General features: G+C 32.5%; 5 protein-coding genes and 1 long non-coding RNA gene across 6 annotated transcripts; all 6 read left to right on the top strand.

The window, feature by feature from the left end:
- Positions 1-195: 195 nt before the first annotated feature.
- LOC128394295 (calcineurin-binding protein cabin-1-like) lies at positions 196-1,175 on the top strand. The gene is made up of 2 exons (XM_053354603.1): positions 196-316; positions 385-1,175. Exon 2 carries the CDS (start codon positions 582-584, stop codon positions 1,173-1,175), a length of 594 nt encoding a protein of 197 aa, XP_053210578.1. The 5' UTR covers positions 196-316; positions 385-581.
- A 4,089-nt stretch (positions 1,176-5,264) lies between these two features.
- Positions 5,265-5,661, top strand: LOC128394268 (uncharacterized). The gene is made up of 3 exons (XR_008326339.1): positions 5,265-5,283; positions 5,350-5,464; positions 5,538-5,661. It is a non-coding gene; the product is annotated as an uncharacterized LOC128394268 (long non-coding RNA).
- Positions 5,662-16,633: 10,972 nt separating this feature from the next.
- LOC128394285 (calcineurin-binding protein cabin-1-like) lies at positions 16,634-20,698 on the top strand. Its single transcript, XM_053354591.1, has 4 exons — positions 16,634-16,964; positions 17,031-17,145; positions 17,219-18,109; positions 20,615-20,698. Exons 1-4 carry the CDS (start codon positions 16,783-16,785, stop codon positions 20,696-20,698), a joined length of 1,272 nt encoding a protein of 423 aa, XP_053210566.1. The 5' UTR covers positions 16,634-16,782.
- A 33,718-nt stretch (positions 20,699-54,416) lies between these two features.
- LOC128394257 (calcineurin-binding protein cabin-1-like) lies at positions 54,417-55,474 on the top strand. The gene is made up of 2 exons (XM_053354565.1): positions 54,417-54,522; positions 54,604-55,474. Exons 1-2 carry the CDS (start codon positions 54,418-54,420, stop codon positions 55,081-55,083), a joined length of 585 nt encoding a protein of 194 aa, XP_053210540.1. The 5' UTR covers position 54,417; the 3' UTR covers positions 55,084-55,474.
- Positions 55,475-57,898: 2,424 nt separating this feature from the next.
- LOC128394247 (calcineurin-binding protein cabin-1-like) lies at positions 57,899-59,996 on the top strand. Its single transcript, XM_053354554.1, has 3 exons — positions 57,899-59,592; positions 59,683-59,798; positions 59,858-59,996. Exons 1-3 carry the CDS (start codon positions 58,592-58,594, stop codon positions 59,884-59,886), a joined length of 1,146 nt encoding a protein of 381 aa, XP_053210529.1. The 5' UTR covers positions 57,899-58,591; the 3' UTR covers positions 59,887-59,996.
- Positions 59,997-63,172: 3,176 nt separating this feature from the next.
- On the top strand, positions 63,173-65,012 carry LOC128394239 (uncharacterized). Its single transcript, XM_053354541.1, has 3 exons — positions 63,173-64,472; positions 64,543-64,645; positions 64,719-65,012. The coding sequence occupies exons 1-3, from the start codon at positions 63,256-63,258 to the stop codon at positions 64,881-64,883; spliced, it is 1,485 nt and encodes a 494-aa protein (XP_053210516.1). The 5' UTR covers positions 63,173-63,255; the 3' UTR covers positions 64,884-65,012.
- The last annotated feature ends 7,077 nt before the right edge of the window (positions 65,013-72,089 follow it).

Raw genomic sequence — 72,089 nt, 5'->3', positions numbered from 1 at the left:
TTTCCAATTTGTTCAATGAATATTTGGATAATGTAAAACCAATTGAGGCTTCATCAAATATTCCCAGACATCATGTTACTCAAGATATTTACTATTACTTAGCTGATTATTATTTCAAAACAAAAGTTCAAGTAAGTTTATCGATTATCATTAAGTCCAATATGTATTATTAATATATCAATTTTCTTTCGATTTGATTTGCAGAGAAGCTAAAAAATTTTACCAACTTGATTTAACCTTGAATCGTGATCGCTTCGACTCTTGGGCAGCCTATGCTCTTCTCATGGCAGATTCAATGATTCCATATTTTTCCAAGGTAAGTATTAGTACATATTCGCTATTAACATTCATCGATTTCTAATTACAAATTTATTATTCAAATAGGATTGTCGAGTTTTCTACTCATATACTAATGAGGTGCTGTTTTTAGGAGCAACTGCATGTCGATGTTTCAATGAAGCAATTCGATTGAAAATAACAAGTTCAAGGTATGGGCCGAATATGGAAAGTGTGCTTATGACATTGCGAGTTATATTTCTCGAGTAAAGAGATTTGGACCAGAGAACTTAAATCGAGAAGAAATGAAACAACATCGTAAACGATCTTACGAGCAGGCTCGAGTTTGCTTTGAATCGGCAAACAATATTGTTGATGCCGATAAAATTTGGCTTAACTATTATTACTTGGGAAAAATCGCTGAAAGAAGCAACATCTTACAAGCACTTCGATATTATGAATTATCTGACCTGCATTTGGCCTTAACTGGAGCAACTTATCCTTGTAGACTCGGTTATTATAGTTCATATTATACCCGCTATGAAATCGAAGCTCTAGAAGTCCATTATCGAATTCATTCCAGTGTTCTTAAATACATCCGACGCAATAGCGATAAATTGTCACCGAAAACATTATCACAAATTATGGCGTTTTTAACTCGTGCTGAAAGGAGCTTTTTCGTTGAGCAAATGGAACTGCCAAGTGATGAATTCACAGACGAAGAAATCATGGAAGATGTCAATGAAGTGGTGACTGATTTGATCGGTTTGGTCAGTGATGGAATTCTGGAGAGTGATGGACCACGATTATGCCAAAGAATAGTACAAATGTGCCAAGAAGCAATGAATAGGTGCTTGAAACGTTTTCTTGATCATGAAAGAAGAGAGTACTACTTTTGAATATTATTGAAAACCTTTAACTTGAATATTTGTTTTTAACTACAAGGAATGATTAATCAACCAATCGCCAAATTAGGCTGTGATCACGATCAAAGTGACGTTTTTATGTTCACAAATGTTTAAAGACATTTTGTCATCGTTGTAAACAAGAAAACCGACCATGTGCCTTATGTAAATCTGATCTCATCGAAGCTGATTACCTCAAAGCCATTGACAAGAAAAGATGTGGAGATGATTCCAATTGCATTTTTATAGCCAGAGATTTTACATTTTTATGTAACGAGAATGAGTAATCAACCAATCACAAGTTGGACTGTGATCACGATCAAAGTGAAGTTTTTATGTTCACAAATGTTTAAAGACATTTTGTCATCAATGTAAACAAGAAAACCGACCATGTGTCTTATGTAAAACCGATCTCATCGAAGCTGATTACCTCAAAGTCATAGACAGGAAAATATGTGGAGATGATTCCGTTTGTAACAATCAAGCCATTTTCCATTGTTTGTGTAGTAAAAAGATTTTGTGAGGCTCATTTACTCAAATTTCATCGAAAAATTTTAGCATCTAAAAGATGTTGTGCTGTTATCATCAATTCAGCCACTGATGAGCCTTCATGCTCCAAATGTGACAATTTTATCGCTGAATTTGTGGACAAGACAACTAATGAACTATTCTGTGAGACATGTAGTAAGAACAAGTCAGCTAGTATTGTGCCCATTGAACGTGACAATAACAACAATTATACCACCGTTAACATCGATATTGACAAAACTTTCATATTCATCGGATATTATTGAAAAGCAATATGATCTATTGAACGTGAAACTAAAAGTACACGAATGAGATTGAAAAGAAAAGGCAAAGTTCAATAACGAAATCAACCACTTGCAAAAGAATTGGAATCTTATGTGAACATTAACAAAGATCAATTAGACTCTTTGCGAAACGCAGCTGACAAAGTTAAACAATTTTGGATCTATTGAATCGCAGTGATAAACTTGGAATAACCAATTTAATCAAGTCTGATAAACTCAACTATAAACTTGCGGACTCGAAATTGAAGTTGTGGGTTGAAGAAATCGTTCAATCGTATAATATTCCTGAATTAACAAAATCGGTTTTAGCTGGATCGAAGAGACTGATTTTCATGAGTTGGTTCCTGGCCACGGAATTGGAAGTCTAATCATAGTCCATTCTTTCCAGATAATCTACTTAAATTGACTCACGACTTTATAAAAGATCATCTTCGCCATAAAATGAATGTAACTCCATCCTGCCCATGTAAGTCAAGCAATCTTATCAACTGTATCCAACAAAAGTTTGTTCACCTCACAAACCAGAGACAACTTACAAAAACGATTTGGATTATTTTCTCGACTGTTCGTCCATTGATGGTGGTTATGTTACTTTATTGATGAAACTGGTAAACGAGCTCTTAATCAAGCAGTAGATTTGACGTTTGCTCGAATATGTTTTGAAGAAGCTCATCGAATCGATCAAACAATTGGTTTGTTCTCGACACTTTAATGGGTCTTTATTTCTTATTCAATGATCACAATAATTGTCTACAACTCGCAATCAAAGGATTAATGAAGGATGGCAATTACTTTAAAGCTCGTATTAGTCTCAGAGATGTTGAAACTTTCGCCATCTTTAGAATCCAAATTGCCTGTCCGTCTTAATTATCTAAAAATTGGAATCCAGCAAGGCTTAGAAAGAAAAAGTAAACTTTTAGAAGTTCTGGAGAATTTAAAACAACTCCATGAGCGACAAAAGGAAAGTGAAGCAAAACAAGTTGTTCAGAGATCTTTAAGTTTCGATCTCAATGACATAAGCTATAACTCTTTAAAATCTGTCATTTCAGCCTTGCTAGACGTTAAAACAAAATGACAGAACATAAAGTCGATTCAAATGAGTTAATATCAATCACTATCTCTTCCAATCCTGTCCTAAATGGCAATGCGTCTCGATCTATTGATTGTTCTCACCAGGAAGCCCTAAATCAAAATAATAAGCGAAAGACACATGGGTCAAGTCCTGAGTTATCTGTCAAAAGAGATCAGTTCGTGATAAAAGACAACCGATGAAACAGTCGACAAAATGTACAAAAGATATTCACAATACTTTCTTCCTGAAAGTATTTTAACTCGTGAAATAGTCCAAGAAGAAGAGTTTCAGGAACAAACACAGAACGAAGCTCAAGTGGAACATTTTATTCTAACCAGTTATTGCTCGAAACAAATACCATTAGTCTCAAAGGAAAACAAATCCACCTGCTTATCTCTGATCTTCTACGAAATAGCAGACCAAGCAGATTTAATCAAATTACCTTCCAATTTCATGGATCTGTATGGAATCCATCGAAAATGTTATCCGCTGCTTTCAACTATTTCAATCAAGAACATAACACCAGAAGAGACAAACTTAATCTTAACTGCCAATGAAGTGAAGTTTAATCAACCTGAAGCAATATTTTGACTGAATCAGTTCCATATCTACGAGATTTATTGAATCCCAACGATTATGATAAATTTTCATTCGTCTTTGATTCTTCGAGGAATCAAAGAATCTAAAGTTGATTATCTTCTAATGGCAAATGAAGTTTTCGAAAATCTAACCTTAAATTGGTTCAAACAACAAATCAAACAGTTTACAGTTCATCTATTCTTAAATCAATGATAAACAAGATGAATGAAAATAAATTGGACATTATTGGATCAACATCGAAATGAAGAAACCTTTGAACTTTTAGCATCGGAATCTCAACTTTCTAAACAAGATGAAAAGTATTTTCTCAAGCTATTCAATCATCAAAACAATAGAAACGAGGGATCGAGATAATTGCTAAAAGTAAACAATTAACTGATCGATTGTTAAAACTGTTACGAGCTTGTTTAAAGAATGGAAATAAACTATCAATTGATCGAGAGTTGGCCATTAATTTGCTCAAATTAGGGACTAAAGACTACAATGCAATGGCCTGGACTTGTATTCTACAAACATTTATAAATGAAATGCGAGTTGGTAAAACTGACGAAGGAAAAATCACCGGTTTGATTGGTTCAGTTCACGATTATTTAGGTCATGGAGGTGCTTGTGGTGATAACAATGGAGAGTTTTTATCTCTATCATTAGATTATCTGATTAATCAATGTAACAAAAGAAAGAGACTAATCAACAGCTGTCTTGGTTGTTTCTACAATCAATTGAAATGTAGCTTCCTTATCTCTCATCATGAAGCGAGTTACTCTACGTTGGAAGGACATTCGTACTATTTACAATCACTTCATTCCTAAAACTTTACCAACTTTTGATAGTGAAACAAGTAAATCGATTGGCTCAAATATTGAGGAAATGTTACGCAATTTGCTTCCTTGGTCCCTGACAATTTAAATCCTGAAAGATTTTCCAATTCTATCAAAGAATATATCGATCATGGAAAATCAATTGAGCCTACAATTATTCCAAAAAATCATGTTACTCAAGATCTTTACTATTATTTAGCTGATTATTACTTGAAAAACAAAGAGGTTCGGTAAGTTAATTCATTTAATAGCTAGCAAATTTAAACGTTTCTTAATATTATTCATCTAATTCGCAGAGAAGCCATCAAATTTTATATTCTTGATCTAACTTTAAATTGCAATCGATTTGATTCATGGGCTGGTTGTACTCTCGCAATGAAAAATCTAATCTACCATTGCTATTCTTTGCCAGTGAGTATTTAATCTTATGTTTATTTTGCTAAAATTCTGATCTTTAACCAATCTCTAATTTCTTTTGAAACAGAGTTGTCAAGTTTTCTACTCAGCTATTGATGAAGTGTTGCTTTTGGGAGAGAAAGCAAGTCGATGTTACAATGAAGCACTTCGACTTAAAGAAGGTGAATCTAAATTAATGATTAAATATGGAAAGTGTGCTTATGACATTGCGAGTTATATTTCTCGAGTAAAGAGATTTGGACAGAGAACTTAAATCGAGAAGAAATGAAACAACATCGTAAACGATTTTACGAGCAGGCTCGAGTTTGCTTTGAATCGGCAAACAATATTGATGCCGATAAAATTTGGCTTAACTATTATTACTTGAAAAACAAAGAGGTTCGGTAAGTTAATTCATTTAATAGCTAGCAAATTTAAACGTTTCTTAATATTATTCATCTAATTCGCAGAGAAGCCATCAAATTTTATATTCTTGATCTAACTTTAAATTGCAATCGATTTGATTCATGGGCTGGTTGTACTCTCGCAATGAAAAATCTAATCTACCATTGCTATTCTTTGCCAGTGAGTATTTAATCTTATGTTTATTTTGCTAAAATTCTGATCTTTAACCAATCTCTAATTTCTTTTGAAACAGAGTTGTCAAGTTTTCTACTCAGCTATTGATGAAGTGTTGCTTTTGGGAGAGAAAGCAAGTCGATGTTACAATGAAGCACTTCGACTTAAAGAAGGTGAATCTAAATTAATGATTAAATATGGAAAGTGTGCTTATGACATTGCGAGTTATATTTCTCGAGTCATAAAATTTGGACCAGTTTTGGAAAATTCGAGAAAAGAAGCAATGAATCAACGGCGAAAGCAATTTTAGATCAAGCTCGAGTTTGCTTTGAATCGGCAAACAATATTGATGCCGATAAAATTTGGCTTAACTATTATTACTTGGGAAAAATCGCTGAAAGTAACATCTTACAAACACTTCGATATTATGAATTATCTGACCTGCATTTGGCCTTAACTGGAGCAACTTATCCTTGTAGACTCGGTTATTATAGTTCATATTATACCCGCTATGAAATCGAAGCTCTAGAAGTCCATTATCGAATTCATTCCAGTGTTCTTAAATACATCCGACGCAATAGCGATAAATTGTCCCCGAAAACATTATCACAAATTATGGCGTTTTTAACTCGTGCTGAAAGGAGCTTTTTCGTTGAGCAAATGGAACTGCCAAGTGATGAATTCACGGACGAAGAAATCATGGAAGATGTCAATGAAGTGGTGACTGATTTGGTTACTCTGGTCCATGATGGAATCCTCGAAAGTGACAGTGAGAAACTATTCACCAGAATAGTACAAATGTGTCTTGAAGAGATTCTTTACATTTTAGAAGATTATCATCGGCATTACAAATCACTCTATCGAATTGCTCATCATTATTTTCTGACTAAAGACTATCGATTCTCAAAAGGTACTTACAAAATCATTTCAATTTCCAACTTCTTCACAAGGCTTTTCATCAGATGAGGAAAGTTCAACTGCTTCAGAATGTACGTTTGAAGGTCTTTTGACTTGACTGTATCTTCGCGTCTATTCCTATTCAAACGACACCAGATGACATATTAGAGACCAGGAAGTTACGTCACTCATATGCTTCGATCAAGTCAGTTATTGATTAATGTAAACAAGAATTTGGGAGATGCTGAACAATTGTTTGAAATCACAACGCTTTTGGTTTCATCAGAATTGAGTAGCAAAGTTTCTTCGTGAAACCGATCGTATCTATCTTGGAAAACAAGCAATGGAAAATTGTTTCAACGTTTACGAAAGTCGAATTGCAAAAGCAAAGGAAATCGTAACAATTTAGATCAAATTAAAGAGGATGTAAGGAGAATTTGTAACAAATTGATGGAATATCCTATTTATAAACAACAGGCTCAACAATTTCTCGAAGAACATGTCGAATGTAACAATTGATTAATTTTATTAATCCATTTCCATGATGAAAGATTTTTTAACAATATTTCTCAAATTAGCCAGAATCTTTAACGAATTCTTGAATATTTCCTTGGTCATTCCATTTTATCCATTGGCCGACCTTTCACTCAATTCAACCTTTGAATCTCTTTATCCTTCTCTTATTCTTTCACAAATGTTTGAAGACTTTTGTGATGAGTGCAGGCAAGAAAATCGTTTAAGTTTCTTGTGGAACATTGAACTCGTCGAAAATATTATCGAAAATCTTGAAATTTATCGTGCTGATGTACAAAAGCGATTGAATCTATTGAACACAAAACTAAATGAGTATACGATTGAGATAGAAAACGAAATATGGCTAATTCAATAAAGAGATTGGTCGTATGAAATGAATTAAAATGTTACTTTAATATTTTATTGGTCAAAATAGATTCTTTGCGATCGGAAGTGGACAATGAAATTTCTTTTATGTTTATTTTTGTATTAAAATACAATTAACTGTAATTGATATTATCGAATGTGAGTCATTAAACTTATCAGAAATTAGCTTGTAAGAGAAAGAAAACGTTTACTCAAATCAGTTGGACAATTAAACTGTTATTGAGAGAAAATTTCTTGTTAATCAAAAGTGTATATCTTCGTGACATAGATCAGGCCAATCTTGGAAAATGTTTTTGAGAAGTTGATTTAACATTTAAACAGCGAAAAGAAACCATGACACTTTGGTGCCAATTAAAGCCGATATACAGAGAATGTGTACAAATAAAAAGTAAGAATAGATAAACATATCATCCAAATGAATTGGGATTAAGAAGGAAAATTCTGGTTAATTAACATTCGAGTCGCGCCTTTTGGTTTTGTTCCTTTTCTTTTGAATGTTTACAAATTCACGAAAATAATTTAGTCAAATTTAACCTGTTGCCTAAAATATTAAAATACAATATAAAGTTAATTGATATTTGAATGCGAGTCATCAAATTCATTAGCTTGTTAGCAGCAAGAAAGATCGTTTACTCAAATCAGTTGGACAATTAAACTGTTATTGAGAGAAAATTTCTTGTTAATCAAAAGTGTATATCTTCGTGACATAGATCAGGCCAATCTTGGAAAATGTTTTGAGAAGTTGATTTAACATTTAAACAGCGAAAAGAAACCATGACACTTTGGTGCCAATTAAAGCCGATATACAGAGAATGTACAAATAAAAAGTAAGAATAGATAAACATATCATCCAAATGAATTGGGATTAAGAAGGAAAATTCTGGTTAATTAACATTCGAGTCGCGCCTTTTGGTTTTGTTCCTTTTCTTTTGAATGTTTACAAATTCACGAAAATAATTTAGTCAAATTTAACCTGTTGCCTAAAATATTAAAATACAATATAAAGTTAATTGATATTTGAATATGCGAGTCATCAAATTCATTAGCAATTAGCTTGCTAGCAGAAAGAGAGATCGTTTACTCAAATTATTTGGATAATTTAATCTACAATCAACTGTAGTAGCAAGGAAAATTTCTTGTGAATTCACCCTAGAAATAAGCGAACTCTATAATTTAACCTAACTTGAATGGTCAATTTAATCAAGTCGGATAAACTCAACTATAAACTTGTGGACTGAAATTACGGCTGTGGGTTGAAGAGATCGTTCAATCGTATAATATTCCTGAATTAACAAAATCGGGTTTTAACTGGATCGAAGAGACTGATTTTCATGAGTTGGTTCCTGGCCACGGAATTGGAAGTCTAATCATAGTCCATTCTTTCCAGATAATCTACTTAAATTGACTCACGACTTTATCAAATATCATCTTCGCCATAAAATGAATGTAAATCTTTATCCTGCTACTGTAAATCAAACAATCTCATCTACAATATTCAAACAAAATTTGTTAAATTTATGAATCAAAAGCAAGTTTCTAAAACTAATCTGGATTATTTTCTCGACTGTTCTTCAATTGCTGGTGGTGATGTTACTCTATAAATTGAAACTGGTAAACGAGCTCTTAATCAAGCAGTAGATTTGACGTTTGCCCGAATATGTTTTGAAGAAGCTCATCGAATCGATGCAAACAATTGGTTTGTTCTCGACACTTTAATGGGTCTTTATTTCTTATTCAATGATCACAATAATTGTCTACAACTCGCAATCAAAGGATTAATGAAGGATGGCAATTACTTTAAAGCTCGTGTATTAGTCTCAGAGATGTTGAAACTTTCGCCATCTTTAGAATCCAAATTGCCTGTCCGTCTTAATTATCTAAAAATTGGAATCCAGCAAGGCTTAGAAAGAAAAAGTAAACTTTTAGAAGTTCTGGAGAATTTAAAACAACTCCATGAGCGACAAAAGGAAAGTGAAGCAAAACAAGTTGTTCAGAGATCTTTAAGTTTCGATCTCAATGACACCAGCTATAATTCTTTAAAATCTGTCATTTCAGCCTTGATAGACGTTAAAACAAAATGACAGAACATAAAGTCGATCGAAACTTGTTAATATCAATCACTATCTCTTCCAATCCTGTCCTAAATGGCAATGCGTCTCGATCTATTGATTGTTCTCACCAGGAAGCCCTAAATCAAAATAATAAGCGAAAGACACGCGGGTCAAGTCCTGAGTTATCTGTCAAAAGGAGATCAGTTCGTGATAAAAGACAACCGATGAAACAGTCGACAAAATGTACAAAAGATATTCACAATACTTTCTTCCTGAAAGTATTTTAACTCGTGAATTAGTTCAAAAGAGGAGTTACAGGAACAAACACAAAACGAAGCTCAAGTGGAACATTTTATTCTAACCAGTTATTGCTCGAAACAAATACCATTAGTCTCAAAGGAAAAATCCACCTGCTTCCAATTTCATGTTTACACCTCATTTTCCTTAAATCAATGATAAACAAAATGAATGAAAATAAATTGGACACATTATTGGATCAACATCGAAATGAAGAAACCTTTGAACTTTTAGCATCGGAATCTCAACTTTCTAAACAAGATGAAAAGTATTTTCTCAAGCTATTCAATCATCAAAACAATAGAAACGAGGGATCGAGATAATTGCTAAAAGTAAACAATTAACTGATCGATTGTTAAAACTGTTACGAGCTTGTTTAAAGAATGGAAATAAACTATCAATTGATCGAGAGTTGGCCATTAATTTGCTCAAATTAGGGACTAAAGACTACAATGCAATGGCCTGGACTTGTATTCTACAAACATTTATAAATGAAATGCGAGTTGGTAAAACTGACGAAGGAAAAATCACCGGTTTGATTGGTTCAGTTCACGATTATTTAGGTCATGGAGGTGCTTGTGGTGATAACAATGGAGAGTTTTTATCTCTATCATTAGATTATCTGATTAATCAATGTAACAAAAAGAAAGAGAGACTAATCAACAGCTGTCTTGGTTGTTTCTACAATCAATTGAAATGTAGCTTCCTTATCTCTCATCATGAAGCGAGTTACTCTACGTTGGAAGGACATTCGTACTATTTACAATCACTTCATTCCTAAAACTTTACCAACTTTTGATAGTGAAACAAGTAAATCGATTGGCTCAAATATTGAGGAAATGTTACAATTTGCTTCCCTTGGTCCCTGACAATTTAAATCCTGAAAGATTTTCCAATTCTATCAAAGAATATATCGATCATGGAAAATCAATTGAGCCTACAATTATTCCAAAAAATCATGTTACTCAAGATCTTTACTATTATTTAGCTGATTATTACTTGAAAAACAAAGAGGTTCGGTAAGTTAATTCATTTAATAGCTAGCAAATTTAAACGTTTCTTAATATTATTCATCTAATTCGCAGAGAAGCCATCAAATTTTATATTCTTGATCTAACTTTAAATTGCAATCGATTTGATTCATGGGCTGGTTGTACTCTCGCAATGAAAAATCTAATCTACCATTGCTATTCTTTGCCAGTGAGTATTTAATCTTATGTTTATTTTGCTAAAATTCTGATCTTTAACCAATCTCTAATTTCTTTTGAAACAGAGTTGTCAAGTTTTCTCAGCTATTGATGAAGTGTTGCTTTTGAGAGAAAGCAAGTCGATGTTACAATGAAGCACTTCGACTTAAAGAAGGTGAATCTAAATTAATGATTAAATATGGAAAGTGCTTATAACATCGCGAGTTATATTTCTCGAGTCATAAAATTTGGACCAGTTTTGGAAAATTCGAGAAAAGAAGCAATGAATCAACGGCGAAAGCAATTCTTAGATCAAGCTCGAGTTTGCTTCGAATCAGCTAACAAATTTGGTGATGCTGATGAAATTTGGATGAATTATTATTTCTTAGGAAAAATCGCTGAAAGAAGTAACATCTTACAAACACTTCGATATTATGAATTATCTAAGCTTCATATGCTCTCAAGTCCAGCAATACTAAGTAACAGTAGTAATGTCAATGATATGTGTTTTCGCGCCGAATTTCACTATCGTATTCACGCTTGTGTCCTCAAGTATATTTATAGGCACAAAACTCCGCCAGCAAAAATATTATCACAGATCATGTTGTTTCTAATTCGTGCTGAAAAAAGCTATTACGTTGCTAAGTTTAATCCAAGAGATGAAACAGATGATGAAATTATGGAAGATGCCAACGAAACGGTGACTGATTTGGTTACTCTGGTCCATGATGGAATCCTCGAAAGTGACAGTGAGAAACTATTCACCAGAATAGTACAAATGTGTCTTGAAGAGATTCTTTACATTTTAGAAGATTATCATCGGCATTACAAATCACTCTATCGAATTGCTCATCATTATTTTCTGACTAAAGACTATCGATTCTCACAAAGGTACTTACAAAATCATTTCAATTTCCAACTTCTTCACAAGGCTTTTCATCAGATGAGGAAAGTTCAACTGCTTCAGAATGTACGTTTGAAGGTCTTTTGACTTGACTGTATCTTCGCGTCTATTCCTATTCAAACGACACCAGATGACATATTAGAGAGACCAGGAAGTTACGTCACTCATATGCTTCGATCAAGTCAGTTATTGATTAATGTAAACAAGAATTTGGGAGATGCTGAACAATTGTTTGAAATCACAACGCTTTTGGTTTCATCAGAATTGAGTAGCAAAGGATTTCTTCGTGAAACCGATCGTATCTATCTTGGAAAACAAGCAATGGAAAATTGTTTCAACGTTTACGAAAGTCGAATTGCAAAAGCAAAAGGAAATCGTAACAATTTAGATCAAATTAAAGAGGATGTAAGGAGAATTTGTAACAAATTGATGGAATATCCTATTTATAAACAACAGGCTCAACAATTTCTCGAAGAACATGTCGAATGTGTAACAATTGATTAATTTTATTAATCCATTTCCATGATGAAAGATTTTTTTTAACAATATTTCTCAAATTAGCCAGAATCTTTAACGAATTCTTGAATATTTCCTTGGTCATTCCATTTTTATCCATTGGCCGACCTTTCACTCAATTCAACCTTTGAATCTCTTTATCCTTCTCTTATTCTTTCACAAATGTTTGAAGACTTTTGTGATGAGTGCAGGCAAGAAAATCGTTTAAGTTTCTTGTGGAACATTGAACTCGTCGAAAATATTATCGAAAATCTTGAAATTTATCGTGCTGATGTACAAAAGCGATTGAATCTATTGAACACAAAACTAAATGAGTATACGATTGAGATAGAAAACGAAATATGGCTAATTCAATAAAGAGATTGGTCGTATGAGAAATGAATTAAAATGTTACTTTAATATTTTATTGGTCAAAATAGATTCTTTGCGATCGGAAGTGGACAATGAAATTTCTTTTTATGTTTATTTTTTGTATTAAAATACAATTAACTGTAATTGATATTATCGAATGTGTGAGTCATTAAACTTATCAGAAATTAGCTTGTAAGAGAAAGAAAAACGTTTACTCAAATCAGTTGGACAATTAAACTGTTATTGAGAGAAAATTTCTTGTTAATCAAAAGTGTATATCTTCGTGACATAGATCAGGCCAATCTTGGAAAATGTTTTTGAGAAGTTGATTTAACATTTAAACAGCGAAAAGAAACCATGACACTTTGGTGCCAATTAAAGCCGATATACAGAGAATGTGTACAAATAAAAAGTAAGAATAGATAAACATATCATCCAAATGAATTGGGATTAAGAAGGAAAATTCTGGTTAATTAACATTCGAGTCGCGCGCCTTTTGGTTTTTGTTCCTTTTCTTTTTGAATGTTTACAAATTCACGAAAATAATTTAGTCAAATTTAACCTGTTGCCTAAAATATTAAAATACAATATAAAGTTAATTGATATTTGAATGCGAGTCATCAAATTCATTAGCAATTAGCTTGCTAGCAGCAAGAGAGATCGTTTACTCAAATCATTTGGATAATTTAATCCACAATTAAACTGTAGTAGCAAGGAAAATTTCTTGTGAACTCACCCTAGAGATGAGCGATTGTTTAGATATACGATGATGAATGCTGACGTAATAATTTTGAAAAAATCGATGTTGTTTTAGAGAAAAGAGACAAAGGAAACGATTTGGGGAGAGATTTGAAGTTTCATCACATAGAAAATGCTAATTAATGATGCTGAACGTTCTTGAAGTTACCTTTAGAACCTCTGATCATTTTCCTATTGCTCATAAAAGAAGTGAGTTTTGATTCTTAATTCTTATTGACTAACATTTATCTTGAATATTTGATTTTTATAGTCAGGAATATTTTTGATGAAAGTAATAAGTAGGAATGAGTAATCAACCAATCACAAGTTGGACTGTGATCACGATCAAAGTGAAGTTTTTTATGTTCACAAATGTTTAAAGACATTTTGTCATCGTTGTAAACAAGAAAACCGACCATGTGCCTTATGTAAATCTGATCTCATCGAAGCTGATTACCTCAAAGTCATAGACAGGAAAATATGTGGAGATGATTCCAATTGCATTTTTTATAGCCAGAGATTTTTACATTTTTTATGTAACGAGAATGAGTAATCAATTGATCAACAAGTAAGACTAAGGTCATGATCAAAGTGACGTTTTTTATGTTCATAAATGTTCATAAAGTTACTTTTAGACGCACTGTGCATTTCTTTCTTGATCATGAAAGAAGAGAGTACTACTTTTTGAATATTATTGAAAACCTTTAACTTGAATATTTGATTTTTTATCTACAAGGAATGTGTAATCAACAAATCAGTTAATTGATTAATTGATGAAAATTTAGCGGCGACAATGACTTTAACGTGGTTAATATGATCATCTTCCCATTAAATTATGATAAAAGTAAATATTGATTCTTCATCTATTTTATTATCCATTAAATACTTCTTGAGTCTATTTATCATACTATCACCGTACTGAACTGAACTCAGCTTGAATTTAATTTGATTTTCTATGGATAGGTCAAAGAGATATTGTACATCAGCATTTACTTAGCACCTTTAACATTTGTATTATCTCTTTATTTACAGCGAATAAGCGAATAAATAAAGCAGCTGACAAAGTTAAACAATTTTTGGATCTATTGAATCGCAGTGATAAACTTGGAATAATTAATCTAATCAAATCGGATAAACTCAACTATAAACTTGCGGACTCGAAATTACGGCTGTGGGTTGAAGAGATCGTCCAATCGTCTAATATTCCTGAATTAACAAAATCGGTTTTAGCTGGATCGAAGAGACTGATTTTCATGAGTTGGTTCCTGGCCCACGGAATTGGAAGTCTAATCATAGTCCATTCTTTCCAGATAATATACTTAAATTGACTCACGACTTTATCAAATATCATCTTCGCCATAAAAATGAATGTAACTCTCCATCCTGCCCCTGTAAGTCAAGCAATCTTATCAACTGTATCCAACAAAAGTTTGTCAACCTCACGAATCAAAACAACTTACAAGAAATGATTTGGATTATTTTCTCGACTGTTCTTCCATTGCTGGTGGTGATGTTACTCTATAAATTGAAACTGGTAAACGAGTACTTAATCAGTCAGTAGATTTGCAGTTTGCTCGAATATGTTTCGAAGCAGCTCATCGAATCGATCCAAACAATTGGTTTGTTCTCGACACTTTAATGGGTCTTTATTTCTTATTCAATGATCACAATAATTGTCTACAACTCGCAATCAAAGGATTAATGAAGGATGGCAATTACTTTAAAGCTCGTGTATTAGTCTCAGAGATGTTGAAACTTTCGCCATCTTTAGAATCCAAATTGCCTGTCCGTCTTAATTATCTAAAAAATTGGAATCCAGCAAGGCTTAGAAAGAAAAAGTAAACTTTTAGAAGTTCTGGAGAATTTAAAACAACTCCATGAGCGACAAAAGGAAAGTGAAGCAAAACAAGAAGTTGTTCAGAGATCTTTAAGTTTCGATCTCAATGACACCAGCTATAATTCTTTAAAATCTGTCATTTCAGCCTTGCTAGACGTTAAAAACAAAATGACAGAACATAAAGTCGATCCGAATTCGTTAATATCAATCACTATCTCTTCCAATCCTGTCCCAAATGGCAATGCTCCTCGGTCTATCCGAAGTTCTCACAAGGAAACCCTAAATCAAAATAATAAGCGAAAGACACGCGGGTCAAGTCCTGAGTTATCTATGAAACGAAGATCAGTTCGTGATAAAAAGACAACCGATGCAACAGTCGACAATATGTACAAAAAGATTTTCTTCATGTTCCCCAAAAGTATTTTAACTCGTGAAATAGTCCAAGAAGAGGAGTTACAGGAACAAACACAGAACGAAGCTCAAGTGGAACATTTTATTCTAACCCGTTATCGCTCGAAACAAATACCATTCGTCTCAAAGGAAAACAAATCCACCTGCTTATCTCTGATCTTCTCTACGAAATAGCAGACCAAGCAGATTTAATCAAATTACCTTCCAATTTCATGGATCTGTATGGAATCCATCGAAAATGTTATCCGCTGCTTTCAACTATTTCAATCAAGAACATAACACCAGAAGAGACAAACTTAATCTTAACTGCCAATGAAGTGAAGTTTAATCAACCTGAAGCAATATTTTTGACTGAATCAGTTCCATATCTACGAGATTTATTGAATCCCAACGATTATGATAAATTTTCATTCGTCTTTGATTCTTCGAGGAATCAAAGAATCTAAAGTTGATTATCTTCTAATGGCAAATGAAGTTTTCGAAAAATCTAACCTTAAATTGGTTCAAACAACAAATCAAACAGTTTACAGTTCATCTATTCTTAAATCAATGATAAACAAGATGAATGAAAATAAATTGGACACATTATTGGATCAACATCGACACGAAGAAATTGTTGAACTATTAGCATCTAAATCTGAGCTCTCTAGACAAGAAGAAGTGTACCTTTGTCAGGCTATTCAGTCTGCAAAACAATGGAAACGAGGGATCGAGATAATTGCTAAAAGTAAACAATTAACTGATCGATTGTTAAAACTGTTACGAGCTTGTTTAAAGAATGGAAATAAACTATCAATTGATCGAGAGTTGGCCATTAATTTGCTCAAATTAGGGACTAAAGACTACAATGCAATGGCCTGGACTTGTATTCTACAAACATTTATAAATGAAATGCGAGTTGGTAAAACTGACGAAGGAAAAATCACCGGTTTGATTGGTTCAGTTCACGATTATTTAGGTCATGGAGGTGCTTGTGGTGATAACAATGGAGAGTTTTTATCTCTATCATTAGATTATCTGATTAATCAATGTAACAAAAGAAAGAGAGACTAATCAACAGCTGTCTTGGTTGTTTCTACAATCAATTGAAATGTAGCTTCCTTATCTCTCATCATGAAGCGAGAGTTACTCTACGTTGGAAGGACATTCGTACTATTTACAATCACTTCATTCCTAAAACTTTACCAACTTTTGATAGTGAAACAAGTAAATCGATTGGCTCAAATATTGAGGAAATGTTACGCAATTTGCTTCCCTTGGTCCCTGACAATTTAAATCCTGAAAGATTTTCCAATTCTATCAAAGAATATATCGATCATGGAAAATCAATTGAGCCTACAATTATTCCAAAAAATCATGTTACTCAAGATCTTTACTATTATTTAGCTGATTATTACTTGAAAAACAAAGAGGTTCGGTAAGTTAATTCATTTAATAGCTAGCAAATTTAAACGTTTCTTAATATTATTCATCTAATTCGCAGAGAAGCCATCAAATTTTATATTCTTGATCTAACTTTAAATTGCAATCGATTTGATTCATGGGCTGGTTGTACTCTCGCAATGAAAAATCTAATCTACCATTGCTATTCTTTGCCAGTGAGTATTTAATCTTATGTTTATTTTGCTAAAATTCTGATCTTTAACCAATCTCTAATTTCTTTTGAAACAGAGTTGTCAAGTTTTCTACTCAGCTATTGATGAAGTGTTGCTTTTGGGAGAGAAAGCAAGTCGATGTTACAATGAAGCACTTCGACTTAAAGAAGGTGAATCTAAATTAATGATTAAATATGGAAAGTGTGCTTATAACATCGCGAGTTATATTTCTCGAGTCATAAAATTTGGACCAGTTTTGGAAAATTCGAGAAAAGAAGCAATGAATCAACGGCGAAAGCAATTCTTAGATCAAGCTCGAGTTTGCTTCGAATCAGCTAACAAATTTGGTGATGCTGATGAAATTTGGATGAATTATTATTTCTTAGGAAAAATCGCTGAAAGAAGTAACATCTTACAAACACTTCGATATTATGAATTATCTAAGCTTCATATGCTCTCAAGTCCAGCAATACTAAGTAACAGTAGTAATGTCAATGATATGTGTTTTCGCGCCGAATTTCACTATCGTATTCACGCTTGTGTCCTCAAGTATATTTATAGGCACAAAACTCCGCCAGCAAAAATATTATCACAGATCATGTTGTTTCTAATTCGTGCTGAAAAAAGCTATTACGTTGCTAAGTTTAATCCAAGAGATGAAACAGATGATGAAATTATGGAAGATGCCAACGAAACGGTGACTGATTTGGTTACTCTGGTCCATGATGGAATCCTCGAAAGTGACAGTGAGAAACTATTCACCAGAATAGTACAAATGTGTCTTGAAGAGATTCTTTACATTTTAGAAGATTATCATCGGCATTACAAATCACTCTATCGAATTGCTCATCATTATTTTCTGACTAAAGACTATCGATTCTCACAAAGGTACTTACAAAATCATTTCAATTTCCAACTTCTTCACAAGGCTTTTCATCAGATGAGGAAAGTTCAACTGCTTCAGAATGTACGTTTGAAGGTCTTTTGACTTGACTGTATCTTCGCGTCTATTCCTATTCAAACGACACCAGATGACATATTAGAGAGACCAGGAAGTTACGTCACTCATATGCTTCGATCAAGTCAGTTATTGATTAATGTAAACAAGAATTTGGGAGATGCTGAACAATTGTTTGAAATCACAACGCTTTTGGTTTCATCAGAATTGAGTAGCAAAGTTTCTTCGTGAAACCGATCGTATCTATCTTGGAAAACAAGCAATGGAAAATTGTTTCAACGTTTACGAAAGTCGAATTGCAAAAGCAAAAGGAAATCGTAACAATTTAGATCAAATTAAAGAGGATGTAAGGAGAATTTGTAACAAATTGATGGAATATCCTATTTATAAACAACAGGCTCAACAATTTCTCGAAGAACATGTCGAATGTGTAACAATTGATTAATTTTATTAATCCATTTCCATGATGATTTTTTTAACAATATTTCTCAAATTAGCCAGAATCTTTAACGAATTCTTGAATATTTCCTTGGTCATTCCATTTTTATCCATTGGCCGACCTTTCACTCAATTCAACCTTTGAATCTCTTTATCCCCTTCTCTTATTCTTTCACAAATGTTTGAAGACTTTTTGTGATGAGTGCAGGCAAGAAAATCGTTTAAGTTTCTTGTGGAACATTGAACTCGTCGAAAATATTATCGAAAATCTTGAAATTTATCGTGCTGATGTACAAAAGCGATTGAATCTATTGAACACAAAACTAAATGAGTATACGATTGAGATAGAAAACGAAATATGGCCTAATTCAATAAAGAGATTGGTCGTATGAGAAATGAATTAAAATGTTACTTTAATATTTTATTGGTCAAAATAGATTCTTTGCGATCGGAAGTGGACAATGAAATTTCTTTTATGTTTATTTTTGTATTAAAATACAATTAACTGTAATTGATATTATCGAATGTGAGTCATTAAACTTATCAGAAATTAGCTTGTAAGAGAAAGAAAAACGTTTACTCAAATCAGTTGGACAATTAAACTGTTATTGAGAGAAAATTTCTTGTTAATCAAAAGTGTATATCTTCGTGACATAGATCAGGCCAATCTTGGAAAATGTTTTTGAGAAGTTGATTTAACATTTAAACAGCGAAAAGAAACCATGACACTTTGGTGCCAATTAAAGCCGATATACAGAGAATGTGTACAAATAAAAAGTAAGAATAGATAAACATATCATCCAAATGAATTGGGATTAAGAAGGAAAATTCTGGTTAATTAACATTCGAGTCGCGCACCTTTTGGTTTTTGTTCCTTTTCTTTTTGAATGTTTACAAATTCACGAAAATAATTTAGTCAAATTTAACCTGTTGCCTAAAATATTAAAATACAATATAAAGTTAATTGATATTTGAATGTGCGAGTCATCAAATTCATTAGCAATTAGCTTGCTAGCAGAAAGAGAGATCGTTTACTCAAATCAGTTGGACAATTTAATCCACAATTAAACTGTAATAGCAAAGAAAATTTCTTGTGAACTCACCCTAGAGATGAGCGATTATTTAGATATACGATGATCGATGCTGACGTAATAATTTTGAAAAAAATCGATGTTTTTGTTGTTTTAGAGAAAAAGAAAGAGACAAAGGAAACGATTTGGGGGGAGAGATTTGAAGTTTCATCACATAGAAAATGCTAATTAATGATGCTGAACGTTCTTGAAGTTACCTTTAGAACCTCTGATCATTTTCCTATTGCTCATAAAAGAAGTGAGTTTTGATTCTTAATTCTTATTGACTAACATTTATCTTGAATATTTGATTTTTTATAGTCAGGGAATATTTTTGATGAAAGTAATAAGTAGGAATGAGTAATCAACCAATCACCAAGTTGGACTGTGATCACGATCAAAGTGAAGTTTTTTATGTTCACAAATGTTTAAAGACATTTTGTCATCGTTGTAAACAAGAAAACCGACCATGTGCCTTATGTAAATCTGATCTCATCGAAGCTGATTACCTCAAAGTCATAGACAGGAAAATATGTGAGATGATTCCAATTGCATTTTTATAGCCAGAGATTTTACATTTTTATGTAACGAGAATGAGTAATCAATTGATCAACAAGTAAGACTAAGGTCATGATCAAAGTGACGTTTTTATGTTCATAAATGTTCATAAAGTTACTTTTAGACGCACTGTGCATTTCTTTCTTGATCATGAAAGAAGAGAGTACTACTTTTGAATATTATTGAAAACCTTTAACTTGAATATTTGATTTTTATCTACAAGGAATGTAATCAACAAATCAGTTAATTGATTAATTGATGAAAATTTAGCGGCGACAATGACTTTAACGTGGTTAATATGATCATCTTCCCATTAAATTATGATAAAAGTAAATATTGATTCTTCATCTATTTTATTATCCATTAAATACTTCTTGAGTCTATTTATCATACTATCACCGTACTGAACTGAACTCAGCTTGAATTTAATTTGATTTTCTATGGATAGGTCAAAGAGATATTGTACATCAGCATTTACTTAGCACCTTTAACATTTGTATTATCTCTTTATTTACAGCGAATAAGCGAATAAATAAAGCAGCTGACAAAGTTAAACAATTTTTGGATCTATTGAATCGCAGTGATAAACTTGGAATAATTAATCTAATCAAATCGGATAAACTCAACTATAAACTTGCGGACTCGAAATTACGGCTGTGGGTTGAAGAGATCGTCCAATCGTCTAATATTCCTGAATTAACAAAATCGGTTTTAGCTGGATCGAAGAGACTGATTTTCATGAGTTGGTTCCTGGCCCACGGAATTGGAAGTCTAATCATAGTCCATTCTTTCCAGATAATATACTTAAATTGACTCACGACTTTATCAAATATCATCTTCGCCATAAAATGAATGTAACTCTCCATCCTGCCCCTGTAAGTCAAGCAATCTTATCAACTGTATCCAACAAAAGTTTGTCAACCTCACGAATCAAAACAACTTACAAGAAATGATTTGGATTATTTTCTCGACTGTTCTTCCATTGCTGGTGGTGATGTTACTCTATAAATTGAAACTGGTAAACGAGTACTTAATCAGTCAGTAGATTTGCAGTTTGCTCGAATATGTTTCAAGCAGCTCATCGAATCGATCCAAACAATTGGTTTGTTCTCGACACTTTAATGGGTCTTTATTTCTTATTCAATGATCACAATAATTGTCTACAACTCGCAATCAAAGGATTAATGAAGGATGGCAATTACTTTAAAGCTCGTGTATTAGTCTCAGAGATGTTGAAACTTTCGCCATCTTTAGAATCCAAATTGCCTGTCCGTCTTAATTATCTAAAAATTGGAATCCAGCAAGGCTTAGAAAGAAAAAGTAAACTTTTAGAAGTTCTGGAGAATTTAAAACAACTCCATGAGCGACAAAAGGAAAGTGAAGCAAAACAAGAAGTTGTTCAGAGATCTTTAAGTTTCGATCTCAATGACACCAGCTATAATTCTTTAAAATCTGTCATTTCAGCCTTGCTAGACGTTAAAAACAAAATGACAGAACATAAAGTCGATCGAAACTTGTTAATATCAATCACTATCTCTTTCAATCCTGTCCCAAATGGCAATGCTTCTCGATCTATCCGCAGTTCTCACCAGGAAGCCCTAAATCAAAATAATAAGCGAAAGACACGCGGGTCAAGTCCTGAGTTATCTATGAAACGAAGATCAGTTCGTGATAAAAAGACAACCGATGAAACAGTCGACAAAATGTACAAAAAGATATTCACAATACTTTCTTCCCTGAAAGTATTTTAACTCGTGAATTAGTTCAAAAAGAGGAGTTACAGGAACAAACACAAAACGAAGCTCAAGTGGAACATTTTATTCTAACCAGTTATTGCTCGAAACAAATACCATTAGTCTCAAAAGGAAAAAATCCACCTGCTTCCAATTTCATGTTTACACCTCATTTTCCCTTAAATCAATGATAAACAAAATGAATGAAAATAAATTGGACACATTATTGGATCAACATCGAAATGAAGAAACCTTTGAACTTTTAGCATCGGAATCTCAACTTTCTAAACAAGATGAAAAGTATTTTTCTCAAGCTATTCAATCATCAAAACAATAGAAACGAGGGATCGAAATACTTTCACAACGCAATCAATAAACTCATCAGATGCTAAATCTAATACTAATGTGTTTGAAGAATGAAGATAAACTATCAATTGATAGAAAATTTTCTAAGCTTTTAGCATACAAAATGAAGATTACAATGCAATGGCCTGGCCTTGTATTCTAAAAACATTTATGAACGACCTGAGACTTGGTAACACTGACGAAAATAAGGCTGCGAGCTTGATTGATTCACGTTTATCTAGAGAATAACAAAGGTTGGTGAAGTTTTCAGCTTTATCACTCGATTTCTCGACCAATCAAGTTTATAACACCATAGTGAAATTAATCCTTAGTAGGCTTGGATGTTTCCATAACAAGTTTAAATGTAGCTTAATGACCACTCATAAAGGAATAGTGGTTAATCTACAGTTGGAGACTATTTATTTGATATATTATCACTTTACTCCTAAAAATTTACCAGATTTCGACAAATCCTGAATTTATAATCCTGAAAGATTTTTAATCTGCTCAATAAATATTTAGATAATGTAAAACTAATTGAGGCTTAGAAATATTACCAGACATCATGTTACTCAAAGATTTACTATTACTTCGCCGATTATCACTTAACATACACAGAGGAAAATTGAATTGCAAAAGAGATAGAGAAAGAAATAAAATTACATGGGAAAAGGGTAAAGGAGAAATGTAATTAAAAACTAATCAAAATTAGAAAAAAGATGAAAAGTAATTCAAAAAACATTCATCGTGATAGTCTATGATTTTCAACGAAATAAATTACAGAATTTACTGGTCTTTTGAAAAACGAACAGGTTCAGTTGATTGCTATTACTTATTAGTTATCATTAGTTAATTAATGAATTAATTTTATATAAACTTTTCATAAGCTAAATTTTCAAGTGTTTTTTTATTGGAAAAAAAACAGATAACATAAAACATAAAACAAATTAAGGTAAGAAAAAGATAAAAAGTAACTAAAGAAAAACATTCATCGTGAAGGTCAATTGATTTTCAACAGAAAAATTTACATCAAATGATCAATTGATAAGTAGTGGTGCCAATTTAAACCTCTCAACAGTTACTTTAAACAATTTCCAAACAATATTTCGATAGTAATTTTCAAAGCTCATGTAATCGTGATAATTAGCTTTCAATATTTATGCTTATGACTCTTTTGATCATTTCTCTCTTGATTACGGAAGAAGAGAGTATAGCATTCTTGACTATTATTTACTAACCTTTTACTTGAATGTTCGAGTTTTGTTTGATCTAGGGATTGAGTAAATAACTGGATATGATAATCAATTGGATTGTGGTCACGATCAAAGTCACACCATACAGCCCATTTAGAGCGCTCAATATATCATTCCTGTTCATATTGTGTAAATATGAACTCAAAAACTGATTATCTCAAAACTATCGACAAGAAAGATGTGAAGATGATTCCGTTTATGACAAGCAAACCATTTTCATTGTTTTGTTATGAAAAGATTTTTGTGAGGCTCATTTACTTAGTTTTATCGAACGCTTTTACCATCGAAAAGATGTTGCGTTGTGATTCTCAGTTCGGAGACTGATGATCAACCATGCTCCAAATGTAGCAAGTGTATCGCTCAATTTTTCGATAATGACACTAATGAATTATTTTGTGCAAAATGCGCGAATAATAACAACTCTTCTAATATCGTACCAATTGAACTAGACAACAACAACAGCGATACAAACAACATCAGTAGCAATAAATGTCCACCCCCGGACCCACCATAATTTTTTTACATGCCACTTCCACTCCACTGTCATTTCTACTCCACTGTCATTTCTACTCCACTGTCATTTTCACCCCATGTCCAGAAATGTCCCTGCCACTTCCACTCCACCCCCATTCAAAAACGGCGCGCATACAAATTGGCTCAGAAATAACATTGTCATTTCTAATCCACCTCAACCCAGTAAAACTCATGCGCAGTAAATGTCTTAGAAATAACACTGTCATTTCTAATCCACCTCAAACCTGTTTTAATTCAATACATTTAAAATACATTACCATCTCCAAGACAAACAGGTTTTAATCAATTTAACTACTGTCACCTCTAGGACAAACCGGTTTTATCTTTGTTAGGAAGTCTAAACACCTCTAAACATCATTCAATGGTATAAATAAAGAAAACAAAATTAAAAAAACGTCACATCATTATTAGTATAGCGTGTTTTATATTGTTTGAATTAAAAATCTCGTGTTCAATTTAATCATATAAAATGGCCTTTTCCGTTATGACCTGGACCTCAACTAAATTATTCGTTCATGAGTACATTCATGTATCGGTAAGCTATGGATTTAAAGATGGAGAAAAGCTTCGTCGTTTGGATATTCGAACTTATAATGCTGCAGGATTACCAACTAAACTAGGTGTTTCCCTTTCTTCTGAGGAGATTACATTTTTATTGGAGTTCATAAAGCTGTTTCTTAAGAATGAAAGTCCATTGGAACGAAGTAGTCATTATGTAACTATCTCACTTGATTCTCGAGACGGTATAAGTATCCAACAATTTGATAGAAAGGTTATAATTACAACTGCCGTTATGAAAATTATACGTGACTTGGAAAAACTCATCTTGATGCTAGTTGGACTGATGATCTACCATTAAATCAATTGATGGACGCTTATATAATATCAACCTATCTTGATGAAAGATGATGAAACTTGGGGATTGGTCAACAGCTGATAACAAATTAACTTCAACTTATGATGGATTTTATCCTAAAGTATTTCTCACCAAGTTAGAACTTGTTACACCTCAAAATTATTGGAGCGATCAGTTGATTTTGACGCATTAGTTAAATTCAAGAAAGATGACCCAGTTCTTTTCAACTCACGCTTTTTCTTTACATAAATAAAGAAATTAATTAAGTATCAAATTGTATAAAAACGATGATTGATTGATAATATAATAAAATTCTCTCACAAGATGCCCTATCGCGTTTATTTACATCATCCTTTCACAATGTTAGTCGCGGGTCCAACTGGATGTGGAAAACAGAATGGTTACGAAAACTTATCGAATCAGCAAATAAAATGAGTTCTCCTCCACCAGAACGTATCACATATTTTTATGGCGAATACCAAGATATTCACATCAATGTCAAATGTTAATTTTATTCAAGGCTTACCAGAAAATATCATTGATAAGTTCGATGGAATAATACCAGAATGGATTATCATAGACGACTTAATGGCTGAGTCAACAAACTCAAAAGTTATAAGTGAATTACTAAGGGATCCCATCATAGAAATTTATCTATTATCTTGATAATGCAGAACTTTTCTGTAAAGGAAAAGAAAGTCGAAATATATCTTTAAATTCACAATACATAGTTTTATTCAAGAATCGAGATCAATCAATAATAACTAATATAGCTAGACAAATGTTACCACGAAAATGAACAAATTACAGGCTATATTCGAAGACGCAACAAAAACCCATTCACATACTTATTCATTGATTTGAGACCGAAACTCAGTTGAAACTAGATTTATGACTAATGTTTTAAATGAAGAAGAATACATCACAACATACATTATATAAAATTAAGGAAAATAACATGTTATCAAATCTATAAAATGAGCGTTAAAAAGCAGTTGAATGCTACTCTTGTTTAAAGAAATTAGCTAAAGCTAAATCAGCGGGTAAAGAAAACAAATTTTCATCAGTGCAAAATAGTATTTACACAGTTATTTCTGATATCGCACGGAATATTCTGAAAGGAATTATACCAATTAACTTGAAGTGTAAAAATAAGCTGAAACTATATAAGAATCAAGTACGTAAGCTAGGTAAAGCAACTAAAGTCAATGATCGTAAAAGATAGTCAACCAACACGGAGGTTTTCTATCAGCCCTTTTAGTTCCCGCTTAGTATTTTAGCTAAGGTCGTCACCGATAATATTGGATAATAATGAATTCATTAACTCGTATGTATCTTGTTTCTGAAGATAAATACAAAAGAAATTGTATCAGACCCAGTAAAACTAAACAACTCTTCAACAAAAACTTACCGGTTGAAACAAAGTTAAATTTCACAACGATAATTTAGCTAGAAAATTGGAAGATCTGAACCATCTCCTGAAACTGTCAAAACCTTGATTGACATAGCATGAAAAAAATTACATCAGAAGAGACTCCTAATGAGAGATTAATTTCAATAATAACAATAATGTTAGTAATATTTATGATGGTGAGGATGTTGCTGAAAATATTGAATATGATGAAAGTAATATTTTTGATTATACTGAAAATGAAGCGAATAATAGCAAAGTTGAGAGTGAGCCATCTCGAAATGAAAGTTTTTTCTCTAGACTAATCAACAGCGTTAAACCAGGTCCATCAACTCCTGTGGATAAATCAACCTCACTCAAAACGGTTCTACTTGGTATTCCTGGTCTTATTGATAAAAATGGACGTGTAAGGAAAGGTGCAGGATATATAAAAGGCAGTAATGTAAACGACATTGTTAAATACTTATCCTCAGAGGACATTGTTGGTAAGAAACCAAATGGAATGGATTATTTACTGGAAATTTGTGTAATGGAAGACAGACCAATAAAAAATTATATTTTGAATAAGAAAATCAGAGCTGAAATGGAAGCCACTTCACCATCAACATCACATGGATCAAGTAATATTGAAGGCGCATCATTGAGATCATGGCAATCATTAGTGAAATACTGAAAGATATTTATTATGATACAAGATCCACTGGTTCTTACGGTGGGATCAAACGGTTATACAATACCGCTAGGTTAAAAACAGTAAAATCAAATATCGAGATGTTCAGTCTTGGCTTTCAGATGAAGATACATATAATTTATTTAGAACGGCAAGAAAAAAATTTTGAGACTTCCAATTTTAGTGGATTATGTTGATGAACAGTGGCAAGCTGATTTACTTGATATGAGTTGGATTAAAATGAAAACAATAACTATCGTTATATTTTGGTCACTATTGACTGTCTCTCAGATATGCTTTTGGAATATTGTTAAAGAATAAAGATGCCTTATCAGTTATTGAAGCATTCAAACAGATCTTCAGTTCAGGTCATAAGCCCAAGAAAATCCAAACAGATCAAGGAAAGAGTTCCTTAATAAACAAGTATTAAATTTTTAAACAAAATGATATTAATCACTTTGTAGCAACGGATGGTTTAATTAAATGTGCGATTGTTGAGAGATTTAATCGAACATTACGATCCAGATTACATAGATATATGTTTGCTAAAAATACAAACAAATATTACGATGTACTTAGTGAAATAATAGATGGATATAACCTATCATATCATAGAACTATAAAGATGAGTCCAAACCAGGGCCGTAACAATGAAAGATTAGTAATCAAAAATATACTTGATGGTCAAAAAGTTCTTAGAACTAAACAAGTACCATATAAAGTTAATGACTTTGTCCGAATATCACGTGATAAAGGAATATTTGAAAAAGAGGCAACTGAAAGTTTTACAAAGGAGTTATTCAAGATTCGTAAAGTTAAGAAGACACCTCAAGGTTATATTTACAGATTGAATGATTGGTCGGGAGAGCCTATAACTTCTGTATTTTATCAAGATGAAATTTTCAAAGTGTCGGAACCAAGTACATATAAGATCGAGAAAATTTTAAAACAAGATTGAGTGCTAATGGAAAACCTGAATACTTTGTTAAATGGTTAGGTTACCTGCTAAATTCAATAGCTGGACTGAAGATGCCGGATGAATTTTGTATTGATTTAGTTTCAAACGCAAGCATGGATATTCATCCAGATAATACATTGTCCAAATTTACTAATAATTTATCATGTCCAATAAATCTTGAAGGAAAATGGAAAGTTGGAATACAAGAAATATTTTATCCAACAACATATGAAATCAATACTAAAACTGTGAAGTTCAGCCTTTTCTATGGTGGAACATATCGATTGGGAAAATTTGAGTTCACTTACTTTGAAAGTGATGACATCAACAAAATATTAAAATGTATAAATGATGTCTTCAAATCATCTGTTTCTGTAATAAATGCTGATTATCCACCTGAGATTCTTCTACAAAATGGTTCTATAGAGATAAAAGCAGGTTGGCATCGGTGATAAGATACTACCTTATTTTGTTGATTCGGAATTTTTAGAAACGCTAGGATGGACATATGATGGTTACATGAAACATTGTGAAATATTGTTCAGAGAAAATCACGCATCAATACTCGCCAAAAAGCCACCCAAAACCGGAATAAAGTCTCATCTTCTTTTCATTTATACAGATCTTATAAGTGAACACTTTGTAGGTGATCATTTCGCCAGACTGTTGAGAGTTCTTCCGCTGAATTTAGAGTCGAAAATGGCCAACATAACATTCATGAAACCCTTTTATTATCCAGTTCGTATCAATAGAATTGATGAGATAAATGTGTTACTTTGTGATGAAAACGGCTCACAAATAAAATTTACGAATGGGAGAGTCTTTATTAGTTTACATTTTATAAAAGATATTGTATAAGAAAGTAAAACTATTAATAAAAAAAAGATGACCTTAAGAAACAAAAAAAGATGAATCGAAAAGTTTACTGTGCGTGTGATAGTGATTTCACAAATTATTTTCTTAATCAATCCGGAAGTGGTTTCAATGATATTTCTGTTTATTCAGGTAATCCATACCAACGTGGTTATGGGTTAGGCTCAACATTGAAACGTTTCGGGTATCCAATCTTGAAATTTTTAGGAAAACATTTATTAAAAACAGGAATAAATGTTGGTTCAGATATTTTAGCTAATAAAAACTTTTCAAGTGCTAAGACTCAAGCTAAACATGGTTTGAAAACAGCAGCCAAAGAAGGTTTAGGTGAAATAGAGAAACTGATAGATCAATATGGAAATGGTATAAGAAAACGTAAATATACTACTTCCGCTAAAAAATCAATAGCTAAAAATCAGAAAAGAAAAAATAGACATAGAGATATCTTTTCATAATGGAATATTTACATGAATCTTCATTGCCATCTAGCAAGTCTGAGTTACAGATTTTCTCTATACCACCAACTCAAACAGTGATAGAATCAAGTTATGAAGTCGAATATCGACCTAACTCTAGTTTAGATTCATCGAAATGTTATGAAATTGTTGTTCCTTCGAGTGAAGATTTTACTGATATGGCTGCGTCAATGTTGAGTCTAACTATACGTGTACAAACTCAAAATGGTTCAAATATACCAGAAACTAGTAAAATAATGCCCGTTACTAACTTCGGTAATTCTTTATTCGAACAAATTGATCTATTTATTGGCTCAGTTAACACTATACAAGCTAATAATATATCATTACCAGTCATATATTGAAGACCTATTATTCAGACAACATAACCCATGTGACGCCGGTGGTGAAACGCATGAGACAGTGTTGAAAAATGGTTCATTCGATCTTTATTTCCGATTACATTTACCTATTTGTGAGCAAGATAAACTACTGATAAATAATATTCCACTAATTTTCGATTCACTAGAAGTTCAGACAGTTTCCACTGATCAAGTATGATAGTGTCGATAAAGATACTTATCAAATTAAGTTTGAAAGATTAGCACTACATATAAAACGTGTGCTATTTGCTGAAGCCTCTAAAGTATCATCTTAGCCTTGAAAAGGGTCCTGCTAAATATTTTATTACACGTATACACAAGAAACTTTTCAATACCAGCTGGACAGATGATTGCATCAATTGATAATATGTATTCTGGGATATTACCACGAAGAATTTTCATGGGAATAACAAAGGAAACCGCTCATTCAGGAGATTTAAATGAAGATCCGTTCTCATTCAATGATTTTGGTGTCAATTATATTGCATTGAATGTGGATGGAATGACAATACCGAGTATTCCATACACACCTAATTTCAAAGATGGGCTTTACATGCGAGAGTTTGTAAACCTATACCGATGTCTTGGTCAGGATGAAGGAGTACCACAATTACATGTTGACTATGATGAATATAAGAAACATACAACATTGTTTGGATTCGATCTTTCTCCGGATGGATCTATAGGAGCAGAAAATGGAACACTCTCTGATTAAAAGTACTATAAGATGTGATCTTAAATTCAATTCACAATTAAAAGATCATTAAAAGTGGTCGTGTTTACAGTTTGATAATCTCATAACAATTGATAAGGATCGAATAATCTCGTTAGATTACTAATAAATATATTAACTGTCATAAAATAATTGACATTTAGATAAAAAATAGAATTAATATTATCAACTAATTAATAGCTTTAACTAATCTATAACCTTATGTATTAATTGAGGAAATAAAGAGTTAATTTAGATTAATTTACAAAGAAATAACTAACAGAATTGAGATCAAAATTTTAGATATCATTTAGAAAAATAACTTAAGATCAAAGAGTAAAGATTTCCATCTCTCTTTCTTTTTCTCTTTCTTTCCATTCTCTTTCTCTTCTTTCTCTCTCAGGTATAAAATAAAACCCAGAGAGAAAGAAGAATCATCCTCAGTCTCCTCTCAACCCTTCCAATGAAAGGAAGAATCTCAGTGTTGAGATTCACCTTTTTTCCAACTTTTCCTTCTCTCTATCAACTCAACTAAGGAAGGATCTCAGTGTCGAGATCTACCTTAGTTCCTTTCTCTATCTTCTCCTAAACCCTTTTCTCTCACCTCTCTTAAACAAAACCTCAAGTCAAATGTATTAAAAGTAAAATGATAATAAAGTTATTTAAATCAACTAAATCAACTAAATCAACTAAATCAACATTCAATTGTCCAAATCCCAATTCTCTAAATAAATATCACTACAAATGGAGCCCACGATGAGGAAGGGCTAGTGATGGTACTCTTTTCGTTTCGTTATAACTCATTTTTCAATAAAATTCTGTCTCAAATATTGGTAAGCTTTCGGTTAATTTCTACCAATCTCTAACTCCTAATAAAACTTCAATTGTTTCAATCCACTTTTTCAAATCATATGTCTCAGTGTCGAGACTCTGATTGATTCAACCTCCTCTCAATTTCCTTTTTCATCATATGTCTCAGTGTCGAGACTCTGATTCCATTCCAATTATGTCGGACTCTGACTATCCTAATGTTTTTGTCAATTCTGTCAATTACCCAAATAACTTTCCCAACGTTCCTACAACAATCAATCCATTCAGTGGTGAAAATGATCAAGAAGACATTGTTGAATGGATTAGTAACTTTGAATTTAACGCGAAACTTTTAAATTGGGACGAAAACGATATGTTCAGATTCCTACCCTTTTATTTAACTCAGAGTGCCAAAAGATGGTACCAGTTTATTTCAGGACCCTTTGCTTCTTCAGAAAAACCTAATAACTATCAGAAACTTAAGACTAGACTTATTCAAAACTTATGTCCACCAGATTACAGAATTAAACTCTCCACTCGTTTAAGTAGCTTTAGACAACAGCCAGGCCAGCCTTCTTCCAATTTCATCTACGAACTGATAGATCTCTGTTTAAAAATAGATGACAAAATGCCCGAATCAATGATAATAGGAATGATTAGAGATAAACTTCTTCCTCAAATTCAGTACGGTATCGCAATTCAAAATCCACAAACAATCAATGATTATATTTCTGCTAGCAGAATAGCCGAAAGAGCTAGTAGCCAGGTTAACTTTACCAAATAACCAATTCAATCAACCTTCTCCGATTGATAAATCAAATATATTAGAAACAGTACATAAGCTACAGAAAACAATCAATCATTTAACAAATAAGATAAGCTATCTTTCAGAGCAAAACCCAAACTAACTCAATTACTGCAGAGACCAAAATCACACAGAAGAATATTGTCCGAAAAATTACAGATGGATTACAATCGTGTCTCTTATTTACAACCATTTATCCCAACACAAAACTTTGCTAATCTACAACCAATTCAACCAATTTTACCCAACACACACACTTAAATACTAACGACGCAAATCAAGACGAAAAATTGATTGGCAGCTCAAAACCCCACACAAGTTTCTCTAACCAAGAGCCCTTTAAAACTTATGTCGGTCCTATTACCTTAGAAGAAAACGATAATCCGAATTCACCTCCTGAAATAAATTTAATTTCACCTCAAAACACCATTCAATTAATCAAACATCCAATAAAGATTGATGAAAACAAAATTGAAGCAATAATAGATACTGGTTCTGGTGTATCAGTTTTGACTCTACCTTTAGCCAACGAATTACAACTGCCAATTGAACCTTACAAAGGACCTGAATTATACGATGTTAACGAAAAACCAATCAAAATCATTGGCCAATCTCAAGCAAGCCTTAAAATTAACGATGGTCAATCAGCATTAACGATTGAAAACGACATCTTGATCATGGAAAACCTTAAATCTAATAAGTTCATCATTGGTAACGACATTCTTTCAAAAGCTAAAATCAGTATCGACTGTCAAACTAAGAAAATAAGAATCAACAACGAACCACCCAAGATAACAAAACCACCTCAAAGGAAACAATTGAATTTTAAACAGAATTTAACTAAACGTAAGAGAATTATCAACGAAAAACCAAACAAAAATCGTCTAACCCAAAGAGCGAGAAAACGTAAGAAAACAAAGAGACATCATGAAAAGAACCGATTTCGCAAAGTTTCTTCACCAGTCAATTGGGATTACGATCAAAAGAAGTCATTTTCCATTACCCTGAAAAACAAACTGACCCGATAGAGAAATATTCCAAATATCGATCAGTCTCATTGAAATCTAACGGTAAAAAATTGGACAACGGAACGAAAAGTTTAAACATCATCCCTTCGAATTTTTTAGTAGTGATTTAATTTAGAGATTCCCTTATAACCAAAATAACAAACAAAATTACCAAATAGCAATACAAAGTAATCAACGAGGATCCTTGACGTTCATCCGAGATCACTCAACCAAAATACTAAGCAAAACACAATTGATCATCGACGTTCATCCGATATCAATTCACTACAACCTTTCAATAATCTTAACTAATCAATAATTATTCAATCCAAAAACAAATCTAACCCCTTTTCGGTAAGAAAAGAAAGAAATTGAGAACAAGGGACTGTTCTCGATAGCGGTGGGGACGTGTCATAAAATAATTGACATTTAGATAAAGAAATAGAATTAGTATTATCAATTGATTAACAACTTTAATTAATCTATAATCTTATGTATTAATTAGGAAAAATAAAGGGTTAATTATAGTTAATTTAGATTAATTTTACAAAGAAATAACTAATAGAATTAAGATCAAAATTTAGATAATATAAAGAAAAATAAGTAAAAGATCAAGGTAAAGATTTACATCTCTCTTTCTTTTTCTCTTTCTTTTCATTCTCTTTCTCTTCTTTCTCTCTCAGGTATAAATTAAAACCCAGAGAGAAAGAAGAATCATCCTCAGTCTCCTCTCAACCCTTCCAATGAAAGGAAGAATCTCAGTGTTGAGATTCACCTTTTTTCCAACTTTTCCTTCTCTCTATCAACTCAACTAAGGAAGGATCTCAGTGTCGAGATCTACCTTAGTTCCTTTCTCTATCTTCTCCTAAACCCTTTTCTCTCACCTCTCTTAAACAAAACCTCAAGTCAAATGTATTAAAAGTAAAATGATAATAAAGTTATTTAAATCAACTAAATCAACTAAATCAACTAAATCAACATTCAATTGTCCAAATCCCAATTCTCTAAATAAATATCACTACATTAACAACTATAATGATAAATGACATTTGTTGTAAACTAAGTTGGTTTAAAGGGGTCTATTCGATTGATAAGTTACCTTTAGCAATTACAAAACCTGTTGGGATTGTTGTCAATTTGGATGAAAGTCACAAGCCAGGAAGTCACTGAGTAGCAGTGTATATTGATGAAAAAAACATCGGTCATTATTTCGATTCATTTGGAAGAGCCCCTAAAGGAAATCTGTTGACATTCTTGGAGAAAAACTCTAAGTACGTTTATATGAATACAAACAAGTTTCAAGGAAATAGCTCGATAGCATGTGGCTGGTTTTGTATTTTATTCATGTTTAATGCAAACAAATTATCAAGTTTTTATAAAATTTTCAGCAAATGTAATCATGTCAAAAATGAAAAAATTGTTTATGAAAAAATAAAAAGTTTAATTTGAAATTCTGTAGTGTCCATATGCATATGATTTGGTATTATCTATCAAGTATCGTTTATCTTCAAATGGTGTTATACAGATTTTCTTTTGTTTAATCATTTGAATATTGTGTTCACGAGAGTTGATTCTAATGAAGCTATGACAGTGTATCAGACTTGAGTAGAGTGAGTTTGTATATGCGTCGAAATCTATTTTATGAGACAAAACTGAACGAGGAACACCTTTAGCTTTCTTCGTAATACTGTTACTGGTTTTTAAGGCATAAAGCTTCGGACGTAATCCAACAAATTCAGTTATAGGATCAGCTGGACATTCATCTTTGAGATACCCGATTTTTTTCTTATTAATAGAAGAATACAGTCTATGATCAGTGGGGTAGTTAGAAAAGTCCATTATCGATGCGAACCCTTGAGATCGTCAACTAAATCTTGTGTTTTGATGTGATAAATAAGACTATCGGTATCCGTGTAAATGAGTTCGATATTTGGTCCATAATGCTGCTTGAAAGTTTCATAGTGGAGCTGATACATTTTAGCTTTGCTAATTCCAAAACCGTGAAACCAACAGCAATAGGTTTATCCATCTTTACTTTTAGTTTTTCATCTCAAAATGACTTTATCATCCTCCAGTATCAAAATCTTTGTGAATGATTTTTCTCAATGCTCTAGCTGCGTGAATATCATTCAGAGCTAGTTCAACATTGATATGTTTCCTCTTGTCTTCGATGGTTTTTCCATAAAGAGAATTGACCATTAACTTCAAAAATCTTTTGAAAATCAGTTGTGGATGCAGTTCGTTTTGAGTACAAAGTCTACATACTCATATAACCAAGGTCTTTGATTGAACTTGACACCACGATGAACTTTTTCAACCTTCAGCCCATTTTGAACGTAAAATTTGAGTGTACGATAATGAATAACGTAATTTCTCTTTGTGTAAAATGTTGTAACCAATTTTGTAGTTGAAACATTTGATAGCCTGACTCAGTTAGAACCTCAAGAAGATCCTTCTGATAGGGACTGTATATCTCTGGATGGATAAGCATTTTGTGGAGCCATAGGAAAATCATTGTGTTCGTCATGTAGATCATCGGATAACTTAGATCAACTTCAAGAATGAAGCCTACATCTGAATCATCAGAACAAGAGAGAACGTGAGTCAAAAGTTATCATCTATTGTACACCATTCATAACCGTCTACAGGCAGCCGTTCAGACATCGCATATCCATACAAATTGTTGACATCGAGATAAAGTATATAACTCTGTACGATCCGCTTGATAATCTGAACAAGCTGGATTATTTGGAATCACGTGCCGATTAGATACCATTGTAAGTCCCCTCTGATACCTTTTCAATCATCAAAAGCATTTCAATGTCAGTGAAAAGTTGTAGCTCGATTCTCGTAACCTTCAATGCAGCTGCCCATGTTAATCCAGGAGCTGAGTAGTGATGGAGTGGATCAATATTGAAATTCTCGATACTTGTCGAACGAAAGTTTTCAAAAACAGCAGCTAACAACAACACATCAACCTTGAGATAAATGTCATGTAAATCCAACAGTTTCGTACAGTTGAATGATTGCCAGATTTCCTCATGCTCATATTGTTCATCACTTATCTCACTATCTGTTAAACTTGATTTGAATTCAGACTTATCAGGTAATGATGTTTCTTCAAACTTTTCAAGTGAATCCAAATATTCATATGGTAAGATACATTTTCTGGTTAGAGATGTGACATTGATGTTGGCGAAAAGTTGATGTAAATATCTTTCTTTCTCTACAGTTTCCAATGATGCTGATAACTTATCAAGACTTGCCGGAAGGAATGCAAAACTATCCAAAAACCGTAATTATATTTTGAATAAGAAAATCAGAGCTGAAATGGAAGCCACTTCACCATCAACATCACATGGATCAAGTAATATTGAAGGCGCATCATTGAGATCATGGCAATCATTAGTGAAATACTGAAAGATATTTATTATGATACAAGATCCACTGGTTCTTACGGTGGGATCAAACGGTTATACAATACCGCTAGGTTAAAAGACAGTAAAATCAAATATCGAGATGTTCAGTCTTGGCTTTCAGATGAAGATACATATAATTTATTTAGAACGGCAAAGAAAAAATTTTTGAGACTTCCAATTTTAGTGGATTATGTTGATGAACAGTGGCAAGCTGATTTACTTGATATGAGTTGGATTAAAAATGAAAACAATAACTATCGTTATATTTTGGTCACTATTGACTGTCTCTCCAGATATGCTTTTGGAATATTGTTAAAGAATAAAGATGCCTTATCAGTTATTGAAGCATTCAAACAGATCTTCAGTTCAGGTCATAAGCCCAAGAAAATCCAAACAGATCAAGGGAAAGAGTTCCTTAATAAACAAGTATTAAATTTTTTTAAACAAAATGATATTAATCACTTTGTAGCAACGGATGGTTTAATTAAATGTGCGATTGTTGAGAGATTTAATCGAACATTACGATCCAGATTATAGATATATGTTTGCTAAAAATACAAACAAATATTACGATGTACTTAGTGAAATAATAGATGGATATAACCTATCATATCATAGAACTATAAAGATGAGTCCAAACCAGGGCCGTAACAATGAAAGATTAGTAATCAAAAATATACTTGATGGTCAAAAAGTTCTTAGAACTAAACAAGTACCATATAAAGTTAATGACTTTGTCCGAATATCACGTGATAAAGGAATATTTGAAAAAGAGGCAACTGAAAGTTTTACAAAGGAGTTATTCAAGATTCGTAAAGTTAAGAAGACACCTCAAGGTTATATTTACAGATTGAATGATTGGTCAGGAGAGCCTATAACTTGTATTTTATCAAGATGAAATTTTCAAAGTGTCGGAACCAAGTACATATAAGATCGAGAAAATTTTAAAAACAAGATTGAGTGCTAATGGAAAACCTGAATACTTTGTTAAATGGTTAGGTTACCCTGCTAAATTCAATAGCTGGACTGAAGATGCCGGATGAATTTTGTATTGATTTAGTTTCAAACGCAAGCATGGATATTCATCCAGATAATACATTGTCCAAATTTACTAATAATTTATCATGTCCAATAAATCTTGAAGGAAAATGGAAAGTTGGAATACAAGAAATATTTTATCCAACAACATATGAAATCAATACTAAAACTGTGAAGTTCAGCCTTTTCTATGGTGGAACATATCGATTGGGAAAATTTGAGTTCACTTACTTTGAAAGTGATGACATCAACAAAATATTAAAATGTATAAATGATGTCTTCAAATCATCTGTTTCTGTAATAAATGCTGATTATCCACCTGAGATTCTTCTACAAAATGGTTCTATAGAGATAAAAGCAGGTTGGCATCGAGGTGATAAGATACTACCTTATTTTGTTGATTCGGAATTTTTAGAAACGCTAGGATGGACATATGATGGTTACATGAAACATTGTGAAATATTGTTCAGAGAAAATCACGCATCAATACTCGCCAAAAAGCCACCCAAAACCGGAATAAAGTCTCATCTTCTTTTCATTTATACAGATCTTATAAGTGAACACTTTGTAGGTGATCATTTCGCCAGACTGTTGAGAGTTCTTCCGCTGAATTTAGAGTCGAAAATGGCCAACATAACATTCATGAAACCCTTTTATTATCCAGTTCGTATCAATAGAATTGATGAGATAAATGTGTTACTTTGTGATGAAAACGGCTCACAAATAAAATTTACGAATGGAGAGTCTTTATTAGTTTACATTTTATAAAAGATATTGTATAAGAAAGTAAAACTAATAAAAAAGATGACCTTAAGAAACAAAAAGATGAATCGAAAAGTTTACTGTGCGTGTGATAGTGATTTCACAAATTATTTTCTTAATCAATCCGGAAGTGGTTTCAATGATATTTCTGTTTATTCAGGTAATCCATACCAACGTGGTTATGGGTTAGGCTCAACATTGAAACGTTTCGGTATCCAATCTTGAAATTTTAGGAAAACATTTATTAAAACAGGAATAAATGTTGGTTCAGATATTTTAGCTAATAAAAACTTTTCAAGTGCTAAGACTCAAGCTAAACATGGTTTGAAAACAGCAGCCAAAAAGGTTTAGGTGAAATAGAAACTGATAGATCAATATGGAAATGGTATAAGAAAACGTAAATATACTACTTCCGCTAAAAAATCAATAGCTAAAAATCAGAAAAGAAAAAATAGACATAGAGATATCTTTTCATAATGGAATATTTACATGAATCTTCATTGCCATCTAGCAAGTCTGAGTTACAGATTTTCTCTATACCACCAACTCAAACAGTGATAGAATCAAGTTATGAAGTCGAATATCGACCTAACTCTAGTTTAGATTCATCGAAATGTTATGAAATTGTTGTTCCTTCGAGTGAAGATTTTACTGATATGGCTGCGTCAATGTTGAGTCTAACTATACGTACAAACTCAAAATGGTTCAAATATACCAGAAACTAGTAAAATAATGCCCGTTACTAACTGGTAATTCTTTATTCGAACAAATTGATCTATTTATTGGCTCAGTTAACACTATACAAGCTAATAATATGTATCATTACCAGTCATATATTGAAGACCTATTATTCAGACAACATAACCCATGTGACGCCGGTGGTGAAACGCATGAGACAGTGTTGAAAATGGTTCATTCGATCTTTATTTCCGATTACATTTACCTATTTGTGAGCAAGATAAACTACTGATAAATAATATTCCACTAATTTTTCGATTCACTAGAAGTTCAGACAGTTTCCCACTGATCAAGTATGATAGTGTCGATAAAGATACTTATCAAATTAAGTTTGAAAGATTAGCACTACATATAAAACGTGTGAAGCTATTTGCTGAAGCCTCTAAAGTATCATCTTATTGAAAGGGTCCTGCTAAATATTTTATTACACGTAATGACACACGAAACTTTTCAATACCGGCTGGTCAAATGATTGCATCAATTGATAATATGTATTCTGGAATATTACCACGAAGGATTTTTATGGGAATTACAAAAGAAACCGCTCATTCCGGAGATTTAAATGAAGATCCATTCTCATTCAATGATTTTGGTCTCAATTACATTGCATTGAATGTTGATGGAATGACAATACCAAGTATTCCATACACACCTAATTTCAAAGATGGACTTTACATGAGAGAGTTTGTAAACCTATACCGATGTCTTGGCCAGGACGAGGGAGTACCACAATTACATGTTGACTATGATGAATATAAGAAACATACAACATTGTTTGGATTCGATCTTTCTCCGGATGGATCTATAGGAGCAGAAAATGGAACACTCTCTCTGATTAAAAGAGGTACTATAAGATGTGATCTTAAATTCAATTCACAATTAAAAAGATCATTAAAAGTGGTCGTGTTTGCACAGTTTGATAATCTCATAACAATTGATAAGGATCGAATAATCTCGTTAGATTACTAATAAATATGTAAACAACTATAATGATAAATGACATTTGTTGTAAACTAAGTTGGTTTAAAGGGGTCTATTCGATTGATAAGTTACCTTTAGCAATTACAAAACCTGTTGGGATTGTTGTCAATTTGGATGAAAGTCACAAGCCAGGAAGTCACTGGGTAGCAGTGTATATTGATGAAAAAAACATCGGTCATTATTTCGATTCATTTGGAAGAGCCCCTAAAGGAAATCTGTTGACATTCTTGGAGAAAAACTCTAAGTACGTTTATATGAATACAAACAAGTTTCAAGGAAATAGCTCGATAGCATGTGGCTGGTTTTGTATTTTATTCATGTTTAATGCAAACAAATTATCAAGTTTTTATAAAATTTTCAGCAAATGTAATCATGTCAAAAATGAAAAAATTGTTTATGAAAAAATAAAAAGTTTAATTTGAAATTCTGTAGTGTCCATATGCATATGATTTGGTATTATCTATCAAGTATCGTTTATCTTCAAATGGTGTTATACAGATTTTCTTTGTTTAATCATTTGAATATTGTGTTCACGAGTTGATTCTAATGAAGCTATGACAGTGTATCAGACTTGAGTAGAGTGAGTTTGTATATGCGTCGAAATCTATTTTATGAGACAAAACTGAACGAGGAACACCTTTAGCTTTCTTCGTAATACTGTTACTGGTTTTTAAGGCATAAAGCTTCGGACGTAATCCAACAAATTCAGTTATAGGATCAGCTGGACATTCATCTTTGAGATACCCGATTTTTTTCTTATTAATAGAAGAATACAGTCTATGATCAGTGGGGTAGTTAGAAAAGTCCATTATCGATGCGAACCCTTGGAGATCGTCAACTAAATCTTGTGTTTTGATGTGATAAATAAGACTATCGGTATCCGTGTAAATGAGTTCGATATTTGGTCCATAATGCTGCTTGAAAGTTTCATAGTGGAGCTGATACATTTTTAGCTTTGCTAATTCCAAAACCGTGAAACCAACAGCAATAGGTTTATCCATCTTTACTTTTAGTTTTTTCATCTCAAAAATGACTTTATCATCCTCCAGTATCAAAAATCTTTGTGAATGATTTTTTCTCAATGCTCTAGCTGCGTGAATATCATTCAGAGCTAGTTCAACATTGATATGTTTCCTCTTGTCTTCGATGGTTTTCCATAAAGAGAATTGACCATTAACTTCCAAAAATCTTTTGAAAATCAGTTGTGGATGCAGTTCGTTTTGAGTACAAAAGTCTACATACTCATATAACCAAGGTCTTTGATTGAACTTGACACCACGATGAACTTTTCAACCTTCAGCCCATTTTGAACGTAAAATTTGAGTGTACGATAATGAATAACGTAATTTCTCTTTGTGTAAAATGTTGTAACCAATTTTGTAGTTGAAACATTTGATAGCCCGACTCCAGTTAGAACCTCAAGAAGATCCTTCTGATAGGGACTGTATATCTCTGGATGGATAAGCATTTTGTGTGGAGCCATAGGAAAATCATTGTGTTCGTCATGTAGATCATCGGGATAACTTAGATCAACTTCAAGAATGAAGCCTACATCTGAATCATCAGAACAAGAGAGAACGTGAGTCAAAAAGTTATCATCTATTGTACACCATTCATAACCGTCTACGGGCAGCCGTTCAGACATCGCATATCCATACAAATTGTTGACATCGAGATAAAGTATATAACTCTTTGTACGATCCGCTTGATAATCTGAACAAGCTGGATTATTTGGAATCACGTGCCGATTAGATACCATTGTAAGTCCCCCTCTGATACCTTTTTCAATCATCAAAAGCATTTCAATGTCAGTGAAAAGTTGTAGCTCGATTCTCGTAACCTTCAATGCAGCTGCCCATGTTAATCCAGGAGCTGAGTAGTGATGGAGTGGATCAATATTGAAATTCTCGATACTTGTCGAACGAAAGTTTTCAAAAACAGCAGCTAACAACAACACATCAACCTTGAGATAAATGTCATGTAAATCCAACAGTTTCGTACAGTTGAATGATTGCCAGATTTCCTTAACATGCTCATATTGTTCATCACTTATCTCACTATCTGTTAAACTTGATTTGAATTCAGACTTATCAGGTAATGATGTTTCTTCAAACTTTTCAAGTGAATCCAAATATTCATATGGTAAGATACATTTTCTGGTTAGAGATGTGACATTGATGTTGGCGAAAAGTTGATGTAAATATCTTTCTTTCTCTACAGTTTCCAATGATGCTGATAACTTATCAAGACTTGCCGGAAGGAATGCAAAACTATCCAAAAACCGTAATCTACCAATAGTGAAGCCAATGTACTTTTCTATCGTATGTGGGATAAGTTGTGGAACACGATCTTGTAAGTTATTCCTGTTTATTGACTTGATAATGATATGCCCGTCAAAGTTTTTGAGATTATGAAACAGCACAGGTATAGTTCCAGGTAACCTGTACTCTAAATTACATTTGACATGTGCGGCTCCACGATAAACACCAGTCATGTGATCATGATCTCTAACAGATGGATCTGTTAGCAAATTCCCACAAATATGACAGGTTGTTGAAGACTGGAAATTTTCTTCATCGACAGGTGACATTAAAAGAGGTTTCTTGGAAGTTTGAATATAATTTAATATCCATGATTCTGCGGTGTAAAGGCTATTCATGAATCTCTCTCCAATATTTTCTCCAAACCCGAAATCTTGATAGATGATTTCATTTTCCCAATTGATGGCCACGTATCCATAACTACATGGAATTAAATCAGCAATAGTAAGTGGGTCATCTAACTTAACATTCAGCGTTTCAAAATCAGCATAAATCGTAACTGGAAACCTCATCTCCTTCCGAAAGTCTTTTCGTTTCAAGATCGATGATTCAACTGATGGTAATACAACAGTTTGTGGATGGAATAAAAGACAATTTGATAAGTGATCATCTAATTTCTGTTGAGAAGGAAATCCAAAGAGACATCTGAAACAGAAATATCTATTTCTGAGCCCTTGTTTTGATGCAAATCTGTTGAAGTGTTTGATTAAAAAATAGTGACCATCATGTAGAAAAAGATTGACATGCCTTATTTTGTTTTCTTTCGTTATAGCGAGAGGTACGATTGTTCTTGTGCCCAAAATAAGAGAATATACGTTGATGCTGATATCATTCTTTCTTTCAAACTTTGGAATATCAGCTACTGACACATCACCACGAACATCAGAAAAGTCATAAAGGTGAGTAAATTGACGATATTTTGCTGCACGTTCTGGATGAGTTCTCATAGGATGGAGTGCACCCAGGACGGAGTACATAAAACAATCACTTCTGGTTTTGATCGATAACAAGCAGCACTTGTTAGAAATGAATTGTGGTGGTTTATGATTAACACAACCTCCTCTGTGTGGAACGTATTTTCCGATGAAAATGTCAACGAGCTCAATGTTTACTAAAATCCATCCTGAACCTCGTGCAGTAAATTGATCAATGCTAACTTGTATATCACCCAGTTTATCAAGAATACTTGACTTCTTATCAGTTCCAAGAAAACAGGCATCAATTGGTGATTGAAAAGTTGCCGATCGAGTAGCGTCATTTTCAATTAATGGATTATAGAAAAGACACTTTATTGCGATACCAAATTTTAGGCAGTGAAATATCCCTATTAGGTGTTCCAACAGATGCACCATTTGATCCAAAATTCTTCCAACAACTACCAAAATATCAAAATCTCCATTATCAACTTCGTGGCGATAAACCACATAATGACCACCAAATGCTGAACTGTGAAGATTTAGTGAACCAAAAATTTCTGGTACCAATGATTGATCGATTGGTACTCTAATTGGATGACATAATCTCATGTGAGAGTTAAGGTAAACTTCTCTCGTGTATCTTTTCCCACATTGATTACAAACGAAGTTTCGGCTTGTGGATGGTCGATATTCCGAATGGTTATGATTCAAATCATCATGGAGCTGTGAAGCTAACACATGTGATTGATTTTGAAGAGATTCCGATGGCGTAGGTTGTCGAGGATCAAGAGTTTGAGCAAATAAATCATTCAATCGTTGTTGAAAACTCTCAAAAGTTTGCTGTTGTTGTATCGGGTCAAAAGGTTGATTCTGCTGGACTGGATCAGAAGGTTGGATCTCATTGATTGGATCAAAAGATTGAAGCTGTTGGACTGGATCAGAAGGTTGGATCTCATTGATTGGATCAAAATATTGAAGCTGTTGGACTGGATCAGAAGGTTGGATCTCATTGATTGGATCAAAGATTGAAGCTGTTGGACTGGATCAAGATATTGAGTCAAATTGATACCATCAGGAAAGAGTTCGTTGAGATCAGGCAAGTAACGCTCTATTTCATCGATGATTTGGCTATCAAAATCTTCATTAAAGTTAACGTTTGAGTCCATCACCTCATCATCGGAAGAAATATTAATCAACTCGTCATCATCGCTCGGAAGATCTATACACTCAGCCTGGACGTTTTGTACAGTATCATTCCTGGTAGCATCTACGGGACGACAGCGTGAAGATCCTAACGTAAACAAGCTATTTCTCGAACAGGGTTGGACCAAACAGATACAATCATGTAGAATATATAATTGAAAATTTCCATAGGAATGTTGACAACATGGGCAGATGATAACCTAATATAAATATAAATATTTGAACAAAAAAAATTAATATATATAGAATAATCGTTTTTATTAATGAGAAACAAAACTATATTTGTCAAAATACAATAAGATCAGCTTTAACAAAGTGAAAGCTAAGAAATCTTACGTAAATTGATTTGATAGTATTGTAAAGTAATGAGTTTCAATCAATGAAAAATAATATGTAAAATGAAAACAACTCACCATTTTGTTAACAGAAAGATGAGACAGATTGACGAAGAAAAAAGACGAAGAAAAGTTTAAACAGTTTGATTAGAGATGAGAAAGATTGTTTATTTGATTGTTGACAGTTAGCAAGTATGAATTAGACTGATGTTAAACTGAAAGTAATCTTGTCTTTATACTTTCTTAATAATAACATAATTTTAATCTTTAATGTGATTGGTTAAAACTTGATTGTTTAATTTTAACATTTATTACGTAAGACATTCTTGTTACTTTAATCTTTAATGTGATTGGTTAAAACTTTTTTGTTTAATTTTAACATTTATTACGTAAGACATTCTTGTTACTTTAATCTTTAATGTGATTGGTTAAAACTTTTTTGTTTAATTTTAACATTTATTACGTAAGACATTCTTGTTACTTTAATCTTTAATGTGATTGGTTAAAACTTTTTGTTTAATTTTAATTTATTACGTAAGACATTCTTGTTACTTTAATCTTTAATGTGATTGGTTAAAACTTTTTGTTTAATTTTATTTATTACGTAAGACATTCTTGTTACTTTAATCTTTAATGTGATTGGTTAAAACTTTTTTGTTTAATTGCAACATTGCTGTTCATATCTACAAATAATCATATAAAGGCTTCGGTTTTTACTACACTTAGTTCACTTAACTTTATTCCTTTCAATCATCAATTTCACTAAACTTCATAAAAATGGATTTACTATCGTTTTTTTATTGGTCTCTCATTTTTCTGATGATGTTCATAGCTTTTTTGTTGGTTAGGTGGTATCTTCAGTTTCCACAGAAGAAGATTATTAAAAAAAGTAGATCTACTCAGTTTGGGTCAACTTATAGTAGAAAATCGCTGATGGATGACGTTAATCGGATTGAATTACTTGCGTAAGTATTTTAACTAATTTATGTTTCAGAAAACATGTGCTAATCTTATTAAATTTTTTTTTAAACGCAGGTATCTAAGAGATCCGAACGTATCAATTTCCATAAGACATCTCCGTATGATTAACATGCTTTCTTCCATGAGAGACAGTCATTGGACTATCACACCAGTGATCAAGTTACTAGGAGAACTTCGTTGGATGATTATAAGCGAGCTATATCAAACAGATGGAGAAGCTTTCGATAAATTTGATATGGAAGAAGAATTACTAAAATAAAAGATTTAAAAGTATACTTGATATCAAATTGAAATTATTTTATTTTTATTCACTTTTAAATAACATAGTACGCGTACAAAATCATTCAGAGATGAATCAATTTGATGAATCTCTTTAGCTCAGTTATTATAATTGAACCTGTTGTATAATAAATAATTGTTACATTTTCTATTTTCATATAAATGGCTGGATATATTTCTGGCTCATATTTAGTTACATTGGAATAGGTTTTAATCAGATCGTTAGTGTTGAACGCGTAAGGAAGGAAACTGTGGGCAGTGATATTTACTACTTTAATAAAGTTAACACTCCGATTTGAATAGATTTCTTGTAATAGATATCCTGGTAGTGTTACATCTTTGAATCCTGTTGCGGTTATTTTGCCAGATGAAAATACTAGGAATACACCTCCATTCTTTCGAATAACTTCGGCATTAAATCTTTTTCTCCTTCCGGAATTATCGACATTTATAACAACAGGACCATCTAATTTCCATAAGGATACAATGTTAACGATCTCATATTTTAAAGAATCGGTTTCCTCCATGATAAAATGAAATATGACGGTATTGTTTTATTAAGCACTATCCATAAAGTTGAGAACAGCAATATGATCGTTAGTATCAATATCACCCTTTTGATCATTCTTTTCATCAGTAGATCCAAGTTCTTTATCTTCACTGACAGTTTCAGCTGTAGATGTTGATGGTATTGATTCTTTTGAAATTGTACCTGGCTGACCTTCAGAATCAGATTCCTCTATTTTAGCGATCTTTTTAGCACTTTCGCTGTTGTATGTTTTATCTTGAGGTGGAGAATCAAATTCAGGTTGGATAAGTAATATGTATGTACGAGGTTGAATTATTAATTGAGCGATCCGATCACCTCTTGATACAATATGATCACTTTCACCAAAATTGAAAAGAAGAACTCTAAGAGGACCTTTGTAATCTGGATCTATTACACCGGCGCCAACACTGATAAAATTGTTCCAAGCTAATCCAGATCTCGGTAAAATATGACCAAAATGATCAAATGGTAGGTCAATCGAGATATCAGTATTGATCAAACTTTACCTTTAGCTGGTACAACTGTATCGACTGAGCTATAAAGATCAAGTCCAGCGGAATGAGCTGTACCACGAGTTGGAACGTGAGCGTTTTGAGAGCTTTTGGTACCTAATAAAAACAGACATTACGAAATATTATTCTCGAATGAATGTCATTTTGAGGTTGTTTGCCTTTTATACTGTTTAATTTGTCCTAGAGGTGACAGTAGTTAAACTGATTAAAACCTGTTTGTCTTGGAGATGACAATGTATTTTAAATGTATTGAATTAAAACAGGTTTGAGGTGGAGTAGAAATGGCAGTGTTACTTCTAAGCCAAATTATACGCGCGCTGTTTTGAATGGGGGTGGAGTGGAAGTGGCAGGGACATTTCTGGACATGGGGTGAAAATGACAGTGGAGTAGAAATGACAGTGGAGTAGAAATGACAGTGGAGTGGAAGTGGCATGTAAAAAAATTATGGTGGGTCCGGGGGTGGACATTTATTGCTACTAACATCAGTGTCACCGAAAATATTAAAATTTATCTTATTGATGTACAAAAGCAATTGAATCTATTGAACACAAACCTAGAAGAGTATACGAATGAGATTGAAAAAGAAAAGACAAAGTTCAATGAAGAGATTGGTTACTTGCAGACGGATTGGGATCTTATGTGAACATCAACGAAGATCCATTAGACTTTGAAAATTCAGTTGACAAAGTTAAACAATTTTTAGATCTATTGAATCGTATAATATTCCTGAATTAGCGAAATCGGGTTTTAACTGGATCAAGAGACTGTTCTTCATGAGTTGGTTCCTGGTCCACGGAATTGGAAGTCTAATCATAGTCCATTCTTTCCAGATAATTTACTTAAATTGACTCACGACTTTATCAAAGATCATCTTCGCCATAAAAATGACTGTAACTCACAATTCTGCCCCTGTAAGTCAAACAATCTTATCAACTGTATCCAACAAAAGTTTGGCAACTTACAAGAAATGATTTGGTGGTGATATTACTTTATTAATTGAAACTGGTAAACGAGCTCTTAATCAGTCAGTCGATTTGACGTTTGCTCGAATATGTTTTGAAGAAGCTCATCGAATCGATCCAACCAATTGGTTTGTTCTCGACACTTTAATGGGTCCTTATTTCGTACTCAATGATCACAATAAATGTCTATTACTCGCTATCAAAGGATTAATGAAGGATAGAAATTGCTTTAAAGCTCGTGTACTTATATCTGAGGTGTTGCAACGTTTGCCATCTTTAGAATCCAAATTGCCTGTCCGTCTTAAATATCTAAAAATTGGAATCCTGAGCAAGGCTTAGAAAAACAGGAAACTTTTAGAAGTACTGGAGAGTTTAGAACAACTCAATGAGCGACGAAACGAAAGTGAAGAGAAACAAGAAAATGTTCGCAAATCTTTAAGTTTCGATCTCAATGACACCAGCTATGCTTCTTTAAAATCTGTCATTTCAGACTTGATAGACGTTAAAGGTATCTATTTTCCAAACCTTCAGCGCTTTGTACCAGTCGTATTGGAATATTAGCGACTAAATTGATCTTGACTGCAAATGAAGTGAACTTCAATCACTTTGAAGTATTATTTTTGACTGAATCAGTTCCATATCTACGAGATTTATTGAATCCCAACGATTATGATATATTTTTCATTCGTCTTTTTACTCTTCGAGGAATCGCAGAATCTAAAGTTGATTATCTTCTAATGGCGAATGAAGTTTTCGAAAAGTCAAACCTTGAATTGGTTCAGACAAAAAATCAAACAGTTCATCCATTCTTAAATCAATGATAAACAAGATGAATGAAAATAATTTGGACACGTTATTGGATCAACATCGACACGAAGAAATTGTTGAACTTTTAGCATATAAATCTGAGCTCTCTAAAAATAAGAAGTGTACCTTTGTACAGCCATTCAGTCATCAAAACAATGGAAAAGTGGAATCGAAATTATTGCTAAAAGTAAACAATTAACTAATCGATTTCTAAACTGTTACGAGCTTGTTTAAAGAATGGAGATAAACTATCAATTGATCGAGAATTGGCCATTTATTTGCTCAAATTAGGGACTGAAGATTACAATGTAATGGCCTGGACTTGTATTCTACAAACATTTATAAATGAAATGACCGACACATTGCTAAATCTATTACCAATGTGTTTGAAGAATGGAGAAAAACTATCAATTGATCGAGAATTGGCCATCAAATTATTAAAGTTAGGAACCGAAGATTACAATGCAATGGCCTGGACTTGTATTCTACAAACATTCATAAACGAAATGCCTGTTGGTAAAACTGACGAAGGAAAATCACCGGTTTGATTGGTTCAGTTCACGATTATCTAGGAATAAAGGAGCATGTTGTCGACCAAATGGCGAGTTTTATCTCTATCATTAGATTATCTGATTAATCAATGTAACAGAAAGAAGAGAGACTAATCAACAGCTGTCTTGGTTGTTTCTACAATCAATTGAAATGTAGCTTCCTTATCTCTCATCAGAATTGAGTAGCAAAGGATTTCTTCGTGAAACCGATCAGAAATCTTGAAAAACAATCAATGGAACATTGTTTTAACATTTACGAAAGTCGAATTTCAAAAGCAAAAGGAAATCGAAACAGTTTAGATAAAATTAAAGAGGATGTAAAGAAATTTGTAACAAATTGATGGAATATCCTATCTATAAAAACAGGCTGAAAAATTTTCGAAAACATGTTGAATGTGTAACAATTGATTAGTTGTAGTGATCGATTTCCATGATGAAAGGTTCTTTCAACAATATTTCTCAAATTTTTCAGAATCTTTTCTTAACGAAACTAAATTTGTTCAATTTGAATAATTATTCTTATTACAACGAAAAACATTTTAATGCTATTATTTTATGACTTAATATCTTAGGTTTTCTCGTAAGAAACTCACCGAACTTTTGAAATTTTCGTGATTCCACGCGATCAATTATTGATTAACGTTCGAGTGTATAACAATTAATCAATTGTCATAATTTGAGTAAATCTTTTTCAATAGATTGATTTCAAAGATCAAAACTTTTCTAACTTAATTTTTTTATGAGAACAAAAAAATTGTTGAAACAAAATAGTATATAATATCCTAAATAGTAAAGAAATATCATATTCTAATTCAATTTATTATTTCCATTCTCACAAAAGTTTAATGTAAATTAGAATTTTTAATTTCTTGATAAATACAAATGTAATTGATAATAAACGACAATTAATTTATTTCATTAGAAGAGAACAAAAATTCAAATCAGCTGGTACACGACAAGTTCTAAGAATTAGATAAGCATATCATCCAAATAAATTGGCATCAAGAAGAAATTCTGGTTAAAATTGAATCGCGCCTTTTGGTTTTGTTCCTTTTCTTTTGAATGTTTACAAATTTTAGAAAATAGTTAAGTCAACTTTAACCTGTTGCCTTAATCTCCAAACTTCCTTTAGATCTTAATTTAATTTTATTTATCTTAACTATTACAATTGTTAACCATTTAAACCTTTTGTCAGAGTTGGAATATTTATTTGAAACAATTAGGAAGAATCTAGTTCACTAAGAAAGTGAATCAATTATTAAAAGTGTTTCCATTATTTTCCTCTTGAAACTGAAAGTTTCTCTTTTGAATAGTTAACGAGGTTAATTGTTAACTTTAAATGTTTGTTTTCATTAAAGATAAATGTGATTGTAGCCATTTATGCAAAATCGTTGGTATAGTCTCATGTTGAGTTGATATTTTCTAGTTAATTGATCGAAGTTAAGTGGTGACAATGATTTTAACTTGTTTAATATGTTGATCTTCACATTAAATTATGATAAAAGTAAGTATTCTTCATCTATTTTTATTATCCTTTAAATATTTCTTAAGTCTATTCATCATACTATCACCAAACTAACCTGAATTCAGCTTGAATTTGATCTGTTTTTCTATGAATTAGTCAAGAAGATATTTTACATCGCCATTTATTAATACTTATCACCTTTAACATCTGTATTATCTCTTCATTTACAGGGATTAAGCAATCAATTGATCAACAAGTTGGATTGTGGTCACGATCAAAGTGAAGTTTTTTATGTTCACAAATGTTTAAAGACATTTTGTCATCATTGTAAACAAGAAAACCGACCATGTGTCTTATATAAAACCGATCTCATCGAAGCTGATTACCTCAAAGCCATTGACAAGAAAAGATGTGGAGATGATTCCGTTTGTAACAATCAAGCCATTTTCCATTGTTTGTGTAGTAAAAAAGATTTTTGTGAGGCTCATTTACTCAAATTTCATCGAAAAATTTTAGCATCTAAAAGATGTTGTGCTGTTATTCTCAATTCGAGCACGGATGAACCTTCATGTTCCAAATGTGACAATTTTATCGCTGAATTTGTGGACAAGACAACTAATGAACTATTCTGTGAGACATGTAGTAAGAACAAGTCAGCTAGTATTGTGCCCATTGAACGTGACAATAACAACAATAATAACACCGTTAACATCGATATTGACAAAAATTTTCATATTCATCGGATATTATTGGTAATCAATTGAATTTATTGAGCACAAAGCTTGAAGAGTATACCAATGAGATTGAAAAAGAAAAGGACCAGTTCGATAAGCAAATCAACCACTTGCAAAAAGAATTGGAATCTTATGTGAACATTAACAAAGATCAATTAGACTCTTTGCGAGCTTCAGTTGACAAAGTTAAACAATTTTTAGATCTATTGAATCGCAGTGATAAACTTGGAATAATTAATCTAATCAAATCGGATAAACTCAACTATAAACTTGTGGACTCGAAATTACGGCTGTGGGTTGAAGAGATCGTCCAATCGTATAATATTCTGAATTAACAAAATCGGGTTTTAACTGGATCGAAGACTGATTTTATGAGTTGGTTCCTGGTCCACGGAATTGGAGGTCTAATCATAGTCCATTCTTTCCAGATAATTTACTTAAATTGACTCACGACTTTATAAAAGATCATCTTCGTCATAAAATGAATGTAACTCCATCCTGCCCCTGTAAGTCGAGCAATCTTATCAACTGTATCCAACAAAGTTTGTCAACCTCACGAATCAAAACAACTTACAAAAACGATTTGGATTATTTTCTCGACTGTTCTTCCATTGCTGGTGGTGATGTTACTCTATTAGTTGAAACTGGTAAACGAGCTTTTAATCAGTCAGTAGATTTGACGTTTGCTCGAATATGTTTTGAAGAGCACATCGAATCGATCCAAACAATTGGTTTGTTCTCGACACTTTAATGGGTCTTTATTTCGTGCTTAATGATCACGATAATTGTCTACAACTTGCAATCAAAGGTTTAATTAAAGACGGGGATAACTTCAAAGCTCGTGTATTAGTCTCAGAGATATTGAGACTTTCACCGTCCTTACGATCAAAATTGCCTGTTGAGTTAGAATATTTACAAACTGGAATCCTTGTAATGGTCATGATAGAAAGACAAAAGTTTTGGACGAGCTCGTGAGTTTAAGAGAACTCTATAATTTACGAAGCGTATGTGAGCAAATCAAGATGATGCTTCGAAATTTTGAATTTATCTCTCAATCCGGAAACACTTTCGTCGTTAAAATCCTAATTTCAGTTTTAATAACTGTTCATAATGAAATGACAAAACACAGAGTTGATTTAAATGAAGTAATAAGGTTAGAAATCCTTAACAATTCTATCGCTCAACCAATTCCTCCACTGAGTATGAGTCTTTCTGGCGTCAAATGTCAAATGATAGTAATAAGCGTAAAAACGAGGACCAGGCTCTGGTTTATTTCTAAAACGAAGACCAACTTGTTAGAAGTATAATAGTCGACAATATGTATGAAAAGTATTCTCGATGTTCCTGAAAGTGTTTTAACTCGTGAAATACTGCAAGAAGGCCATTTAGAGATAAAAACACGAAACAAAGCTCAACTGGAGAATCTGATTTTGACACGTTACATGTTCCGACAAAAGCCATTCGTCTCAAAAGGCAGAGAGTTTAACCAACTAATAAGTGATCTTCTCTACGAAATAGCAGATCAAGCAGCTTTAATCAAATTACCTCCCAAATTCATGGAGCTTTATGAAATTCATCGGAAATGGTATCCGCTACTTTCAACCAATAACATAACACCAGAAGAGATAAATTTAATCTTGACTGCCAATGAAGTGAAGTTTAATCAACCTGAAGCAATATTTTTGACTGAATCAATTCCATTTCTGCGAGATTTATTGAATCCCATAGATTATGATAAATTTTTCATTCGTCTCATGATTCTTCGAGGAATCAAAGAATCTAAAGTTGATTATCTTCTGATGGCAAATGAAGTTTTCGAAAAATCTAACCTTAAATTGGTTCAAACAACAAATCAAACAGTTTACAGTTCATCTATTCTTAAATCAATGATAAACAAAATGAATGAAAATAAATTGGACACATTATTGGATCAACATCGAAATGAAGAAATCTTTGAACTTTTAGCATCTGAACCGGAACTTTCTAAACAAGAAGAAAAGTATTTTTGTCAAGCTATTGAATCATCACAACACTGGAAACGAGGTGTCGAAATACTTTCTCGACGCAATCAATACACTCATCAAATGCTAAATCTATTACGAATGTGTTTGAAGAATGGGGATAATCTATCAATTGATCGAGAGTTTGCTATTAAGCTTTTAGAATTAGGCACCGAAGATTACAATGCAATGGCCTGGACTTGTTTACTACAAACATTCATAAACGAGATGCGAAAACACATTGCCAAAGGGCAAATCACTTATTCTCGCATAAACGAGATGCGACTTGTTAACACGGACGAAGAAAAAGTTGTCGATTTGATTGATTCAGTTCACGTTTATCTGGGGAATAAAGGAGTTTGTTGTGATTCCAATGGAGAGTTTCTATCTCTATCACTTGATTTCTTGACCAATCAAGCAAATATCAAAAGAGAGAAATTAACCCTTAGTTGTCTTGGCTGTTTTTACAAAAAGCTAAAATGTAGCTTCCTGACTGCTCATAAAGGAACGGGGGTTAATCTACATTGGGACAATATTCATTTTATTTATGATCACTTTACTCCTAAAACGTTACCAAGTTTTGACGAAAGATCTGATCCGATTGATTCAAAGACTGAGGAGCTGTTTCGATCTTTACTTTCGCTGATTCCTGACAATTTAAATCCTGAAAGATATTCTCAATTTATTTCTGAATATATTGATAATGGAAAACCAATTGAAGCTTCATCAAATATTCCGAAACATCGAGTTACTCAAAATATTTATTATTATTTAGCTGATTATTACCTAAAACACCAAGACTTGAGTAAGTAGAATGTTTTCCATTAATTTTTTTAAATTTATTTATTTAATATGATTTCTAATTCTTTCTTTCTAAATCGTAGGAAAGCGATGAAATTTTATATTCTTGATTTAACTTTGAATCGCAATCGATTCGATTCATGGGTTGGTTGTGCTCTTTCACTAGCAGATGAGATTGAACAATATTCTTCGCCTGTAAGTATTAAACTTTAATATTAGAGTTTATTTTTTTCTATCAAGTTCTAATCTCAAATTTCTATTTAATTACAACTACAGAATTGTCAAGTTTTCTACTCATCTACTGAAGAAATGCTGCTCTTAGGAGAAAAAGTATTTCGGTGTTTCAATGAAGCGATTCGGCTCAAAGATAATAGATCCAAGGTATGGTATAAATATGGAAAGTGTGCTTATAACATCGCGAGTTATATTTCTCGAATCATGAAACTTGGAACAGTTTTGGAGAATTCACAAAAAGTAGAAATGAACCAACAGCATAAGCGATTCTTAGACCAAGCACAAGTTTGCTTCGAATCAACTAGCAAATTTTCTAAGGCTGATGAAATTCGGATGGCTTATAATTTGAGAGATGCTGAACAATTGTTCAAAATGGCAACGATTTTGGCTTCATCAGAATTGGGTAGCAAAGGATTTCTTCGTGAAACCGATCGGGAAAATCTTGAAAACAATCAATGCAACATTGTTTTAACATTTACGAAAGTCGAATTGCAAAAGCAAAAGGAAATCGAAACAGTTTAGATCAAATAAAAGTTGATGTAAGAAGAATTTGTAACAAATTGATGGAATATCCTATCTATAAAAAACAGGCTGAACAATTTCTCGAAAAACATGTCGAATGTGTAACAATTGATTAGTTGAAGTGATCGATTTCCATGATGAAAGATTTTTTTTAACAATATTTCTCAAATTTGCCAGAATCTTTAACGAAACTAAATTTCACAAATAATAAGGCGGCTTTGTCGAGTGTATAACAATTGATTAATTATCATCATTTGAGTGAATCTTTTTTAATTGATTGATTTTAACGATCAAAGATTTTCCAATTTACTTTTTTTTATGAGAACAAAAAAAATTTTCGAAACAAAATAATATATAATATCCTAAATAATAAAGAAATATAATAATCTTATTCAATTTATTATTTCCATTCTCACAAAAGTTTAATGTAAATTAGAATTTTTAATTTCTTGATTAATACAAATGTAATTGATAATAAACGACAATTAATTTATTTCATTAGAAGAGAACAAAAATTCAAATCAGCTGGTTCATTATAAGTTGTTGGAATTAGATAAACATATCATCCAATTGAATTGAGATTAAGAACGAAAATTCTTTAATTAGATTAATTAACATTCGAATCGCGCGCCTTTTTTTTGTTTTTGTTTTCTTTTTGAATGTTTACAAATTTTAGAAAATAATTTAGTCAACTTTAACCTGTTGCCTTAACCTACAAACTTTTAAATATTAATTTAACTAAATTTATCTTAATTATAGCAATTGTTAACCATTTAGGCCTTTTGTTAGTGGATTGGAATATTCATTTGAAACAATTAAAAAGAATCTTATTCCACTAAGAAAGTGAATCAATTAGTAAAAGTGTTTCCATTATTTTCCTTTTGGAAATTGAAACTTTTCTCGTTTGAATAGTTAACGAGGTTGATTGTTAACTATAAATGTTTGCTTTCATTAAAAATTGATTGTCAACATTTATGCAAAATCGTTGGGACAGTCTCATGTTTAGCTCATATTATCTAATTGATTGATAATAATTTAGTGGTGACAGTGACTTTTACATGGTTAAAATGATCATATTCCCATTGAATTATGATAAAAGTAAGTATTGATTTTGTTATCTATTTTTATTATCTCTTGTTTTATTAAATAATTCACTCTATCTATTAGAAGATATTTTACATCATCATATACTTATGACCATTTGCATCTCTTTATTTACAGGGAATAAGCAATCAATTGATCAACAAGTTGGACTGTGGTCACTATCAAAGCGGCGTTTTTTATGTTCACAAATGTTTAAAAACATTTTGTCATCACTGTAAACAAGAAAACCGACCATGTGTCTTATGTAAAACCGATCTCATCGAAGCTGATTACCTCAAAGCCATTGACAAGAAAAGATGTGGAGATGATTCCGTTTGTAACAATCAAGCCATTTTCCATTGTTTGTAGTAAAAAGATTTTGTGAGGCTCATTTACTCAAATTTCATCGAAAATTTTAGCATCTAAAAGATGTTGTGCTGTTATTCTCAATTCGAGCACGGATGAACCTTCATGTTCCAAATGTGACAATTTTATCGCTGAATTTGTGGACAAGATAACTAATGAACTATTCTGTGAGACATGTAGTAAGAATAAGTCAGCAAATATTGTGCCCATTGACCGTGACAACAACAATCATACCACCGTTAACATCGATATTGACAAAAATTTTCATATTCATCGGGATATTATTGGTAATCAATTGGATTTATTGAGCACAAAGCTTGAAGAGTATACGAATGAGTTTGAAAAAGAAAAGGCCAAGTTCAATAACGAAATCAACCACTTGCAAAAAGAATTGGAATCTTATGTGAACATTAACAAAGATCAAATAGACTCTTTGCGAGCTTCAGTGGACAAAGTTAAACAATTTTTAGATCTATTGAATCGCAGTGATAAACTTGGAATAATTAATCTAATAAAATCGGATAAACTCAACTATAAACTTGCGGACTCGAAATTACGGCTGTGGGTTGAAGAGATCGTCCAATCGTATAATATTCCTGAATTAACAAAATCGGGTTTTAACTGGATCGAAGAGACTGTTCTTCATGAGTTGGTTCCTGGTCCACGGAATTGGAAGTCTAATCATAGTCCATTCTTTCCAGATAATATACTTAAATTGACTCACGACTTTATCAAAGATCATCTTCGCCATAAAAATACATGTAACTCTCCATCCTGCCCCTGTAAGTCGAGCAATCTTATCAACTGTATCCAACAAAAGTTTGTTCACCTCACAAACGAGAAACAACTTACAAAAAACGATTTGGATTATTTTCTCGACTGTTCTTCCATTGCTGGTGGTGATGTTACTCTATTAACTGAAACTGGTAAACGAGCACTTAATCAAGCAGTAGATTTGACGTTTGCTCGAATATGTTTTGAAGAGGCACATCGAATCGATCCAAACAATTGGTTTGTTCTCGACACATTAATGGGTCTTCATTTCGTGCTTAATGATCACGATAATTGTCTACAACTCGCAATCAAAGGATTAATGATGGATGGCAATTACTTTAAAGGTCGTGTATTAGTCTCAGAGGTGTTGAAACGTTTGCCGCCTTTACGATCAAAATTACCTTCTGACCTACAGTTCATAGACATTTGGAATCCTTGTGAAGGTCATAGAAAGGTAGAAATTTTGGACGAGCTCGTGAGTTTAAGAGAACTCTATAATTTACGAAGCGTATGTGGAGCAAATCAAGATGATGCTCGGAAATTTTGAATTTATCTCTCAATGCAGAAACACTCTCGTCGTTAAAATCCTAATTTCAGTTTTAATATCTGTTCATAATGAAATGACAAAACACAGAGTTGATTTAAATGAAGTAATAAGGTTAGAAATCCATAACAGTTCTATCGCTCAACCAATTACTCCTCCGAGTATTGATTGTACGCACATAGAAATGTCGAATCATAATACTAAGCGTAAAAAGAAAGGACGAAGCTATGGTTTATCTAATAAACTAAGATTATCTTCGGCTAAGCGTAAAAAAGTCAACTATTCATGTATTAATATGTATAAAAAAGTATTCTCGATGTTCCCTGAGAGTGTTTTAACTCGTAAGATACACCAAGAAAGTGACTCAGAGATTCAAACACAGAACAAAGCTCAGGTGGAGAATCTGATTTTGACACGTTACATGTTCCGACAAAAGCCATTCGTCTCAAAAGGCAGAGAGTTTAACCAACTAATAAGTGATCTTCTCTACGAAATAGCAGATCAAGCAGCTTTAATCAAATTACCTTCCAATTTCATGGATCTGTATGGAATCCATCGAAAATGGTATCCGCTACTTTCAACTATTTCAACCAAGAACATAACACCAGAAGAGACAAACTTAATCTTAACTGCCAATGAGATGAAATTTAATCAACCTGAAGCAATATTTTTGACTGAATCAATTCCATTTCTGCGAGATTTATTGAATCCAACGATTATGATAAATTTTTCATTCGTCTCATGATTCTTCGAGGAATCAAAGAATCTAAAGTTGATTATCTTCTAATGGCAAATGAAGTTTTCAAAAAGTCTAACCTTAAATTAGTGCAAGGGGCAAATCAGACTGTCTATAACTTTTCTAGTCTTAGATCGATGATCAACGAGATGAACGAAAATAATTTGGACATGTTATTGGACCAACATCGACACGAAGAAATTGTTGAACTATTAGCATCTAAATCTGAGCTCTCCAGACAAGAAGAAGAGTATCTTTGTCAAGCTATTCAATCGTCACAACAATGGAAACGAGGGATCGAAATAATTGCCCAAAGTAAAAAACTACCCGACACATTGCTAAATCTTTTAAAATCTTGTCTAAAGAATGGTGATGGAACATCTATTGATCAAGAATTGGCTATCAAATTGTTGAAGTTGGGAACAGAAGATTACAATGCAATGGCCTGGACTTGTATTCTACAAACATTTATAAACGAGATGAGACTTGGTAACACGAACGAAGAAAAAGTTGTCGATTTGATTATTTCAGTTCATAATTATCTAGGGAATAAAGGATGGTGTTGGGATTTCAATGGAGAGTTTTTATCTCTAGCACTTGATTTCTTGATCTATCAAGTAAATATCAAAAGAGAAAAGTTAATTCTCAACTGTCTTGGTTGTTTTTACAAACAATTACGATGTAACTTTCTGACTGCTCATAAAGGAACGGGGGTTAATCTACATTGGGACAATATTCATTTTATTTATGATCACTTTACTCCTAAAAAGTTGCCAAGTTTTGACGAAAGTTCTGACCCAATTGATTCAAAGACAGAGGAGCTGTTTCGATCTTTACTTTCGATGATTCCTGACAATTTAAATCCTGAAAGATATTCTCAATTTATTTCTGAATATATTGATAATGGAAAACCAATTGAAGCTTCATCAAATATTCCAAAACATCGAGTTACTCAAAATATTTATTATTATTTAGCTGATTATTACCTAAAACACAAAGACTTTAAGTAAGTATAATGATAATCCATTACTCTAATCCTGATTCATTTATTTAATTGATTTAATAACATTTCTAATTCTTTTTTGCTAAATCATAGGAATGCGATAAAATTCTATATTCTTGATTTAACTCTAAATCTTGATCGATTCGATTCATGGGTTGGTTGTGCTCTTTCACTAGCAGATGAGATTGAACAATATTCTTCACCTGCAAGTATTAAACTCGAGTTTATTTTGTTAAAGTTCTAATCTCTAATCTCTATTCTCTAACAGAATTGTCAAGTTTTCTACTCATCTACTGAAGAAATGTTGCTTTTGGGAGAAAAAGTATTTCGATGTTTCAATGAAGCGATTCGGATTAAAGATAATAAATCCAGGGTATGGTATAAGTATGGAAAGTGCGCTCATAACATCTCGAGCTATATTTCTCGAATCATGAAATCTGGACCAGTCTTGGAGAATTCACAAAAAGCAGAAATGAACCAACAGCACAAGCGGTTCTTAGACAAAGCACAAGTTTGCTTCGAATCAACTAGCAAATTTTCCAGGGCTGACGAAATTTGGACGAATTATAATTTGGGTGATGCTGAAAAATTGTTCAAAATTGCAACGTTTTATGCTTCATCCGAATTGGGTAGCAAAACATTTCTTCTTGATGCTGATCGGATTAATCTTGGAAAACAAGCAGTGGAACATTGTTTTAACGTTTACGAAAGTCGAATTGAAAAGCAAAGGAAATCGAAACAATTTAGATCAAATTAAAGAGGATATAAAGAGAATTTGTAACAAATTGATGGAATATCCTATTTATAAACAACAAGCTGAACAATTTCTCGAAAAACTTGTTCAATGTGTAGCAATTGATGAATTTTAGCAATCGATTTCCATGATGAGAGGTTCTTTCAACAATATTTCTCGAATTTGCAAGAATCTTTTCTAATTCTTAACAAAACTAAATTTGTTCAATTTGAATAACTATTCTTATTACAACGAAAATATTTTTCTGCTATTTTTTGTGACTAAAGATCTTTGGTTTTCTCGAAAGAAACTCAACGAACTTTTGAAATTTCCATTATTCCACTCGATACAATCATTTATTGATAAAAGTTCACCTTTACATGGATCAGCAAAATTTGAATTTTTGGTATATGAAAAGCTCTAAGAACCAGATAAACCAATTCCAATTAAATTAAAATTAAGAATAAAATTTCTGGTAATTTGATTCGAATCTCGCGCCTTTTTGTTTTTCTCTTCTTTCTATTTTTTAAAATTAAGAATAAAAATCTGTTATTACTCGTTTAACAGCCGCGTTTTCTTAAACTTTAACTTCGTTTCGGCATTAAATAAGATAATTTGTTCTTATAATTTAATGAATCTTAAGTTTAGCTTTGTTTCACCTTTGAGTCTTTAATTAATTTGTAACAATATTGTGAATCAAAAAACCGAATCAACTTGCAATTGTCAATGCGCCTTTAAATTTGTTTCCAGTGTTTTCCTTTTAGGTTGTGGAAATTTGGTCATAAGAATTGTTAACGAGGTTAATTGTTTAATGACAATGTTTACTTATTAAAAATGGATGTGATTATCAACATTGATCAATTGATCAACAAGTTGGACTGTGGTCACGATCAAAGTGATGTTTTTTATGTTCACAAATGTTTAAAAACATTTTGTGAAAAGTGTAAACAAGAAAATGATTTGTGTGTCATGTAAATCTAAACTTGTCGAAACTGAAGCCATTGAAAGGAAAAGATGTAGAGATGATTCCGTTTGTAACAATCAAGCCATTTTCCATTGTTTTGTGATGAAAAGATTTTTGTGAGCCTCATTTACTTAGTTTTCATAGAACAATTTTACCATCAAAACGATGTTGTGCTGTGATTCTCAGTTCGGAGACTGATGATCAACCATGTTCCAAATGTAGCAAATGTATCGCTCAATTTTTCGACAATGAAACCAGTGAATTGTTTTGTGCAAAATGTGCAAAGAATAACAATTCTTCTAATATCGTACCAATTGAATTAGACAACAACAACAACACCGATACCAACAACATAAGAGAAACCGAAAATGTTAAAATTTATCTTGCTGATGTACAAAAGCAATTGGATCTTTTGAACATAAAACTAAAAGAGTATACGAATGAGATTGAAAAAGAAAAGGACAAGTTCGATAAGCAAATCAACCACTTGCAAAAAGAATTGGAATCTTATGTGAACATTAACAAAGATCAATTAGACTCTTTGCGAAATGCAACTGACAAAGTTAAACAATTTTTGAATCTATTGAATCGCAATGATAAACTTGGAATAACCAATTTAATCAAGTCGGATAAACTCAACTATAAACTTGCGGACTCGAAATTACGGCTGTGGGTTGAAGAGATCATTCAATCGTATAATATTCCTGAATTAACAAAATCGGGTTTTAACTGGACCGAAGAGACTGATTTTCATGCATTGGTTCCTGGTCCACGAAATTGGAAGTCTAATCATAGTCCATTCTTTCCAGATAATTTACTTAAATTGGCTCACGACTTTATCAAAGATCATATTCGCCATAAAAATGACTGTAACTCTCCATCCTGCCCCTGTAAGTCAGGAAATCTTATCAACTGTATCCAACAAAAGTTTGTTGACCTCACAAACGAGAAACAACTCACAAAAAACGATTTGGATTATTTCCTCGACTGTTCTTCCATTGCTGGTGGTGATGTTACTCTATTAATTGAAACTGGTAAACGAGCTCTTAATCGGTCAGTAAATTTGCAGTTTGCTCGGATATGTTTTGAAGAAGCTCATCGAATCGATCCAACAAATTGGTTTGTTCTCGACACATTAATGGGTCTTTATTTCGTGCTCAATGATCACAATAATTGTCTACAACTCGCAATCGAAGGATTAATGAAGGATGGCAATCACTTTAAAGCTCGTGTATTAGTCTCAGAGATGTTGAAACTTTCACCATCTTTAGAATCAGAATTGCCTGTCCGTCTTAAATATCTAAAAAATTGGAATCCTGAGCAAGACTTAGAAAGAATGAAGAAACTTTTAGAAGTTCTGGAGAATTTAAAACAGCTATATGAGAGACGAAAGGAAAGTGAAACAAAGCAAGAAAATGTTCGGAAATCTTTAAGTTTCGATCTCAATGACACCAGCTATAACTCTTTAAAATCTCTAATTTCAGCCTTGATTGACGTTAAAAACAAAATGACAGAACATAAAATCGATCCTAATTCGTTAATATCAATCACTATCTCTTCCAATCCTGTTCCAAATGGCAATGCTCCTCGGTCTATCCGTAGTTCTCAAGAAAGCCCTAAATCAAAATAATAAGCGAAAGACCATAGGATCAAGAGGATCAAGTCCTGAGTTATCTGTCAAACGGAGACCAATTCGAAATAAGAAGACAACCGATGCAACGGTCGACAATATGTACAAAAAGATTTTCTTCATGTTCCCAAAGTGTTTTAACTCGTGAAATAGTCCAGAAAGACGACGAGTTAATGATACATACTCAGCACGAAGCTCAAGTTGAACATTTAATTTTAACCCGTTATCGCGAAACAAATACCATTCGTCTCAAAAGGAAAACAAATCGATCTGCTTATTAGCGATCTTCTTTACGAAATAGTAGACAAAGCAGCTTATATCAAATTACCTTCTAAGTTCATGGTTCTGTATGGAATTCATCGAAAAAGTTATCCATTGTCCAAACCTTCAACGTTTTGTACCAGTGGTATTGGAATATTAGCGACAAAATTGATCTTAACTGCCAATGAGGTGAAATTCAATCAATCTGAAGCAATATTTTTGACTGAATCAATTCCATATCTGCGAGATTTATTGAATCCCAACGATTATGATAAATTTTTCATTCGTCTCATGATTCTTCGAGGAATCAAAGAATCTAAAGTTGATTATCTTCTAATGGCAAATGAAGTTTTCGAAAAATCTGACCTTAAATGGGTTCAAACAGCAAATCAAACATTTTTTAGTTCGTCTATTCTTAAATCAATGATCAACAAGATGAACGAAAATAATTTGGACACGTTATTGGATCACCACCGACACGATGAAATTGTTGAACTATTAGCATCTAAATCTGAGCTCTCTAGACAAGAAGAAGTGTACCTTTGTCGCGCTATTCAGTCATCAAAACAATGGAAACGTGGAATCGAAATTATTGCTAAAAGTAAACAATTAACTGATCGATTGTTAAAACTGTTACGAGCTTGTTTAAAGAATGGTGATAAACTATCAATTGATCGTGAGTTGGCCATTAATTTGCTCAAATTAGGGACTAAAGACTACAATGCAATGGCCTGGACTTGTATTCTACAAACATTCATAAATGAAATGCGAGATGGTAAATTAGACGATGGAAAAATCACTGGTTTGATTGGTTCAGTTCACGATTATTTAGGTCATAGAGATGCTTGTTGTGATTACAATGGAGAGTTTTTATCTCTCGCACTTGATTATCTGATTTTTCAATGTAGCAGAATCAAAGAGGGGCTAATTCTCAGCTGCCTTGGCTGCTATTACAAACAATTAGAATGTAGCTTTCTATCAGCTAATCATGAATCAGGAGTTTCTCTACGTTGGAAGGACATTCGTCCTATTTACGATTACTTCATCCCTGAAACTTTACCAAAGTTTGATAGTGAAACAGATAAATCAATCGATTTAAATACTGTAGAGCTTCTACGCAATTTACTTCCCTTGGTCCCTGAAAATTTAAATCCTGAAAGATTTTCCAGTTCTGTCAAAGAATATATCGATCATGGAAAATCAATTGAACCTACAACAAGTATTTTAACAAATCATGTTACTCAAGACCTTTACTATTATTTAGCTGATTATTACTTAAAACACGGCCACTTTCAGTAAGTTAATTCATTTTAATAGCTCAAAATTTAAAATGATTTCTAATAATATTATTCATCTAATTCATAGAAAAGCCAGCAAATTTTATATTCTTGATTTAACTTTAAATCGAAGTCGATTTGATTCATGGGTTGGTTGTGCTCTCGCAATAACAAATCAATATTCTTCGACTGTAAGTATTTGATCTTTTGTTTATTTTGTTAAATTTCTAATCTTTAATTAATCTCTAATTTCTTTTAAAACAGAGTTGTCGAGATTTCTGCTCATCTACTGAAGAAATGTTGCTTTTAGAAGAAAAAGTATTACGGTGTTTCAATGAAGCGATTCGGCTTAAAGATAATAATTCAAGGTATGGTTCGAAAATGGAAAGTGTGCTTATAACATCGCGAGCTATATTTCTCGAATCATGAAAATCCGGCCAGTGTTGGAAAATTCGGGGAAAGAAACAATGAATCAACGGCGAAAGCAATTCTTAGATCAAGCTCGAGTTTGCTTCGAATCAGCTAACAAATTTGGTGATGCTGATGAAATTTGGATGAATTATTTCTTAGGAAAATTGCTGAAAGAAGTAACATCTTACAAACACTTCGATATTATGAATTATCTAAGATTCATATGTTCTCAAGTGCAGCAAATCGTGGAATCGGTTATGACTATGAAATTTGTGATAATTTTGCAACGAAATTCACTATCGTATTCACGCTTGTGTCCTCAAGTATATTAATAGCACAAAACTCCGCCAACAAAATATTATCACAGATTATGTTGTTTCTAACTCAAAAAAAAGCTATTTCGGTTCTGGTTTAATCTAAGAGATGAAACAGATGATGAAATCATGCGAGATGTCAACGAAACGGTGACTGATTTGGCTACTCTGGTCCATGATGGAATCCTCGAAAGTGATAGCGAGCAACTATTGACCAGAATAGTACAAATGTGTCTTGAAGCGATTTTAAATATTTTAAGACAACGTTCTCAGCATTACAAATCACTCTATCGAATTGCTCATCATTATTTTCTGACTAAAGACTATCGATTCTCACAAAAGGTACTTACAAATAAATTTCTATTTCCACCTAATTCACAAGGCTCTACATCAAATGGGGAAATTTCAACTGTTTCAGAATACAGGCATAGGTTTGATGGTCTTTTTGACTTGACTGATGATTGGGACGCACTCCCTGATCTAATGTACCTAGATGCGATATTTGACAGACCAGGAAGTTTTATTACTCATATGCTTCGATCGACTCTGTTATTGATTAATGTAAACAAGAATTTGGGAGATGCTGAACAATTGTTCAGAATCACAATGCTTCTGAGCTCAGAAGCATTTGAAGAATATCTTTGTGAAACCGATCGGGAAAATCTTGGAAAACAATCAATGGAACATTGTTTCAACGTTTACGAAAGTCGAATTGCAAAAGCAAAAGGAAATCGAAACAATTTAGATCAAATAAAAGTTGATGTAAGGAGAATTTGTAACAAATTGATGGAATATCCTATCTATAAACAACAGGCTCAACAATTTCTCGAAAAACACGACGAATGTATAACAATTGATTAATTGTATTGATCGATTAATATAAGCAACAGGCTCAACAATTTCTCGAAAAACGTCGAATTTGTAACAATTGATTAATTTTATTAATTGATTTCCATGGTGAGAGATTTTTTAAACAATATTTTTTAAATTGCAAGAACCATTTCTAATTCTTAACGAAACTCAATTTGTTCAATTTGAATAATTATTTATTTTTATGAAAAACATTTTCTGTTATTATTTTATGACTTGAGATCTTTGGTTCTCTCGAAAGAAACTCACTGAACTTTTGAAATTTCCATAATTCCGCTTCATCGAATCAATAATTGATCAACGTTCTCCTTTAAATGGGCCATCAAAAATTTGAATCTATGGTATATGATAAGCTCTAAGAACCAGATAAACAAATATTCCAATTAAATTGTAATTAAGAATAAAATTTCTGGTAATTAAATAATTTGATTCGAATGTCGCGCCTTTTTTGTTTTTCTCTTTTTTCATTTTTTAAAATGAAGAGTAAAAAACTGTTACTTTAACTCTCGTTCAACGAGTCTCGTTGCCTTAAACTTTGAGCTTCGTTTCGGCCTCAAATTATGTAATTTGTTCTTTTAATTTAATGAATCTTAAGTTTTACTTTGGTTTCCCCTTTGAGTCTTTAATTTGTAACAATTATGTTAACCAAGAAACTGAATCAACTTGCAATTATCAATAAGCCTTTAAATTTGTTTCCAGTGTTTCCGATGTTTAAGGATGTGGAAATTTGGTCATAAGAATTGTTAACGAGGTTAATTGTTTAATAACAATGTTTACTTATACAAATGGATGTGATTATCAACATTGACAAGCAAGAAAATGTTAAATTAATTAAATCTAATTATCTAGCCAAATGGTAATTAATTAATGGTGCCAATCTTATCGTCTCTACAGTTACTTTGCAGGATTAAAATTTCCAAACAACAATTTTTAAAGCTCATGTCATGTTGGAGATTGGCCTTCAATATTTTGATTTTAACTCCTTTGATCATCTCTTGACTAATATTGACTAACCTTTCACTCAAAATTTGAATCTTTTTATCAACAAGAAATGAGTAGTCAATCAATCGACAAGCTGGACTGTGGTCACGATCAAAGTGATGTTTTTATGTTCACAAATGTTTAAAAACATTTTGTGAAAAGTGTAAACAAGAAAATGATTTGTGTGTCTTGTGTAAATCTAAACTCGTCGAAACTGATTATCTCAAAGCCATTGAAAGGAAAAGATGTAGAGATGATTCCGTTTGTAACAATCAAGCCATTTTCCATTGTTTTTGTGATGAAAAAGATTTTTGTGAGCCTCATTTACTTAGTTTTCATAGAACAATTTTACCATCAAAACGATGCTCTGCTGTGATTCTCAGTTCGGAGACTGATGATCAACCATGTTCCAAATGTAGCAAATGCATCGCTCAATTTTTCGACAATGAAACCAGTGAATTGTTTTGTGCAAAATGTGCAAAGAACAATAATTCTTCTAATATCGTACCAATTGAACTGGACAACAACAACACCGATACCAACAACATCAGTGTAACTGAAAATATTAAATTTTATCTTGCTGATGTACAAAAGCAATTGGATCTATTGAACATAAGACTGAAAGAGTATGCGAATGAAATTGAAAAAGAAAAGGACAAGTTCGATAAGCAAATCAACCACTTGCAAAAGGAATTGGAATCTTATGTGAACATTAACAAAGATCAATTAGACTCTTTGCGAAATGCAGCTGACAAAGTTAAACAATTTTCGAATCTATTAAATCGAAATGATAAACTTGGAATAATCAATTTAATCAAGTCGGATAAACTTAACTATAAACTTGCGGACTCGAAATTACGAGATCGTCCAATCGTATAATATTCCTGAATTAGCAAAATCGGGCGTTGTTTGGAGTGAAGAGACTGATTTTCATGAGTTGGTTTCTGGTCCACGGAATTGGAAGTCTAATCATAGTCCATTCTTTCCAGATAATTTACTTAAATTGGCTCACGACTTTATCAAAGATCATCTTCGCCATAAAAATGACTGTAACTCTCAATCCTGCAACTGTAAGTCAGGAAATCTTGTCAACTGTATCCAACAAAAGTTTGTCAACCTCACGAATCAAAAACAACTTACAAGAAATGATCTGGATTATTTTCTCGACTGTTCTTCCATTGCTGGTGGTGATGTTACTCTATTAATTGAAACTGGTAAACGAGCTCTTAATCAGTCAGTAGATTTGCAGTTTGCTCGGATATGTTTTGAAGAAGCTCATCGAATCGATCCAACCAATTGGTTTGTTCTCGACACATTAATGGGTCTTCATTTCGTGCTCAATGATAACAATAATTGTCTACAACTCGGAATCAAAGGATTAATGAAGGATGGCAATTACTTTAAAGCTCGTGTATTAATATCAGAGATGTTGAAACGTTTGCCATCTTTAGAATCTAAATTGCCTGTCCGTCTTAAATATCTAAAAAATTGGAATCCTGAGCAAGACTTAGAAAGAATGATGAAACTTCTAGAAGTACTGGAGAATTTAAAACAACTCCATGAGAGACGAAAGGAAAGTGAAGCAAAACGAGAAAATTTTCGGAAATCTTTAAGTTTCGATCTCAATGACACCAGCTATAACTCTTTAAAATCTCTAATTTCAGCCTTGATAGACGTTAAAAACAAAATGACAGAACATAAAGTCGATCCTAATTCGTTAATATCAATCACTATCTCTTCCAATCCTGTTCCAAATGGCAATGCTCCTCGGTCTATCCGAAGTTCTCACAAGGAAACCCTAAATCAAAATAATAAGCGAAAGACACGCGGATCAAGTCCTGAGTTATCTATGAAACGAAGATCAGTTCGTGATAAAAAGACAACCGATGCAACAGTGGACAATATGTACAAAAAGATTTTCTTCATGTTCCCCGAAAGTGTTTTAACTCGTGAAATAGTCCAAGAAGAGGAATTACAGGTACAAACACAGAACGAAGCTCAAGTGGAACATTTAATTTTAACCCGTTATCGCTCGAAACAAATACCATTCGTCTCAAAAGGAAAACAAATCCACCTGCTTATCTCTGATCTTCTCTACGAAATAGCAAACGAATCCACTGCAATCAAATTACCTTCTAATTTCATGGATCTGTATGGAATTTATCGAAAAAGGTCCAAACTTTCAACGCTTTGTACCAGTGGTATTGGAATATTAGCGACAAAATTGATCTTAACTGCCAATGAAGTGAAGTTTAATCAATCTGAAGCAATATTTTTGACTGAATCAATTCCATATCTGCGAGATTTATTGAATCCCAACGATTATGATAAATTTTTCATTCGTCTCATGATTCTTCGAGGAATCAAAGAATCTAAAGTTGATTATCTTCTTATGGCAAATGAAGTTTTCGAAAAGTCTAACCTCAAATTAGTGCAAGCGGCAAATCAGACTGTCTATAACTCTTCTAGTCTTAGATCAATGATTAATAAGATGAATGGAAATAATTTGGACACATTATTAGATCAACATCGACACCAGGAAATTGTTGAACTATTAGCATCTAAATCTGAACTCTGAACAAGAAGAAGAGTATTTCTATCAAGCCATCCAATCATCACAACAATGGAAACGAGGGATCGAAATAATTGCTAAAAGTAAACAATTAACTGATCGATTGTTAAAACTATTACTATTTTATCTAAAGAATGGTGATGGATCATCTATTGATCGAGAATTAGCGATCAAATTGCTAAAATTAGGGACCGAAGATTACAATGCACTGGCCTGGACTTGTATTCTACAAACATTCATAAACGAGATGCGACTTGGTAATACGGGTGAAGAAAAAATTGCTAATTTGATTAGTTCAGTTCACGATTATCTAGGGAATAAAAAAGCTTGTTGTGATTCCAATGGAGAGTTTTTATCTCTTTCACTTGATTACTTGACCGATCAAGCAAATATCGAGAGAGAGAAATTAATCTTTAGCTGCCTTGGTTGTTATTACAAACACTTAGGATGTAGCTTTTTATCAGCTAATCATGAATCCGGAGTTTCTCTACTTTGGAAGGACATGCATACTATTTACAATTACTTCATTCCAAGAACTTTACCAACTTTTACAAGTGAAATAAGTAAATCAATTAGTGCAAATACTGAAGAGTTGTTATGCAATTTGCTTCCCTTGGTCCCTGAAAATTTAAATCCTGAAAGATTTTCCTATTGTGTCAAAGAATTTATCGATCATGGAAAATCAATTGAGCTTACAGGTGTTCCAAAAAATCATGTTACTCAAGATCTTTATTATTATTTAGCTGATTATTACTTAAAACACAAAGACTTTCAGTAAGTTTATTCATTTTAATAGCTTGCAAATATAAATGATCTCTAATTATATTATTTATCTAATTCATAGAAAAGCCATCAAATTTTATATTCTTGATTTAACTTTAAATCGAAGTCGATTTGATTCATGGGTTGGTTGTGCTCTCGCAATAACAAGTCAAATTGATCAATATTCTTCGGCTGTAAGTTTTAAAACTACTTATTTTGTTAAAGTTCTAATCCCAAATTTCTATTCCCAAACAGAATGGTCGAGTTTTCTACTCATCTACTCATCAAGTGTTACTTCTGGGGAAAAAAGCATCTCGTTGTTTCATTAAAGCGGTTAAGCTGAAAAAAAGTGAATCCAAGTTATGGCTCGAATATGGAAAGCTCTCTTACAGTATAGCGAGTTATATTTCTCGAGTCATGAAATTTGGACCAGTTTTGGAGAATTCAAAAACAAGAAATGGCCGAGCAACATCAAACTTTTCTCGATCAAGCTAAAGTTTGCTTCGACCATGGTAGCAAGTTACCTGCTTCCAATGAAATTAATTATTATTATTATTTTTAGGAAAAATCGCTGAAAGAAAAACATCTTACAAGCACTTGAATATTACGAATTATCTTTGTCTCATCCTATTTCAAGTGAAGCGATTGCTGAAATTGATAATGTAAATTCTACTACTGAAATTCATTGTTTTGGCAGCGAAATTCACTATCGGATTTACGCTTGTGTCCTTAAGCATATTTTAAACATAGAAATCTATCAGCGCAAATATTATCACAAATGTTAGGGTTTTAACTCGTGCTGCAAAAATACTTTCTTTGGTTCTTTACCAGAAGATGTCGAAGAGGTGATACGTGATTCGATTACATTGGAAAGTGAAGGACAATTATGGTATGAAAAATTCAAGAATTGTGTCTGGCTCAAATGTATAGAAACATAGGCCGTTATCCTAACCGTGGCAAATCCCTCTATCGACTTGCGCATCATTATTTTCACACGAAAGAATATAATAATATTAAGTTCGCTCGAGAGATACTCAGCAATTCGTTTCAATCGACAACTCGTCCAGAAAGTTCTACTGCTTTCGGGACTGGGAAAGTTCATCCATGCTCGTAAAGTTTTTGTCGATTGGAGATTGTTTCGTCCCAACTAAATGTAATTATTATATATTCCATGGAATCCAGAAGACATTGAATAATTTTATCGAAAGACCAGGAAGTTTTGTGCTCTCATCCGTCGATTGACGGATTTATTGATTGATGTGAAACGATCAATAGTTTTAAATGATCCTGAACCTTCATTGAACATCGCAATATTTTGGACTCATCAGTGTGCAGTAACAAAGAATATCTTCCTGAAACCGACCGAGAAAATCTTGGAAAAAGCATTGGAACATTGTTTTAGTATTTATGAGAGTAAAATTGTAGAGGCGACAGGGATCGAAACAATTTAGAAAATTGCAGCTGAATTAAGGGAATATGTAACGAATTGGTGAAATATCCTATCTATGAACAATCTACTAAACAATTCCTCGAAAACATAGAAATTTGCTGAATGTATTACAATTTATTAATCACTAACTTTAATGAAGAATATCTCTCTAACAAAGTTTTTAAATTCATGAAAACTTTTCCGATTCTGAACGAAACTAAAATTGTTTTAATTGGAATATTTATGTTTTTTAACTACGAAAAATATTTTATGCAATTAAATGTATTCAAAAAGAT

This window comes from Panonychus citri, unplaced genomic scaffold (assembly GCF_014898815.1).
Source record: "Panonychus citri isolate SS breed McGregor unplaced genomic scaffold, ASM1489881v1 Contig00019, whole genome shotgun sequence".
In the NCBI taxonomy this organism is placed as follows: Eukaryota; Metazoa; Arthropoda; class Arachnida; order Trombidiformes; family Tetranychidae; genus Panonychus; species Panonychus citri.
This window is presented reverse-complemented; position numbering and strand designations above follow the sequence as displayed.

Coding starts and splice junctions, on each gene's coding strand:
- LOC128394295 (XM_053354603.1), top strand. CDS start 582: ATGAAACAACATCGTAAACGATCTTACGAGCAGGCTCGAGTTTGCTTT.
- LOC128394285 (XM_053354591.1), top strand. CDS start 16,783: ATGTTACGCAATTTGCTTCCCTTGGTCCCTGACAATTTAAATCCTGAA. Junction 16,965..17,030: donor TTGAAAAACAAAGAGGTTCG/GTAAGTTAATTC, acceptor TCTAATTCGCAG/AGAAGCCATCAAATTTTATA. Junction 17,146..17,218: donor ACCATTGCTATTCTTTGCCA/GTGAGTATTTAA, acceptor CTTTTGAAACAG/AGTTGTCAAGTTTTCTACTC.
- LOC128394257 (XM_053354565.1), top strand. CDS start 54,418: ATGAAATTTTATATTCTTGATTTAACTTTGAATCGCAATCGATTCGAT. Junction 54,523..54,603: donor TTGAACAATATTCTTCGCCT/GTAAGTATTAAA, acceptor TTACAACTACAG/AATTGTCAAGTTTTCTACTC.
- LOC128394247 (XM_053354554.1), top strand. CDS start 58,592: ATGATTCTTCGAGGAATCAAAGAATCTAAAGTTGATTATCTTCTAATG. Junction 59,593..59,682: donor CTAAAACACAAAGACTTTAA/GTAAGTATAATG, acceptor GCTAAATCATAG/GAATGCGATAAAATTCTATA. Junction 59,799..59,857: donor ACAATATTCTTCACCTGCAA/GTATTAAACTCG, acceptor ATTCTCTAACAG/AATTGTCAAGTTTTCTACTC.
- LOC128394239 (XM_053354541.1), top strand. CDS start 63,256: ATGGTTCTGTATGGAATTCATCGAAAAAGTTATCCATTGTCCAAACCT. Junction 64,473..64,542: donor TTAAAACACGGCCACTTTCA/GTAAGTTAATTC, acceptor TCTAATTCATAG/AAAAGCCAGCAAATTTTATA. Junction 64,646..64,718: donor CAAATCAATATTCTTCGACT/GTAAGTATTTGA, acceptor CTTTTAAAACAG/AGTTGTCGAGATTTCTGCTC.